This window comes from Zea mays, chromosome 7, assembly GCF_902167145.1.
Source record: "Zea mays cultivar B73 chromosome 7, Zm-B73-REFERENCE-NAM-5.0, whole genome shotgun sequence".
In the NCBI taxonomy this organism is placed as follows: Eukaryota; Viridiplantae; Streptophyta; class Magnoliopsida; order Poales; family Poaceae; genus Zea; species Zea mays.
In genome coordinates, this window is record NC_050102.1 from 146,159,732 (window position 1) to 146,231,185 (window position 71,454).

A 71,454-nucleotide genomic window follows, 5' to 3' on the forward strand; every position below is an offset into this window, starting at 1 on the left:
GAGCAACCAGCACCACCAACCCAAGTTCGAGCGGTGATTCAAAGGGATCATCCCGTCGACCAAATTTTGGGTGACATTAGCAAGGGAGTAACTACTCGATCTCGATTAGTTAATTTTTGTGAGCATTACTCCTTTGTATCTTCTATTGAGCCTTTCAGGGTAGAGGAGGCCTTGCTAGATCCGGATTGGGTATTGGCCATGCAGGAGGAACTCAACAACTTCAAGCGCAATGAAGTTTGGACACTGGTGCCTCGTCCCAAGCAAAATGTTGTGGGAACCAAGTGGGTGTTCCGCAACAAACAGGACGAGCATGGGGTGGTGACGAGAAACAAGGCTCGACTTGTGGCAAAAGGTTATGCCCAAGTCGCAGGTTTGGACTTTGAGGAGACGTTTGCTCTTGTGGCTAGGCTAGAATCAATTCGTATCTTGCTAGCATATGCCGCTCACCATTCTTTCAGGTTATACCAAATGGATGTGAAGAGCGCTTTCCTCAACGGACCAATAAAGGAGGAGGTGTACGTGGAGCAACCCCCTGGCTTTGAGGATGAACGGTACCCCGACCACGTGTGTAAGCTCTCTAAGGCGCTCTATGGACTTAAGCAAGCCCCAAGAGCATGGTATGAATGCCTTAGAGATTTCTTAATTGCTAATGCTTTCAAGGTTGGGAAAGCCGATCCAACTCTTTTCACTAAGACATGTGATGGTGATTTGTTTGTGTGCCAAATTTATGTCGATGACATAATATTTGGTTCTACTAACCAAAAGTCTTGTGAAGAGTTTAGCAGGGTGATGACGCAGAAATTCGAGATGTCGATGATGGGCGAGTTGAACTACTTCCTTGGGTTCCAAGTGAAGCAACTCAAGGACGGCACCTTCATCTCCCAAACGAAGTACACGCAAGATCTGCTAAAGCGGTTTGGGATGAAGGACGCCAAGCCCGCAAAGACTCCGATGGGAACCGACGGACACACCGACCTCAACAAAGGAGGTAAGTCCGTTGATCAAAAAGCATACCGGTCAATGATAGGGTCTTTACTTTATTTATGTGCTAGTAGACCGGATATTATGCTTAGCGTATGCATGTGTGCTAGATTTCAATCCGATCCTAAGGAGTGTCACTTAGTGGCGGTGAAGCGAATTCTTAGATATTTGGTTGCTACGCCTTGCTTCGGGCTCTGGTATCCAAAGGGGTCTACCTTTGACTTAATTGGATATTCAGATTCCGACTATGCTGGATGTAAGGTCGATAGGAAGAGTACATCGGGGACGTGCCAATTCTTAGGAAGGTCCCTGGTGTCATGGAACTCTAAGAAACAAACTTTCGTTGCCCTATCCACCGCTGAGGCCGAGTATGTTGCCGCAGGACAGTGTTGCGCGCAACTACTTTGGATGAGGCAAACCCTCAGGGACTTTAGCTACAATCTGAGCAAAGTCCCACTCCTATGTGACAATGAGAGTGCTATCCGCTTGGCGGAAAATCCTGTTGAACACAGCCGCACAAAGCACATTGACATCCGGCATCACTTTTTGAGAGACCACCAGCAAAAGGGAGATATCGAAGTGTTTCATGTTAGCTCCGAGAACCAGCTAGCCGATATCTTTACCAAGCCTCTAGATGAGAAGACCTTTTGCAGGTTGCGTAGTGAGCTAAATGTCTTAGATTCACGGAACTTGGATTGAATTATAGCATACATGTGCATATGCCTTTGATCATGTTCCTTATGCATTTTGTTGCTTAATTGTGGTGCTCAAGTTGTACAAACATTCCCTGGACCTCACAAGTCCTTGTGTAAGTGATGCACATATTTAGGGGGAGTTGTGTTACAACTTGACCCTTTGAGACTAACCATATGCTTGAGTTTGCTTGATTTAGTCTCGAAGGAGAATTGAAAGGGAAAAGGTGGACTTGGACCATGAAAGACTTCCACTGCACTCCGATGAGAGGGTAACTTATTCCAAGTTCATCTCATGAACTCTTATTACCATTTGCTCTTAATTGAAGATTTTGGTGAGGCAATGGGGTTATAGGGCCAAGATTGATCCCGTTTTGGTGCTTGATGCCAAAGGGGGAGAAAATAAAGGCCAAAGCAATAAATGGATCAGCTACCACTTGAGAAATTTTGAAAATAGTAAAATAGAGCTTTTTTGTTCTGTCAAAACTCTTGCATTGTCTCTTTTGTCAAAAGTTGGCCTCTTATGGGGAGAAGTGTTGATTATGGGAAATAGGGGGAGTTTTTGAAATCTTTGATCAATCTCTTTTGGAATGACTCTCTTTATGCTTCAACATGTGTGTTTGACTTAGAGATAGAGATTTGAGTTTGATTTGCAAAAACAAACCAAGTGGTGGCAAAGGATGATCCATATATGCCAAATTGAATCAAAATAAATTTGAGTTTTATTTGAAGTGATATTGCACTTGTTCTAGTTGTTTTATGTTGTGTTGGCATAAATCACCAAAAAGGGGGAGATTGAAAGGGAAATGTGCCCTTGGGCCATTTCTAAGTATTTTGGTGATTGAGTGCCAACACAAGTGCTTAAATGTGAATTTATGATCATGGATGGACAAAGTGCAAATCAAGAGTAAAGGTATGTTTCTAAGCCTTAGTACATTGGTTTTGTGTACTAATGCACTTGTCAAAGTGTTAGAAACAGAAAGAATAAGAAAAGAAAAGAGGTGAAAAAGGCTTGGCTGTGTACAGCCAAGACTCAGCTCAGTCTGGCACACCGGACTGTCCGGTGGTGCACCGGACAGTGTCCGGTGCGCCAGGCTGACTCGGCGTGAAGTGGCCGCTCTCGGGAATTCGCCGACGGCGTACGGCTAAAATTCACCGGACTGTCCGGTGTGCACCGGACTGTCCGGTGTGCACCGGACTGTCCGGTGAGCCAACGGTCGGCTGGGCCAACGGTCGGCCGCGCGATCTGCGCGGGACACGTGGCCGAGCCAACGGTCGGAAGGGGGCACCGGACTGTCCGGTGTGCACCGGACATGTCCGGTGTGCACCGGACATGTCCGGTGCGCCAGCGGCTCCCAGATCTGCAACGGTCGGCTGCGCCGTTTAAGGAAAGAAATCGGGCACCGGACAGTGTCCGGTGTGCACCGGACAGTGTCCGGTGTGCACCGGACTGTCCGGTGCACCGGACGACAGAAGGCAAGATTGGCCTTCCAGATTTGCTCTCAACGGCTCCTAGCTGCCTTGGGGCTATAAAAGGGACCCCTAGGCGCATGGAGGAGAACACCGAAGCAACCTTAGAGCATTCTTGATCATCCACACTCAGTCTTTGCGCATTTGTTTGTCAGTCTCAGTGATTCGAGCTCTGTTCTAGTGAGAACTTTGAGATAGTCATTTGAGCTCGATTCTTGGCCGTGTGTGTGCGCATTTTGCTGTGGATTTGTGTGTGTTGCTTCCCTATCTTACTCCGTACTTCTTTGTGAATTTCAAGGTGTAAGGGCGAGAGACTCCAAGTTGTGGAGATTCCTCGCAAACGGGATTGAGAAAAAGTAAAAGCAAAACACTGTGGTATTCAAGTTGATCATTGGATCACTTGAGAGGAGTTGAGTGCAACTCTCGTCCGTTGGGACGCCACAACGTGGAGTAGGCAAGTTTTGTACTTGGCCGAACCACGGGATAACCACCGTGCCATCTCTGTGATTGATTTCTTGTGGTTATTGTGTTTTGACTCCTCTCTAGCCACTTGGCAATAATTGTGCTAACGATTAACCAAGTCTTTGTGGCTCAAGTTTTTAAGTCTCACAGGATCACCTATTCACCCCCCCCCCCCTCTAGGTGCTCTCAGCCTTCTCCCGCGGCTGACTGACCTGTGACCGATGTGCTTGGTTGGCACTATTGGGCCATGCGCAGGGTTGCCTCGAGTCGCGGCACCGGTTCCGCAGTCGAGAAGACGTGGTACTGGCGCAAGTGGCGATGCAGTTTTTCGCACGTAGTAACTAGCGCGATGGTTACATGACGTGTGGGCCTGGGCCTCCATGCTGGATGTGTCGATGTCGAAAGGGTGCATCCCCGTGGTGCAGTTGCATGCCGCCTGCATGGCGGTCCGCCCTTTCACCCGCTGGTTTTAGGCGAAAATGGAGTGTTGGGGCGAAGGCAAAGACGCCACCCTTCGCTCGAGGCCTTCGCTGCAGTCGCTGGTCTGACAGAGACAAAACGGGCGGGGACACCCTTCGCTCCATTCGGCGCCAGACGAAGGCCTGCGGCGACGTCATCTCGCGGCGCGGCCTCGTCCAGCTCCAAGGCCCATGCGTGATCTGGCCCATTGTAACGGGTCCTGCGTGGCCGCCTTTGTGTTACGGGCCTAATTTGTAAAGGCAGTCTTGTAATTACAGCTTGTAACCCTGCTTTATGGGAATATTCTGGGGATAAACTAGGTGTCTGAGGGCACATGCGTCCTTAACACAAGGCGCTGGGCACTCAGATACCTATAAATACCCCCGCACAGTGCCCGTGAGAGGCTAGATCAACAGAGCTATTGCTTCCTAGCACGTAACCCTGTTGTCACCACTGTTCATCCTTGTTGGCCTCCTTGCATTTGTGAGCAAGTTCCAACATTTGGCGCCCACCGTTCGTGCTACGACAAAACCACCCGCGATGGCACCCAAGAGAGCTAACCCGAAGGCTGACGAGGCTGCGAAGGCAGCACTGCTCGCCGCAAGAAAGGGCAAGGCCCTCGTCCTCACCCAATCCACCCACCAAGAGGCTACTGAAGACAATGTTCCCCGCACCTGCGAAGACGACACCTTCCGCACCTGCGGGACCAAAGGACAATCGCAGCCGCCCCCAGGCTTTGCCCCACTGGAAGGCGCGGATCTCACCGAGGTCGGCGAGGTCCTCGGCGTCTCAACAGAAGAACAGCTACAGCTGCGCGCCCTGCGCCTCAAGAACCGCAATCTCCAGAGGCAGAAAGAGATACTGAAGGCCAAGCGCCAGCGTGTGTCCGCACTAGCCAAGGTGCGGCAAATGATACGAGACGAGGAGCAGAAGGCCCAAGACCTCGAGCGCGAGATCGCGCTGATGCAGCGCGAAGGCCACCTCGGTCTACAGCAAGAGCCACCCCTCCAGCAGCGCGCACAACCGGAAGACACGCGCGAAGGCCACCTCGGCCTGCAGCATGGCCCACCCCTGCAACACCGGGCGCAGCCGGAGAACCCGCGTTTCCCCCAGCATGACTACACCTTCCAGCACGGCGCGCCATTCCAAGGGGTCAACTACCTCGACGAGCGAAGTCCCCTGGCGCCACACCTGCAAGTGACGCCTTGGCCAGTTAACTTCCGAGCAGGGACCTATCCCAAGTACAACGGCAGCACTGACCCGGCGCAATACATAATGAGTTATCAGGTCGCCATTGCGTCCGCCGGAGGGGACGACGCCACAATGGCGAAGTCTTTCATCATCACCCTAGAGGGCCCAGCACTCACCTGGTTCACCAGATTGCCTCCGCTGTCCATTGATTCATGGAGAAATCTCAGGGACAAGTTCCTGCTCAACTTCCAAGGGTACCGCCCAGACACCGACGCCTTGGCCGAGCTCTCGCACTGCAAGCAGCTGGAAAAGGAGACTCTGCGGGAGTATTACCGCAAATTCTTAACACTCAAGTCACAGCTGCCCTCCGTCGATGATCAGATCGCTATCCACTACGCCATCAGTGGCCTTCGCGCCGGCGTCCTCTACAGTCATTGCATCAGAGATCCACCCAAAAACCTCCAGGAGCTATATCAGCTCTTTGAGAAATATGCCAAATCCGAAGAGCTCCACCAGCGCAAAGTTGAGTCACAGCGGAAGCCCAAAGATGCCCCGCAGTCCAGCCGCACATGGACGAGGACTCCGCAGCCAGACTCCGGTCGAGATGGCCGCAGTCATCCGCAAGTGCACAACATCGCCAACCAGCAGCCGGCTGCTGACCCCCCTCGTCGCCTGGAATATCCCCCCCAGGGCCGCGGAAATGGAACTCGTGGCAGGGGCCGAGGGCGCGCGCAGCCGCCGCGTCGATTCTACTGCCTTTTCCACGGCAAAGACTGCGCCCACCAAACCAAAGACTGCCCCGAAACGAAGGCCACCAGAGACAGAATGGCGAGGGCGCAGCCAGCCGACAATCCCAGAATTGTCGCGCATAACTACCAGCCACCCCCTCCACCATATATCCACGCTCCCGCCCCGCATCCACCGCACCACGCTTACCAACACCATCAGGAAGTACAAATCGTACCTCCTCCACCCCCACCACCACACCAGCAACACCAAAACAACCCCCATGCCCCAAAACAGGAAGACTTCGCCGATCAACCATATCGCGGAGTCATTCACATGATAACAGGGGGGTCCAGCACTGACTTCGATACCAAGCGGCAGAAGCGGGACCACTACCGCAGCATCAACCACGTCGCCGTCACTGGCCCAGTCGTGCAAACAAAGTGGTCCCATATACCGCTAACCTTCGACGCACGAGACGTCGACCTGCGCAGCGCCCCCCACATCGACGCTATGGTCATCAATTGCAGCGTGGCAGGCTGGGACTTACACAAAGTCCTAGTCGACAACGGCAGTCAGGCGGACATCATCTTCCTCCACGCCTTCGACCGCATGGACATAAGCCACAGCCTGCTCAAGCCTTCGGACAACCCGTTGTATGGCTTCGGCGGCAAGGGCACCTTTCCCGTTGGCAAAATAGAGTTGCCCCTCTCCTTCGGTGTAGCACCCAATGCCCGAAGTGAGCATGTAACCTTCGATATTGTCGACATGGTATATCCATACAACACCATCATGGGCCGGGGCTCCATCAATAAATTCGAAGCTGCCATACACGGACTGTACCTATGTATGAAGATACCAGGTCCGCTAGGCGCTATTACGATCTACGGCAACCAGCAGACGGCGCGCAACATAGAGCGGGACTTCGTGCCCGGTCAGAGGAACGTGCACTGTCTCACGACCCAGCGCGAGGTCCCTGCGCCCGCCAGCTCAACTGATAAGCAGCATGACAAGGCACAGTTACAGAGCCAGGACGGGACAAAGACTGTCCCCCTCGATCAGGCCATTCCCAAGCAGACAGTCACTGTCAGCGAAGACCTTACCTCACATGAAGAAGAGAAGCTCCTCTGCTGCCTGGCCAAGAATAAAGATGTCTTCGCCTGGTCCGCCCTCGACCTGGTCGGAGTCAGCCGATCCATAATTGAGCACATCTTGGGAATCGACCCTTCGGTGCGACCAAAAAAGCAAAGGCTTCGCAAAATGTCCGACGAAAAGACAGAGGCCGCCAAGGCGGAGGTGCACCGCCTCCTAGAAGCTAAATTCATCGAGCCTGTGGCTTACCCCACGTGGCTCTCCAATGTCGTAATGGTGCAGAAAAAAAGCGGGAAATGGCGAATGTGCATAGACTTCACCAGTCTCAATAAGGCCTGCCCAAAGGACAATTTCCCATTGCCGCGGATCGACAAAATAGTCGATAGCGTGGCCGGATGCGAGGTCTTGTCACTCCTCGACTGTTTCTCCAGCTATCACCAGATATACATGAAGGAGGAAGACAAGGCTAGCACCAGCTTTATAACACCCTTCGGCACTTATTGCTTCATCAGAATGCCGGAGGGACTCAAGAATGTCGGGTCCACCTTCTCTAGACTCACCAAGACGGTACTTGAAGGGCAGGTTGGCAGAAATATATTTACATATGTGGACGACATCGTCGTCGCCAGCAAGAATAAGGAGGACCATCTCGCCGACCTCGCCGAGACATTCGCGAACATGCGAGATGCACGACTCCGCCTAAACCCGGAAAAGTGCGTCTTCGGCGTTCGCCAGGGCAAGATATTGGGCTACCTGGTGTCACACTGCGGCATTGAGGCCAACCCAACCAAGATCCAGGCCATCGTCGATATGTCGCCTCCGCAGTCCGCCAGGGACGTCCAGCGTCTGACAGGCAGATTGGCCGCTCTCAACAGATTTATCTCCAGGTCCGCCGAGCGAAGTCTCCCCTTCCTCAAAACACTCCGCGGTGCAAAAGACTTCGCCTGGGGACCGGAGCAAGCAGCGGCCTTCGCCTCACTAAAACAGTACCTGTCGGAGCTGGCCATCCTCACGAGCCCCGACTTCTCGCTCCCCCTATTGCTCTATGTCGCGGCTTCGCCGCACGCGGTCAGCGCGGCACTATTGCAGGAGCAGACAGCTGAGGGCGCGGTCAGACAGTGCCCTGTTTACTATGTCTCCGAAGTCCTGACACCGTCCAAATGCAACATGACAGAGCTGGAGAAGATCGCCTACGCAGTTGTTATGTCTTCACGCAAACTGCGCCATTACTTTGAAGCATTCAAGGTCCGAGTCACCTCAGACAGGGGGCTCGGCGAACTATTTAGAAACCCGGAGGCATCGGTGAGGATTGCCAAGTGGGCAGCCGAACTCTCCGGCTACCACATCACCTTCGAGCCCAGGACAGCCATCAAGTCACAAGTCCTGGCAGACTTCGTCGTCGACTGGACTGGGCCAATAACACAGCCAGACCCGTTCACAGAGAAGGTTTGGACCATCCATTGCAACGGCGCATGGTGCCATGCGGGGGCAGGCGTCGCCGCAGTCATCACCTCACCAGCCGGAGTCAAACACAGATATGCAGCACGCCTCAGCTTTGCCCTGGAATCCGACAGATGCACAAACAATATAGCAGAGTATGAAGCGGTTATTCTCGGCCTCCGCAAGCTAAGGGCCCTCGGAGTCACCACCTGTATCATCAAAACAGACTCCAAGATAGTTGCCGGCCAGGTCGAGAAAGACTATGCAGCAAAAGACCCCGCGCTCATGCAATACCTCGCGGCTATCCGAAGTCTCGAGAGACAGTTCAAGGGATTCACCTTGCAGCATGTGGATAGGGCCAAGAACGAGGAGGCCGATGCATTGGCCAAGGCTGCCGCCAGGGGCGAGCCATTGCCCTCCGACGTGTTCTTTCACACCATCAGCACGCCAGCCGTCCGGAGCCCCGAAGGGCTCCAAATAACTAATGATAGCGAGGGCCACCGCATAGTCAACCTAATCATGACCGAAGACTGGCGGGCACCAATAACCCTGTTCCTACAGGGGTACTATCATCCAACCGACGTCAGCGAGGCCAAGCGCCTCAGACATCGAAGCCGGGACTTCGCACTGATCGAGGGCCAACTCTACAAGAAAGGGGTCAGTCAGCCAATGCTTAAGTGCGTCACCGAAACCGAAGGCATGCAGATCCTACGTGAAGTCCACAGTGGCACGTGCGGCTCGCACGCAGGGCCAAGGGCCCTAGCTGCTAAGGTGATCCGCCAAGGGTTTTACTGGCCCGCAATGATCTGCGCCGCAAATCGGGTCACAAGGTCCTGCGAAGCCTGCCAGAAGTTTTCTCCTCGGTCAGGCAACCCCTCGCAGTATACAAAGCTGATTGCCCATACATGGCCTCTCCAGCGCTGGGGCCTGGACATTGTCGGCCCCCTGCCCACCGCTCAGGGGAACCTTAAGTTCGCCTTCGTAGCCGTCGAATACTTCACCAAATGGATCGAAGCGAGGGCTGTTTCTACAATAACATCAAAGACTGCCCAGAAATTCTTCTGGCAAAACATTGTTTGCCGCTTCGGAGTACCGTCCGAGCTAACAGTTGACAACGGCAAGCAGTTTGACAGCCAAGATTTCAAGGATTTTTGTTTTTCCATCGGCACCAAGCTTGCCTTCGCTTCAGTCTATCATCCGCAGTCCAACGGGGTCGTGGAGCGCGCCAATGGGAAAATCTTCACAGCTGTCAAGAAGATGCTCCTCGATGAAAAAAAAGGCAGATGGACCGATTTATTACCTGAGGCAGTCTGGGCGCTAAACACAACTGAGTGCATGGCGACTGGGTTCACTCCTTTCTGCCTTCTATACGGATCGGAGGCCATGACCCCGCAAGAAATAAAGCATGGGTCCCCGCGTACAGTTCCGTCAGCCATCCCCGACGTGGACGAGCCAACTTCAAAAGACCTCATCGACGGAGACCGGGTCTTCGCCCTACAGGCCCTAAACAAATACCAAGCCCAGACCAAAGCATGGCGCGACCACGCAGTCATCCCGAGGGAGTTCAGCGAAGGGGACCTCGTACTCGTCCGAACAGCTCGGACGGAGTCCAGGGGAAAGCTGGAGCCCAAGTGGGAGGGCCCCTTCATAGTCAAGACAAAAGCATCCCCCAGCGCCTACAGGCTCACAACGCCAAACGGCGAGGACCTGGAGCACTCCTGGAACATCGACAACCTTCGCAAATTTTTTGTTTAACTCATTAGGGCTGTTTTCGCCCTTGTAATTCGCCAAAAACAATCTTGTACCGGCCCGCACTCTTTTCCTCCCGGGGGGTGAGGTTTTTAACGAGGCGGAGCCATGTAATATATGTGAAAAAAAAATCCCCCGCAAAAACATGTGTCAAAAAAAGACCGCGACAACGGTCTTCGGCATTCGACCAACTCAAGGTCGCCGCGAGGCTCAACGCTAGCCACCCTCGCGTGCGACAAATCCGCACAGAAGTCGCCTAAGGGTGCAGCCAGACTAGCACAACAAGTGCGCAAAAACCGAAGTCCACCGCGAGGACTATCCGCGCAGAAGTCGCCTAAGGGTGCAGCCGGACTAGCACAACAAGTGCGCAAAAACCGAAGTCCACCGCGAGGACTATCCGCGCAGAAGTCGCCTAAGGGTGCAGCCGGACTAGCACAACAAGTGCGCAAAAACCGAAGTCCACCGCGAGGACTATCCGCGCAGAAGTCGCCCAAGGGTGCAGCCGGACTAGCACAACAAGCGCGCAAAAACCGAAGTCCACCGCAAGGACTATCCGCGCAGAAGTCGCCTAAAGGTGCAGCCGGACTAGCACAACAAATACGGAAAAGCCGAAGTCTACCGCGAAGACTGTCGCACCAGCATAGCATAGCAAAATATACCAGACAAAGCACACAACGCCTTCGCAGGCACAGGCAAGCGAGGGCACACAACCTCATCGTACAAAGCCTTTATACATATACATGCGAGGGCGCCACACTCTACATCGGCTCAACCTTAGGAATAATTCCCATCTCCCTATAATTAAATAACATTATCCTAAGCTCCTCACCCGCAAAAAGACTTCGCAGTTCCCCCTCCCCTGTACTCGCGGCGGCCGGCAAAGACAACAGTTCTTGCCGACCAGCCCTACTCACACGAAGCCGAGCCCCTTCCTCCGTGCTAACCCTACGCTTCGCAACCGCCCTTCGTCGTCGGCGCCCGGTGCTAGTGCCTGGCACGTCTGGCGCGCCCGCGGCGTATGGCGTAGCCTCCGCCGCAGCCACATCCAAGGCCGCAAAATAATCCAAGTCCTCCTCCGACGACTCCTCAGTCCACTCAACCGAGCTCCCAGAGTCAGTAAAATCAAAAAACTCAGATGCAGATTCACCATATCCATTACCACCTTCCGCGGTCGAAGCCGCCAAAATTTCAGTAGTAGCGGTTGCGTGCGCAGGCCCAAAATCTTGAACCTGCGCAGCAACCAAAATTCAGCAAAACATCCAAAATTCCCCAACCCTATACACCCACTACGCCACCTGCGAAGGCCCTGACGCTGCGGGAGCCTCCGCCGTTGCCTCCGCCGCCGCTTCCGCCGTCGTTTCCGCCGCCCCCGCCGCGGGGTCTTCAGCACTCGACACAGCAGCCGCGGGGGCATCAGGGGCGCCTTCGGCCACCTTTGGGGGCAGGTCTTCGCCGGCCGCAGCAGATGTGGGGGCAGCCGTCACGATCGCCGCGGTCTCCGGGGTTGGCTCCAGGGTGACCCCAGACGCGGCCTCCGCAGGGGTCGACTCCGGGTCAGGCAGCGCGCTGTTCAGCGCCCCGAAGTCGTCCACCCGCTCGCCACGCGCCGCCTGAGACAAAATACACAAAATTCAGCAAACACACGCACAGCCCGCACACAGCAGACACCAAACAAACAACAACCTTACCTGAGCCCTCGCAGTCTCGGCCCGCTCCTTGACCACCTCCCGACCGTGCGGACCCCACATCCGGTCATAGAGGGCCCCGGCGGATTCCTTCACGACGGGGTCTTCGACCTTGTAGACATCCCGCTCAAAATCTTCATCTGCCTGGTCGAAGACCTCGAAGTGCCGGCACCCTTCGCGGGAGAGTGCGTTCATCGCCCCCTCGCAGGTGACCAGGGAGGCGTACGACATAAACCCCCCCACGACAGTGGGGAGTTCCTGCAGCTCCTCCTGCACCCATTGCAGACAACGAAGCCCGGGCTCTCGGTCCGGCACCTCGAAGTCACCAGTCCGCGCACCCAGCTCACGATATGTATCCATAAGCTGCGCGTGCGTCTGTTCAGCCTCCGCACGCATCGCGGCCTCGGCCCCCTTCGCGCGGCTCTCCAGGGCGGCGAGCCGCTCCTGCAGATGTTCGGAGAGCTCCTTGGCAAGATTGCCCTCCGCCCGCGCCAGTTTGGCTTCCGCCTGCGCAGCCTGCTCCTTGGCGATGGCCTCGTTGGCCTCCCTCCTCTCCGCCGCCAGTTGGCGCCGGAGGTCAGCCTTCTCCCTCTCCAGGGCGGCCACCTTGTCCGTCAGCTTACGGCACTTGCTGTCGGAGGCCGATTTCTCACGGACAGCGTCAGCATGTTGCGTCCGAAGTCTCTCGACTTCGGCAGACACAGCTGCCGTGAGGGCCCCCGACGCAGTACGGCTGGCGAAGTCAGGAACCTGCAGAGCACACGTAAGGCCGTTGCCCCAAAAGAAAGAGGTGGGGGAGAGAGTATAGCTCAGCGGACCTGACTCAGCGCCTCCGTCGCCTGACTCAGCGCCTCCGTCACCCCCTTCAGCCGGCGGGTCGCTGCGCCCGCCTCGTCCCTGACCACCGCGAGGGCCGACACCTCGCCTCCAGCGCCAAGAGCCTCGCTCCTCGCCTTCGGCACTATGGCAGCCGTCGCGATTGCCGCGCCAGGCGCAACTATAGCAAGCTGGCCCTCGTCCGACCCTGCAACACATCAACGAATTAAAAAAATAATAACAATAATAATGATAATAAGCCAACGACTTACCGCCAAGATAGTCGTCCACAGTAATATCGGTGCCGAAGTCGGCAACGCGTTTGCCCGACAGCGGCAACGCTCGGGCCGCCTTCGAAGCCTCCGCCACTCCGCTGGCCGGCGGCACCACCTTCGTTGGCTTGGAGCCTCCGGCGCCCGCCGTTGCCTCCGGCGCCTTGCTAGGTGCAGAGGCGCCCGCCTTCGCCGCCAGCGGCGGCTTGCCTCCGCCGGAGGCCGCAGCCTTCGCAGCCCCCCGCTGCCGCTTCGGCCTAGCTTCATGCAGCCTGACAGCCGCTTGGCGTTTTTGCACCGCCCCTTGGCGATCCTTGTCCATCACTGCCCACACAACAGCACCGATATTCCGCCCGTAAGGAAAAACTCTCCACTGACGAACCATACGAGATGTAAAACAGTCCTCGACAGCCGCGCAGGGGATAGGAACATTCCTAGGCCAGCAACCCCCGGTAACCCTCAGCATCCGAGCCGAAGACTCCCGGAGCTCGGGCGAAGACATCCTTTCCCCCGGGGCCGCACACGTCCTCATCAACTCTCTAGCAAAACTATCAGACACCCCAAGTCCTCCCATCGCAGTACCTAATTTTCTCTTTTTTGAGGAAGGAGCGGCCGCCGGCGCAGGGTCGTCTCCAGTCTCCACCGCCGGTTTCTTCCCACGGCGGTCTGCTTCGTCTTGACCAGGATAGCCGTCGTACGGCAACTGATTTAATTCGAAGACCCTGTTCAAACGGTCATTTGACCCACGGATATCAAAGCTGCGCTGGCCTTCCGTCCTTGGCACATACCGTCCCACGAGCCGCACCGCCCCGTCCTCCGCATCGCGCACAAAGGCGGCCGGGTCACGGTTTCGCAGATTCAGTGCGAAGGCAGGACTTCGCACCTCCCTTCCTCCGTGAAAAGGCATCTGGCGAGGGCACACTTCGCCCAACGCCCAGCCATGTGCCAATGGCCACACCCCATACGCCACGAACTCTTCAACTAAATCACGCCCACTGCTATGACCGGCGGCGCACCGAAGGGCCCCTTCGTCTGCATCCTCCTCTGCCACTTCAAAGGGCGGATACGCAGAGTAATAATGAGAGCACATCTCAGACACGGGGAGTCCCTCATGGCCTTCGACAGTACCCTCAGCAACGTAAAACCAAAATTCATTCCAATTGCCCCACTTGTTACGGGCGCACGGAACCAACTCCACTACTTGCATTGTGGTCTTGCCAGTCTTCGGCGTGAACGTGCATGACCCGAACTGGGCAACTTCGTCCCCAATCATCCTCTTCTGCCAGTGCAAACAATAATACTTTGCAAAAACTTCAACCGACGGTTGTCCGCCGTACGAAGTCGTCGCCCAGACATACTTCGACAGTGCCACCACGGCATTCGGTGTCAACTGATGTATTTGAACATTGAATCTACGCAGGACTTCGCCAACAAACCGGTGCGCAGGCAAGCGGAGGCCGGCGGCGAAGAACGCCTCGAAAACGACCAACTCACCCTCCGGCTCGGGGACTTCCTCCGTCCCCGGAGCACGAGCAACTCCGCCGCCAAAGTAGCCCAACCGCTGCATATCTTCAACACGGGCTGACGTCATCCGCGACACACCAAAATCAACAGAGTCGCCGGCGCGCAACTCCTCCACCATCAAGCTACTCAACGTCTCCTCAGACGAGGCAGCGGCCGGCGGCGTAGTGGCAGCGGAAGAAGAAGAGGACGGCATTGCTACGTACCGTCGGCGGCGGCGGGCGGTCTGCTTCACTCGAGCCAGATCTCCGGCGAGCAAGAGCACGGCGGGCAGACGAGCAGCAAGACGGCGGGCGGCTAGGGTTTTCGCGGAGCGCGGAAGGCAAAGTTCAAAAAGCGCCGACCCCGCCCCCTTTTATAGGCAGGGCGCGGCTCTTCGGGAAACCCGCAATCCGACAGGGCGCGGCGCTTCGGGAAGCCCGCAATCCAACAGTACGCCGTCCGTCAACGGTCACATCAAAAACCCCCGCGGAACCACTTCGAGCGAGGGCAGCGTCTCCGCCATCTAGCGACGTCTTCGGCACCAGGTGACTTTGTCGAACTGGTCCCTCAGAGGGCAAATGTTGGGGCGAAGGCAAAGACGCCACCCTTCGCTCGAGGCCTTCGCTGCAGTCGCTGGTCTGACAGAGACAAAACGGGCGAGGACACCCTTCGCTCCATTTGGCGCCAGACGAAGGCCTGCGGCGACGTCATCCCGCGGCGCGGCCTCGTCCAGCTCCAAGGCCCATGCGTGATCTGGCCCATTGTAACGGGTCCTGCGTGGCCGCCTTTGTGTTACGGGCCTAATTTGTAAAGGCAGTCTTGTAATTACAGCTTGTAACCCTGCTTTATGGGAATATTCTGGGGATAAACTAGGTGTCTGAGGGCACATGCGTCCTTAACACAAGGCGCTGGGCACTCAGATACCTATAAATACCCCCGCACAGTGCCCGTGAGAGGCTAGATCAACAGAGCTATTGCTTCCTAGCACGTAACCCTGTTGTCACCACTGTTCATCCTTGTTGGCCTCCTTGCAGTTGTGAGCAAGTTCCAACATGGAGGAGTGCTTGTAACCGCGGGGCGGTTACATGCTCCGCGCGCGGCGGTTTGGCTTCTTCTGTCCTGGGCCAGCTCGCATGACGCGTGGAACCCAGCCCCCATGTCGTAGGGGGAGGACCCTGGAGCGTGTTGGTGAAGACTTAGTCTGCGACGCCTGAGGACGCGAGTGGAGAGAGTCGCCTTTAAAAAGGGATCGACCCCCTAGGTGGCAGCCACGCCTTCGCACTCCCCACATGCATTGCGCCCTTCCACCTTCCGAGCCCCCGGATGGGGAGCGCCCGCGTTGCTTTCGTCTTGCTGCTGTTGGAGGAGCGCAACTTTGCGGAGGTTGGCACCTTTCAGCCATTGCTCGGCTTCAAGGATTTTCATCAGGCAGCCCGACTGCATCCCCTTACCAATGGTCACGCAAGAGGGTGACCACCGGTTCGATGGTGGGGAGAAGCATGTCGGGATGCGGCCCTCTGCCCCGCCCTCAGCTACAAGGATCTTCATCATCCTTGTTGGGGCGGGGGGCGAGCTGAGCCGGGGCCTGCCTTCGCGTGGGTTGGCGTCCCGCTTCTTCCTCCGGCATCTGGGGTGGAAACCATCCTGCAGCTCTGTGGAGGAGGCGTCCTCCCGCCATGCCGGGGAAGGCGAACTGTTGCTGCCCAGCCAGGGTGCAACATTCCGTCCTCTGTCCGGGCGACGGTGGCCAGCCGCACCAGGGGGTCTCACAACACGACGTACGCCGCGAGGGCGGTACTCGTGTTCTGGGACGGTCCCATTCTCGTTTTTGTGGCGAGGACGGGAGTGAGGACCTGCCGGTGCGCTTTGGGGTGGCCGGCGCTCGCTGGTGCGGTGTTGGTGGGCAGGTGGATGCCGTCGTCGGTGCTGAGGTGGTGGCAGCCGGAGAAGGTTTTCTCCGCCGACGATATCGTCGGCGCCATCTGCGCTCCGGGCCTCCGACTCTTAATATCTGGTTCTCGTCCTCCGCGAGGGGACACCAACGAGAGCCTTGTCGCAGCAGCGTCTGCCCTGAGGTCATCATTGTTGCTGTTTGGCCGCCCGGAGCGGAGGTCGTTGTCGCTGCTGTAGTGGTCGGTGGCGAGCCACCCGGAGCTTGTCGTCCCGCAGGCCCTCCGATGTGGAGGTTGTTCATACCCGCGGGAGTGGAACCGGAGTTCCGTTTGTAATGTCACCTTGAGTGCCGGTGTTTGTTCATTGTGGCTGTCGGGGCCTGAACATCTAGGTATTTGAGTGCAATACCGTGTTTCTTCCTCATTTCGAGCACCAGGACTCGCTTGTCGGCTAGCTGAACCGCTTAACCGAGTGTGAGTTGCCCTGTGCGGAAGGTGATGAGTGAGGTATCCGTATCCCAGAGGCGTAGGAGTCTCTCGGCTCGGTCGACCTTGCCACCCAAGGCTTCTCTTGCTCAATTAAAAAACCCTCGGCCGCTCTGCGATGAGCCGGAGCCAGAGGCAGCGGTGTCAGCGTGGACAGAGGCGGAGTCGGCTCGAGAAGAAGCTTCGTCGGCCCAGGAGCAGGTGACTTCCCAGGCCGAGGAGGCATAGCAGCGGTGGCTAGAACCTAGCCAGGTCGTCCACTGGCGGGACCGACCCCGGAGTCGGGCTGCCGAGGCCATGAGCCGGGCTGATGTCCTCGGGGGACAGCTGGCTGAGGCTACGGAGCGGCCGGTCAAGCCGTCTGCTCGGGCCGGGTTCCTGGAGGAGACCCTGGCGGCGATGGCCCAGGCGCAGTGTTGACATCTTCCTTCGAGGTGGAGATCCTCCGACCGTGTCGCTGTCCGGGGCCGGGTCAGATTCCGCCGAAGGTGGGGTCGACGCCGAGGGTGCTGCTGCTCCCCCTGTTGATGTCTGAACCTGCAGGAACAGTTTGTCTGTAGTGTGCATATGTTTTTTGTGGCCGCCGAGGCCCAAACATATCATTGTCGTGTTATAAAGTTGCGTTTCTTTTCCTCTTGTTTTGAGTATCAGGACTTGTTCGTCGGTAGCAGAATCGCTTATCCGAGCGAGAGTTACTGATCGCGGAAGGTGTTGAGTGAGGTATCCGTATCCCGGAGGCGTAGGAGTCCATCGGCTCGGTCGGCCTCGCCGCTTACGTGTACACTTACTCGTCCGCAGGATTCTGTTATCGATATAGTCGAAAGGCACGAAAAATCATTTTGGCAGAAAAGTTTTCGAGCGTTGAGACTTGTTCGGTCAGCAGAATCGCTTATCCGAGCGTGAGTTACTTATCGCAGAAGGTGATGAGTGAGGTATCCGTATCCCGGAGGTGTAGGAGTCCCTCGGCTCGGTCGGCCTTGCCGCTTACGTGTACTCCATCGTTTTCAGGATCCCGCTATTGAAGCAGTCGAAAAGCGCGAAAGATGTTCTGGCAGAAAGACTTTTTCCGAGGAAAAATTTGACACAGAGGGGGTTCCCCCCTTCTAGCCCCTGAGGGAGGGTCGGGCTTTGTCGAGGCAAGGCTGACCCTTCCTTGACGGTTAGACTCTATTTGTGTATGTAAAGAGAACGAGGTATATGAACGACTTGAAAACATCTTAAGGGTAAAAGCGACGTAGCTGTCGGATGTTCCAAGCATTGCTGTAGACCTCGCCTTGACTGTTGGCCAGCTTGTATGTTCCGGGCTTCAAAATCTTTGCGATGATGAACGGCCCTTCCCAGGGAGGAGTGAGCTTGTGGCGCCCTCGGGCGTCTTGTCGTAGCCGAAGCACCAAGTCCCCCACCTGGAGGTCTCGGGACCGAACCCCTCGAGCGTGGTAGCGTCGCAGAGACTGCTGATACCGTGCCGAGTGTAGTAAGGCCATGTCCCAAGCCTCCTCCAGTTGGTCCAGTGAGTCCTCTCGGCTGATATGGTTGCTTCGGTCGTCGTACGCCTTTGTCCTCGGGGAACCGTATTCTAAGTCTGTGGGCAAGATAGCCTCGGCCCCATAGACTAGAAAAAACGGCGTGAAGCCCGTGGCTCGGCTTGGCGTCGTCCTCAGACTCCAGACCACCGAGGGGAGTTCCTTCATCCATCGCCTGCCGAACTTGTTGAGGTCGTTGTAGATCCTCGGCTTAAGTCCCTGCAGAATCATGTCGTTGGCACGCTCTACCTGCCCATTCATCATGGGGTGAGCTACGGCGGCCCAGTCCACCCGGATGTGGTGGTCCTCGCAGAAGTCCAAGAACTTCTTGCCGGTGAACTGGGTGCCGTTGTCGGTGATGATGGAGTTTGGGACCCCAAAGCGATGGATGATGTTGGTGAAGAACGCCACCGCCTATTCGGACCTGATGCTATTTAGGGGTCGGACCTCGATCCACTTGGAGAATTTGTCGATAGCGACCAGCAGGTGCGTGAAGCCCCCGAGTGCCTTCTACAAGGGATCGACGAGGTCCAGACCCCACACAGCAAACAGTCAGGTGATGGGTATTGTTTGCAGGGCCTGAGCGGGCAGGTGTGTCTGTCTTGCATAAAATTGACACCCTTGGCAGGTGCGTACAATCCTAGTGGCGTCGGCCACCGTGGTCGGCCAGTAGAAACCTTGTCGGAAGGCGTTTCCAACGAGGGCCTGAGGTGCTACGTGGTGACCGCAAGCCCCCGAGTGTATGTCTTGCAATAGCTCCTGACTGTCGGTGATGGATATGCATCGTTGGAGGATGCCTGAGGGGCTGCGGTGGTAGAGCTCCTTCTCGTCACCCAGCAAGACGAACGACTTGGTGCGCCGCGCCAGTCGCCGAGCTTCGGCTCTGTCGAGGGGTAGCTCTCCTCGGTGGAGATATTGCAGGTACGGGGTCTGCCAGTTTCGATTAGGCGTGACCCCATTCCGCTCTTCCTCGACGCGCAGTGCCTCACCCTCGGCGGCCGAGGGTGCCTCGGGCTGGGTCGAGGCCTCCCCGGGCTCGGGCGTGTCGTCGGTCTTGACGGAGGGTTGATGTAGGTCTCGGGAGAAGGCGTCTGGGGGAACCGTTGTCCGTCCCGAGGCTATCTTAGCCAGCTTGTCCGCAGTCTCGTTGTACCGTCGAGCGACGTGGTTGAGCTCGAGCCCGTAAAACTTGTCTTCCAGGCGCCGAACCTCGTCGCAATAGGCTTCCATCTTTGGGTCGTGGCAGTGGGAGTTCTTCATGACTTGGTCGATGGCAAGCTGCGAGTCGCCACGAGCGTCGAGGCGCCGAACCCCTAGCTCGATGGCGATGCGCAACCCGTTAACCAGAGCCTCGTACTCAGCCACGTTGTTTGACGCCGAGAAATGGAGGCGCAGCACATAGCGGAGGTGCTTCCCGAGGGGTGAGATGAAGAGCAGGCCTGCACCCGCTCCTGTTTTCATCAGCGACCCATCGAAATACATGGTCCAGAGTTCCGGTTGGATCGGAGCTGCTGGAAGCTGGGTGTCGACCCATTCAGCCACAAAGTCCGCCAAGACTTGGGACTTGATGGCCTTCCGAGGAGCGAACGAGATTGTCTCGCCCATGATCTCCACCGCCCACTTTGCGATCCTACCCGAGGCCTCTCGACAATGGATGATCTCCCCCAGGGGGAAGGATGACACCACAGTTACCGGATGAGACTCGAAGTAGTGTCGCAACTTTCGCCGCGTCAGAATTACCGCGTACAGTAGCTTCTGAATTTGCGGGTAGTAGATTTTGGTCTCGGACAGTACTTCACTGATGAAGTAGACCGGCCTCTGGACGAGCAATGCATGCCCTTCTTCTCGTCTCTCGACTACGACCGCGGCGCTGACCACCTGAGTGGTTGCGGCTACATAGATCAAGAGGGCTTCTCCCGCAGCGGGGGGCACCAGGATGGACGCGCTTGTCAGGAGCGTCTTTAAGTTCCCGAGGGCTTCCTCGGCCTCGGGGGTCCAAGTGAAGCGCTCGGTCTTCCTTAAGAGGCGGTACAAGGGTAGGCCTCTTTCGCCGAGGCGCGAGATGAAGCGGCTCAGAGCCGCAAGGCATCCCATGACCCTCTGTACTCCTTTCAAGTCCTTGATAGGCACCATGTTGGTGATGGCCGCGATTTTCTCCGGGTTAGCCTCGATGCCCCGCTCGGAGACGATGAACCCCAGGAGCATGCCTCGGGGGACTCCGAAGACACACTTCTCGGGATTGAGTTTCACGCCCTTCGCTCTCAGACACTTGAATATTGTTTCAAGGTCAGTGAGGAGGTCGGAGGCTTTCCTCGTCTTGACTACGATGTCATCGACGTAAGCCTCGACCGTTCGGCCAATGTGCTCTCCAACACGTGGTTCATGCACCTTTGGTATGTCGCGCCTGCATTCCTTAAACCAAATGGCATAGTAATATAGCAGTACATGCCAAAGGGTGTGATGAAAGAGGTTGCGAGCTGGTCGGACTCTTTCATCCTGATTTGGTGATACCCTGAGTAGGCATCGAGGAATGACAGGGTTTTGCACCCAGCAGTGGAATCCACGATTTGATCGATGCGAGGCAAAGGGTAGGGAACCTTCGGACATGCTTTGTTTAGACCAGTGTAGTCTACACACATCTCCATTTCCCACCTTTCTTTTTCACAAGCACAGGGTTGGCTAGCCATTCGGGATGGAATACCTCTTTGATGAACCCTGCAGCCATCAGCTTGTGGATCTCCTTGCCTATGGCTCTGCGCTTTTCTTCGTCGAATCGGCGCAGAGGCTGCTTCACGGGCCGGGCTCCAGCTCGGATATCCAGCAAGTGCTCGGCGACATCCCTCGGTATGCTAGGCATGTCCGAGGGACTCCACGCAAAAACCTCGGCGTTCACGTGGAGAAAGTCGACGAGCATTGCTTCCTATTTGGGGTCGAGCTCGGAGCCGATCCGGACTTGCTTGGAGGTGTCGTTGCTGGGGTCGAGAGGGACGGACTTAACCGCCTCTGTTGGCTCGAAGTTGCCGGCGTGGCGCTTCGCATCTGGCACCTCCTTGGAGAGGCTCTCCAGGTCGGCGATGAGGGCCTCGGATTCAGCGAGGGCCTCAGCGTACTCCACGCACTCCATGTCGCATTCGTACGCGTGTCGGTACGTGGATCCGATGGTGATGACCCCGTTGGGGCCCGACATCTTGAGCTTGAGGTAGGTGTAGTTGGGGACGGCCATGAACTTGGCGTAGCATGGTCTCCCCAGCACTGCGTGGTAGGTTCCTCGAAACCCGACCACCTCGAACGTGAGGGTTTCCTTTCGGAAGTTGGAGGGAGTCCCGAAGTAGACGGGCAGAACGAGTTGCCCAAGGGGTTGGACGCGCTTCCCGGGGATGATCTCGTGAAAGGGCGTCGCACCGGCCCGGATCGTGGACAGATCGATCTGCAAGAGCCCGAGGGTCTCGGCGTAGATGATGTTGAGGCTGCTGCCTCCGTCCATGAGGACCTTGGTAAGCCTGACGTTGCCGATGACGGGATCGACAACGAGCGGGTACTTCCCTGGGCTCGGCACGCGGTCAGGGTGGTCGCCTTGGTCGAAGGTGATGGGCTTGTCGGACCAGTCTAGGTAGACTGGCGCCGCCACCTTCACCGAGCAGACTTCCCGGCGCTCCTGCTTGCGGTGCCGAGCCGAGGCGTTCGCCACTTACCCACCGTAGATCATGAAGCAGTCGTGGACCTCGGGGAACTCCTCTGCTTTGTCGCCCTCCTTCTTGTCGTTATTATGGCCTTTGCCACCTTCCGCCGGGGGCCCGACCTTATGTAAGTAGCACCGAAGCATGACGCACTCCTCAAGGGTGTGCTTTACGGGACCCTGATGATAGGGGCACGACTCCTTGAGCATCTTGTTGAACAGGTTGGCCCCTCTGGGAGGCTTCCGAGGGTTTCTGTGCTCGGTGGCGGCGACAAGATCTGCGTCGGCGGCGTCGCGTTTCGCTTGCGACTTCTTCTTGCCCTTCTTCTTTGTGCCGCGCTGAGCGGACGCCTCGGGGACGTCTTCCTGTTGGCGTCCCTGAGGCTTCTTGTCCTTCCGGAAGATGGCCTCGACCGCCTCCTGACCAGAGGTGAACTTGGTGGCGATGTCCATCAGCTCGCTCGCCCTGGTGGGAGTCTTGTGACCCAGTTTGGTCACCAGGTCGCGGCAAGTGGTGCCAGCGAGGAACGCGCCGATGACATCTGAGTCTGTGATGTTGGGCAGCTCGGTGCGCTGCTTCGAAAATCACCGGATGTAGTCCCACAGGGATTCTCTTGGCTCCTGGCGGCAGCTTCGAAGATCCCAGGAGTTCCCAGGGCACACGTATGTGCCCTGGCAGTTTCCGGCGAAGGCTTTGACCAGGTCGTCCTAGTTGGAGATCTGCGCAGGAGGTAGATGCTCCAGCCAGGCTCGGGCGGCGTCGGAGAGGAACAGGGGGAGGTTGCGAATGATGAGGTTGTCATCGTTCGTTCCACCCAGCTGGCAGGCCAGCCGGTAGTCCGCGAGCCACAGTTCCGGCCTTGTTTCCCCCGAGTACTTGGTGATGGTAGTCGGGGCTTGGAACCGGGTCGGGAACGACGCCCGTCGTATGGCCCGGCTGAAAGCTTGCGGACCGGGTGGCTCGGGCGAGGGGCTCCGATCCTCCCCGCTGTCGTAGCGTCCCCCACACCTGGGGTGGTAGCCTCGGTGCATCTTCTCGTCGAGGTGGGCTCGACGGTCGCGGCGATGGTGCTCATTGCCGAGGCGACCCGGGGCTGCAGGCGTTGCGTCCCGCATGCGCCCGGTGTGGACCGAGGCTTCCCGCATGAATCGGGAAGTCGCGGCGCGATGCTCCGGGGGGTACCCTTGCCTTCGGGAGGTAGAGCTTTTGGCCCGTCGGACCTTGGCATCCTCCACGAGATTCTTGAGTTCTCCCTGGATACGCCGCCCCTCGGTGGTGGATGGCTCCGGCATCGCTCGGAATAGTATTGCTGCTGCAGCCAGGTTCTGGCCGACCCCACTGGAAGTCGGGGGTAGCCTTGCCCTGGCATTGTCAGCGATGCGGTGCTGGACATCCTGGACCAGATCACGCGCTTCTCCGGCTAGTGTTCGGCCTGCCCACTCCTGCCCGATGTTCTACCGGAGCTGCACAAGTCGTCCTGCTTCCTCGTCGAGCTTGGCCTGCATCTCGCGGATTTGCTCGAGCTGTGTGTCCTGACCCCCCGCAGGGACTGGGACCACAGCTAGCTCCCAAAGGATGTCAACGCGAGGCGCAGGCCTAGGGGGATCACCGTCCTCCGGCATACCAAGGTGGTTGCCTTCATCGAGACCCCCTAGATCGACGTGGAAACATTCGCGACTTGGGCCACAGTCCTCGTCGTCAAGGCTGTGGCCACCATCGGAGTAATCGGAGAGGCAGTAGTCACACGCGGCCATGAAGTCTCGCATGTCACTGGGGTTACCGAGCCTGGAGAAATCCCAACCAGAGTCGGGCTCGTCATCTTCCCCGGAACCCGGGGGCCCGTAGGTCGAGACGGTCGTCAGTCGGTCCCAGGTTGACCACATATGGTACCCCGGAAGGTTAGGGTATGCCTTTATGAAAGCATCCATCGAAGCGGGGTAGCTTGGTGGGTCGAAGCTGAATCTAAAAGGCACAGGGTGGAAAATGGACGGTACCTCTTGATTGACGGTGGTGACAAAGTCGCGTCGGGGACGGACTGCACCGTTATCTCAGGTACGAGGCTAACACCCAGCAAGTCCTTCGCGAGCGTGTTGGCGTCATCCGTCCGCTTGGGGTTGGCGTGTTGCGGGGAAATGACACTCGTCTTCGTCTCAGACGCGAGGTCAACGCCCAACGTGTCCCCCGCTGGGGCGCCGGCGTCGTCGACTCGCTCGACAGCCAACGAGGTGCCACCTCCTGCTTGGCCATGGTTGCCCCGCCTCCTCCTCCTGCGGCGAGGAAGGTGACGGGACAGGCCTGGATGCTGCTCTTCCGCCATGGGGGGAAGACGTCGTCGATTCCGCCGCCGTCGGGCGGGCTGACAGTCGTCGTTGTCGTTGTCGCGCGGCGGAGGAAGGAGCACCATGTCGTAGCTGCCGTCGAGGGACATGAACTCGAGACTCCCGAAATGGAGCAGAGTCCCGGGCGGGAGAGGTTGCTGGAGACTACCCATCTGGAGCTTGACGGGAAGCTGTTCGTCAACACGCAGCATGCCCCTACCTGGCGCGCCAACTGTCGGCGTTTCGACCCCGGGGGGTCCCTGGACCGATGAATAAATTGTCGCTGCGTGTCCCAGCCCAGATGGGTCGGCACGAGATGGAACACAAGGGGGAAAAAGGGAACCGCGGCTCGTGTTGTCCTGCGCCCAGGGCGGATGTGCTTGCAGTAGGGTGTTACAAGCGTTCGCGAGAGAGGGAGAGAGCCTGTTCGTCAGCCCGTCCTCCCGCGCGGCCACCTCCTCGTACGAGGGCCCTGGACCTTCCTTTTATAGATGTAAGGAGAGGGTCCAGGTGTACAATGGGGGGTGTAGCGATATGCTAACGTGTCCAGCAGAGAGGATCCAGAGCCCTATGTACATGCCGACATGGCTGTCGGAGAGGTGCTAGTGCCCTGTGCATGTGGCGTCGTGGCCGTCGGAGGAGCGCTTGAGCCCTATAGAAGCACAGCTGTCGGGGCTGACGGGACCTTGCTGACGTCTCCTTGCTTCCGTAGGGGGCTGAGAACCGCCGTCGTCACGGGAACACGCGGGGTGTCATCATTACTTGTTTTACCGGGGCGAGCCAGATGGGACGCCGGTCTTGTTCCCTGTAGCCTGAGCTAGCTAGGGGTAGGGTAATGATGTACCCCCCTGTGGCGTGGTCAGCCCGAGCCCAAGGTCGGGCGAGGCGGTGACTCCTCCGAGGTCGAGGTCGAGGCCGAGCCCTAGGGTCGGGCGAGGCGGAGACCGTCTTCCGAGGTCGAGGTTGAGGCCGAGCCTCGGGGTCGGGCGAGGCGGAGACCGTCTTCCGAGGCCGAGGTTGAGGCCGAGCCATGGGGTCGGACGAGGCGAAGACCGTCTTTCGAGGCCGAGGCGGGGGCCGAGGTTGAGTCCGAGCCCTGGGGTCGAGCGAGGCGGAGCTTCCTATGGCGCCTGAGGCTAGACTCGGCTGCTGTCAGCCTCACCCTAGCGGGTGGCACAGCAGTCGAAGCAGGACAGGCGGCGCTGTTTTCCTGTCAGGTCAGTTAGTGGAGGGGCGAAGTGACTGCGGTCACTTCGGCCCTGCCGACTGAGGAACGCGCGTCAGGATAAGGTGTCAGGCGATCCTTGCATTGAATGCTCCTGCGATACGGTCGGTTGGCGAGGCGATCTAGCCAAGGTTGATTCACTGTGAAGCCTGCCCGAGCTGGGCCTCGGGCGAGTCGAGGGTGCGCCCGTTGCTTGAGGAGGCCCTCGGGCGAGGCGTGAATCCGCCTGGGTCTACTGTTCCTGCCCGAGGCTGGGCTCGGGTGAGGCAAGATCGTGTCCCTTGAGTGGACGGAGCCTTGACCTGAATTGCGCCCATCAGGCCTTTGCAGCTTGTGCTGATGGTGATTACCAGCCGAGTTTAGGAGTCTTGGGGGTACCCCTAATTATGGTCCCCGACAGCGAGATTCAGGCATCGTCGGCGAACTCCGTCGTCTCTACGCACGCGCGGACTGTCCGACCACCAGCCTCAAATCTTTCGGCTCGTCAAACAAGAACCACAGCCTCTACACAAAGTTGCGGACCGTTCGACCCATGGTTGTAGACCATCCGTATCTTCATAGCCACCGGTTCTCTTTGCAGTGATTGGCGCCTAAATCAGCGCAATTTAGCGACGACGTGAGCAACAGCTAACAGTAGATAAGTAGGAACACACCGGCAATAGAACGGCATAGCTGGTAGCTCCATGGTACTATTTGTGGATTTTTTTTAATTACGGGATGACATGTTGCGTATAATAACATCTCTACTACTCTTAAGAGGGTAAGGAGGGCGTCCACCCCTTCACCACGGCTCCGCCCTCCCCTCCCCCGCTAATCTCGCTGCCACCACGCCGCGCACGCTCCGTCTTCGTCCCCCCGCTAATCAGCCTTCAGACGAGCATGGTCACACAACAGCGCATGATGTAGAAGCGCGCCTGCTGCTCCTTCACCAGCCCCACACACCGGCTCGAGAACGACGGTTGTTGCTGCTGCGCCGCGCACCCGTCCGCCCTGCCTGTGGCGCCGCTCCCGCCGCGGCCGATCGTCGGGCGTCTCTCACGCTGGACGATCTCTTCAGCAGAGAGTCCCCGCGGCCGGCTCCGCCCCTCGGGACGCACTGCCGTTGTTCTGGCCTTCAGTAGAGATGGGGTTCCTTGACGTCGTCAAGCCCAAGGTGGCGTCGGCAGCACTGGTAGACGACGCTGCGGGCCTCGAGGCCTGCAAGGTGGAGCCCGACCTGGAGGAGAGTGGCGTTGCGTTCGGTGCTGGTGCCGCGCCGCCGCCGGCCCTCGCGTCCAAGAAGAAGAGGGTCGTGGGGATGTCGTCCAAGAACCTGATGGCCGAGCGCCGCCGCCGCAAGCGCCTCAACGGCCGCCTCTCCATGCTACAGTCCGTCGTGCCCAAGATCAACAAGGTGAGATTGAGAATGACAAAAAAATTAAAAATCTCTCCTTTTTCCTCGCTCTTGTGTCTTGTCGGCCAAGAAAGGACATTTGCAAAGAATAAACAAAGAAGCAATCCCTCTATATCTATATATGGCGGTTGGGCTGATGAGATGTGAAATATGTGTGGTGGTGCGCAGATGGACTGGACGTCAATCCTGGGGGACACGATCGACTACATGAAGGAGCTGCTGGAGAGGATCAAGCTGCTGCAGGAAGAGATCGGGCAGCAGCAGCAGGAGGCGTCGGGCATGCTCAGCGTCTTCTACGAGCTCAACCCCAATGAGATGGTGGCCAGGAACACCCCAAGGTATGTGAAGAAGCTGTTGTTGCTGTTGCTATTGGGGGAAAAGGCAGGCATGGCAAAGATTTGGGAGGTCTTTTTGCAATCCATCTCCCCCATCATAACCCACTTCGATCTATCCATGTTAGCAGTACGTGTTCGTCCTATAGCATCATGCAGGATGCAAAGGTTTCCCTGTGCTGCTGAATCTTTCTCCTATATCTCTACTATTCTATAAGGGTATAGACTACTGAGCATGCTTTGATTTTTTTCTCCGTTGTTACTACAATATAGACTACTGAACATGCTTTTGTTTTTTCTGCAGAGTTCTATATTCATAAGCATGTCGTTGCACCACACAACCTTTTGTTTTATATGTTGACATCTGATCTCTGGTGAAAAGGAGGGAGATGAGCTACGGTGGAAATCTGATGTTATGGAATTCTAAGAAAAGTCTAGATTTCCACAGGTCCGTGGTGCCACTGATGTCAAGTCACCATAAACGATTCTTGAGCATGAGTATGCGTCGATGCTCTTTTTTCCCTGAGGCAATGCTACTCCTATGTACAATGATGTAGTAGCAACGGAGAACTGGCACTAATTGGATACTTCTTATCCTAATTGTAGCCGTATCATTTGGCTTGGGGGTTTGAGTTATCTGATGGCCCTATCATATTGCTCAGCTAAAGCCCTTGTCAAAATGCATAATTGGAAGCAACTATTAGAGAAAGATCAGGTAGTTTGCTACTGCTCTTTTACACTACATCAGTGTGGGTGTGTGAGGACCATGTTTGAAATTACTTGTTTTAAACAGCTTCAGATAGAGCAAAGATGCGAGTGCGTTTTCCAGGGATGGAAAGAAGGCATGATTTATTTTCCTCCGACATATAAATACTCATTCAACTCGGATTGTTACTCTGGTGTGCGGCCCAAAGAAAATCGGAGGACACGTGCTTGATGATTTCTTCTGCCCCTGGCATCCACAAGAACTGCATCCTCCATCAAGTTACTCTCCAAGGAACTCCCTGATGTGTCGTTTATTCTATCTTATTGAAGGTGCGATCACATTCTGTGGCCTCTTGCAATCGTCCTACATTTGCGAAGAGTCTCGCTTCTCTGACCATAGACCAGTGTACAATCTTTTCATGGCTAAGGTTGAGAGTGCCCGCCACAGAAGATCGAACTTAACCTTGATCATGATCTCCGGTGCTGAGGGAATAGTGATAGATTGATATGAGGTTTGCAGGTGTAATCATGTGCATAATAACCCTTTTTTGTTTTCCTCTGTCCCTGTGGTGTAGTACCTGAAAAGCAAAATGATGCCTCATTTGTTGTGCTTATTGCTATTAAATATTTTTCTAATTCTAACAGGTCAGAGCCTTGCTTCCTAGCTGTAGCTAGAAGGCATAGCGTTATGCTTTTATCAGCTTTGCTTGGCCTCTACATCACACAAGTTGTCTGTCTTGAGGGCATTCATTCATGTGACCAAGTGTTGGTTTGTGATCTCCCTTGCTGGTGAATTCCTGGAGACAATTTGGTGACTTGTTGTGATGTCAAGGTTTGACTGGGCTTTTGGGCCCGGGGAGTCATGTGTTGTGATCTCATCACTCAACTATCATCTTGGCGACCTGCACTTGAATGGTGATGACTCGTGGGATGTGATTAGGGGTGGAAATGGAATTGTCTCTTCACAATTTGTTTGAGCCCTTAATTAATTTTAGTTCAAAAATGAATAGAAATAGAACCTGGTTCTAATCCGATCCGAACCTTAATTTTATAGTGTAAAATTTATAGCCCGTTACTACCCTATATGTGATTGAGAATTTAATATTTGTGGATTTGACTTCTAACCAGTTGTTGTCTGTTGTCCCATTCACTAAAATCCTAGGTGAGGGCCGAAGAACAAACCTAGCTACATGGTACATACAACAGATACTTATCAATATCGCTAAAAAATATTAGATTAGTCTACGGTTGTCAATATATTTGCCTACCATTCAAAATTTTATATTGAGCCTTTAGAAATAATTTGTGCGATATTATAATGTTTGTTCCATATTAGTTCATTTTATTTGAGTCGACGTATTTATATAATATTACATATTTATATCGTCAATACAATATTAGTGTTACTGTGATATTTTTGTAACACGAATTTTACATATTATAGTGATGTTTGTTGTTCCTATACTAGATGAAGTTCAGTGTGCAACACCTATTTTATTAATGTGATATAGTTGAAGTACTAGAAGACATTGGGATCTTGAAAATACCCTTCACTCAACTTAAGGAGGAGGAGCTGGACGGGCCGGCTACCGCGGCGGCGGAGCGGGAGCAGATGTAGTCCGTCCTACCACGGCTGTCATCGGACCCATGGGCATCCACGTCCACGACGTGATCATCAAGGACAACACCAAGATGCAGGTCAAGCATCATCGGTCCCTCTGGGCATCCTACTGTTCTCATTCACAACAATGGTCTTGACAATGCAAACTCTGATCTCATAATTGTATGTCAACCTGAAACTGTTTAATAAAAAGTCAAGCCAGAGGTCAGTTTTCTTGTCTTTATTGTTCATGAAGTACCAATTTCTACGATTCACAATATAAAGCCATTTTCTCAGGTATTTTCATCTCACAATATAACTACTACTACTTTACTTAATGATGTGTAAGAGATTAGGTGGTTGTAATATACCATACAATAGATGCATGTGTTTTCACTGGCCATCAAGTTTCCCTTAAATTTAATACCTCCTTATTGTATTTGTTGGGGTTATGGGCTAATGTCTTTCTGACACCCGAACATCTTATAACTCCAAATAAAAGCCATCACTACAAGATAGGTATGCATTTAAAACTTCTTTCTGCAACTACAATTTCTTTTTTAAGTCAGTTTCACAGTCTGTATCCATTTTCCTTCTCATTTACAATGATTAGACACATCTTAAATGAGTTATGAAGTACTACTTCTGCGCATGTATATGCACCTACTTATTTTACACATGTATATTTGTCTAATCATAAATTTTATTCTCATTGATATACTCCCTCCGTTTCAAAATAGTAGTCGTTTTAGCTCTTGAATTGGCAGTACTTCTGATTTATTATAGTATAGAGGTCCCTGCCTGAAATTATATTGGTAGGTTCAATTAGGTATCGATTTTATGTTGGCGGACATACGTATAGAGGTCCCTATCTATATTATCGTATATACAAAATTAAAGTACTTCTAATTTATTATAGTATAATTATTTGCTCGTGCAAAGACAATTTGGTCATTTGTTCTCTCTCTTAAGCTTAGTTCTTGTCAACAATTAGGCCTTATGGATGAAGCATTGTATTAGCTACAAATGAGTCTTCTCTTTGTTTTCATGATACAAGAGTTCAGTTAGACATGTCAATCTGCAAGTTCTGAGGCAATGATATGGTTCAATAAATTGAGGACCTGCGCAAACAACACTCAATAACAATATTGTTCTTCTATGCTCATTATTTGTTCTCATATCCTCCTTTTCTTGTTTTCTGCCCTTTTGACACCACTATACTCTGGTTTGACATGTGGAAGCGTGGATCATGCAATTCTTGTCATGTGCTGCAGATGATACTTTAATGTCGTGTCATGTTGTTGCTGTTATCAAGATTCATGAACATGGCATTATCTGTCATTTGAAATTATATGTTATCTGAAATTTCTTTCTCCCCTTGTGCTTATGATATATGTCTCGTGTGTGGAATTTGGATATGGATTATGGAAGTATCATTAACAATGTAATTATAGAACGGCTTTTGTGCTTATGAAATATGACTCGTGGGTGGAATTTGGATATGGATTATGGGAGTACAATTAACAATGTAATTATAGAACAATTTTTCTTACCAATATATTGTTGGTGGTATTGAGCACTTCATGAATTTTGTACTGTCAATATTATGTATTTTCAAGGACCTTAAGACGAACAACTATGATAACTATGAAATTAATTTTGAAGACATTGAGTACCTTTTTATGGCTTTAGCTTTAGAGCATTATATCATTATTGTTTGTGTGTTCGCGTATTTTAACACACAATAATGCTCAATTTTCATGATAAATATAACCAGAAAGTGGTGCTTACCAAGATATGAGCTATGATGTTTGAATACATAAATGCTAATGGTTGGCTAAACCATGGTGCAGAGGTTATGCCTTTTCTCTTCTGCATGTTGTCAACATTGCCAAGTTGGAAAATAAATGCTTAGTGACTAATATATTGTCAAAGCTGAAGTCAAGTAAAACAGGGTTGAGGAGGGGCCAAGGCAGCAACCAAGAGTGTGAAGAGGAAAATGCCTTTCGTACTACTATCTAGAACTGGTTTATGGGGATGAGAGACTGACTGAACAACAGAGCAAGAAGAAAGAAAAATAAAATGAAGAGGACAACAATAAAACAATATATTTTTTCTAGTAAGATTATGTTCTATGCCTACCAAGAATGTTATCTTACTCTGCATTTTCTTGCCAATCCTTTTGTGATTATGTTCAATTGATGCTGCTAAGAATATTAGTGTAGTGGAGTGTGGTGTATACTTGAATCTCTTAATCGATGATTGCAAGAAGTTGTTTTCCATTTACATGCTCGGATAGGTTGAGCAATCTCATATATAGTAGATGTCCATAAATTCAACATGTAAAAGCCAGAATGCACATGTCTACTTGCTATAAAATATTTATGCTTTCTACCAATCTTACAACGACAATTTGAAAGTTGATGTGATTTTGATTGAGCAATGCTCCTTTGTATATGAACAAAGAAAGACCATAGTAATACTCCTTCGTATATGAACAAAGAAAAACTGTAGCAACACACAGGCACCATACTACTCTAATAAGTAATAACATACTCCTCGAGACTCAAAATGTTCTTTTGAGAAAGCACTTCCTGCTGTTAATTTATTTTTACTTGCAACGGCCGTTCTTCTTCTTCCCAATTGCCTTTATGCATTAACAAACGGTCTTGTCGGTGGAGCACGTCGAGATGACCAATTCGCTTTATGCGTCTTTTGCGGTCAGTTCAGCAAGTGCGCTCGTTTCATCATGCGATTAAAGCTTATTAGCTGCTCGAAAAGTATAAAGTAAGATAAAAACTAGTACTACGTGAAAAGCAGAGATGGGTTATTATTGCAGCGATGAATTCTTTCAGAACCGGACCCTCAAAGCAGAGCAAGGTTAAGGGTGTGTTTGGGGTAAAGTTTTTTCATAGTTTTGGACTGTAGTATTATATACACAAAGTTGTTTGGTAAAGTAGCTAAAATATCTATTTTTGAAACTGAATATTATAAATACTGTAGTTGTTTTAGAGTATTCTAAATTTAGGTTTAGACCTCAATTGAAAACTATATATTTTAAATTACGGTATTGTCATGACTAAAGTATACTGTACTATTTTAAAAGATTATGGTTTTCAAAAACTTTGTTCCTAACGGGGCCTGAACTTGTACAATTCTCTTTATCAACCTGCTCTCCTACGTTCTAAATTATAGTTTTTTCTAGCTCTCTTTTCTTCTTTTTTCTGTCCACGTTGGTTCGAACCATAATAAATATAAAAATATACACAAACTATATGTATAGATTAACTAATGAATATATATATATATATATATATATATATAGTCTAAAACAAATGAGAGAGTACTTCTTAACATGAGACTGAGCTTGATCATCAGTTGCTCAAAAGCTCTCACCCAACAGCAACTCTCAGGCACCAGCAGAGTCATGTACAATGCCACTCTACCTTTGGTAGGCCTTTGGCAGGACGATGTTCATCACGCTGAATCATTAGGCTTCACTTACTCTACAGACTATCTTCTGCTCCAGGTACAAAATATTTAGTAGTAGTATATTACGGTCCTACTACGTCTGAGCCTGCCCTGCCCTGCTCTGCTGTTCTTCTAGACAACAAGACGCAGATCCCTGTCAGACAAACAAATCAGCGCTGCATCCCAACGGCTAGGATGACGCCGACGAGCCAGAGGGTCGCACGGCGTCAAACACCGGAGCGTTCCTCGCCCGCCGCCACGACCCAGACCCACCGGCCGCCGCCGCCCGCCCATCATTCATCTTCGCAACGTCGTTGCAGGCGCGATCGAGGGCCGCGAGGAAGTCGCGCACCACGACGAAGATCCGCAGCGGGTGGCCTTCCTCCTTGGCCGAGTCGCCGTGGAAGAACCCGGTCGTCTCCCTGACGAGGGCGAGGGCGCGGCGCTCCTGCGCCTGCGCCCCGGCGATCTCGGCCTCTGCCTTGCTCAGGAACGCGCCGACGGAGGCGCGGAACCCGTCCTCGGGGCCGAGAACCTGCCGGTTCAGGCGCAGGACCTCGCCGACCTTCCTGACGCCGGAGGAGAGCTTGGCCGCGCAGCTGGCCAGAGCGTCGGGGTCCATCGCCGCCGCCTTCTTGACGCTGCTCAGCTCGCCGCCGAGGCTCGCCACGGTTTTCAGGCCGACCAGCTTCTTGCGCTGCAGACCATCGTCCGCGAGGGCGCTCGCCTGGTCAGACGTCTGGCCGGTGGCGATGGCTACAACGTTGCCTCCTTCGGACTTGACGATCTCTTCGAGGACGAAGTGCAGGAGGGTCGTCCTGCCGTCGGCGCCCTTCACGTCGACCAGCTTGAGGAGCGCGTCCAGCTTGAAGGCGTGCGCGTTCCCGCGGTTCGTGCCGGTGTTCATGCGGTTGCCGGTCTTCAGGACCGCGTCTAGTATCTTGTGGAACAGCCTGCTGCCCTGAAGCTCTTCGCATGCTGCCTGAAATGAATGGCAACGAATGTCAGCGATTTGTCTATGCTACTTTCTTTTTCTTCCAAATAAACAGGATATCAGGCTGAGTTTTGAACATGCGTTTCTTGTATTATGCAAATGAGATTTACACTTTGTTGATAAATTCCTAAGTACATAATTCTGAAACACAAATTGGTTTGCTCATTCATAAGACTGTCAATCTGTCCCCAAGGCGTTCATTTACCCATCAAGACAAACATACTGCCATGGTGTAGGGAAGTAAGTGAACTGAAAGAATGCCTTACCTCAAGAGTTTTGTAGGAGGCTTTGAGGTAGTCAACCTCTAAATCGAAGTTGGCGATGTACAGCATCGCTTCCACTCTCTTGAAAGCAAATGGAATCGCGAGCACTGCCTTGAGGAAGCTCTCAGCGGGGCCAAGTTTAGACACGGCATCCTCCCTGTACTCTTTCAACCTAATCTCCTCTTCCCTGCTAGGCGCCATCTTCAGCAGCATCTCCAAGAGCTCGGTCCCAAGGCTCTCTGCCTGCCCTGCTTCCCAACAGTGGCAGTACAAGCAAATGCTCAGGAAGCTGAATAGTGAACAGTCATAGGAAACGTTCTGTGGATGCTTGTTTACAGAGCGATAGTTTTTTTTTTACGAAATTTTACATAGTGATAGATGTATTAGGATTCTCTCAAGTCGGTGTACTCACCATCTAGGAGTGCCTTACACACTTCTTCCTTGGTCGCATTGCGCGCCCTCAGCATTATGGCAATGTTCTGTGATTTCTTTGGGTCGAGGACCTTGTTCTCCTGGCTGCACAGACTGGAATTCGGCCCCTTGGTTCCGCTCTTCGACGACCTCCGTGTCGAATTTGAGACGAACAATGTCTCGATCATCTCTTCGTTCACTCTATTCGCGTGTGCAAACAGTTGAAGCACGTTAAGTTATCATGGCAGTGAAGTGGCTCTAGCCGAGTGCAAGCAATGCAATACGCAAGGACGGACATGGCCTCACCGGAAGGAGCTCGCCTTCAGCTGATCCCACACCGTCGGTCGCCCAGAGCTCGCGCGCACCTTGTCCCAGTGCAACGGCTTCAGCTTCGGCAGAGCAGCCGCGTCGGCGTCCGCTTGTTTCTCTGACGGGGCGCGCTCTGGAGACTCTTCCGGGTGAACTGCGTTCGCCGAGGCCCTGATCACCGTGGTCGTTGGGCGCTCAGAGTGCCGCCGGGGCAACCAGCCGCTGCCGTTGCCGGCTCGCGGCAGAGGCGGCGGCGCCGGAGGAGCTGCTGCTGCTGTGGCGCCGCCCTTGCCTTTCACCGGCGGCATTGGAGGCGGCGGTGGTGGAGGAGGCGGCGGCGGAGGAGGACCCTCAGATGCTCGCTTACCTCCTGTTCCGGCGTCAAGAACGAATTTTGAGCACGACGGCGTCGGCAAGTTCATCCGCGTCTGCTGGAACTGCCGTGGCAAAGGCGGCATCGGCCTGAGCTCCGGCGAGCTGGTGCTGGAGACGGTGGCCGTCGAGCCCCGCCCACGCTGGTCGCCACCATCGTAGACCACGGGGTTGGCCTGTGCAAGCGAGGAGGGCTTTGTGTGTACTGCAGGTTCCGCCTTGGGAGGGTGACGACGTTGGCGGCGGGCGAGGATGTAGACGAGCGCGGCGGTGAGCACGGCCGCAGCAACGGCGACGACCAGGACGAGGACGGTGAGGAGGCGGTGGGAGGAGAGGAAGGACCGGAGCGGCGCGGCGCGGGAGACGGGCAGCGCGGCCAAGGACGAAATGTTGGCCGGCGCCGTGGGGTGCGGCGACGAGGAGGACGATGACGCGTCAGCCGCACCGGTGTCCGCCGGGGCGGAGGCCGAGCCAACCTCCGGCGTCGGTGGCGCCGCGGCGCCTGGCAAGAACGGGAAAAACGGCGCGGGCGGTGGCGGCGGCAGCGCGGGCGTGCTCTCCAGAGGGAACAGCGGCTCGTGCAGCGACCTTCTGCCCCGGTAATGGCGGTGGTGGTCGGCTGAGTACGTGGCGGGGAGGAGGAGGAGGAGGTGCACGAGGAGCACCTGCGCAAGCATTGCGGCTGCCGAGCCCGGGAACGGCAACGATGTCCCCAGAGTCCCAGACCGCACGAGGTAGCTGAGGACTACAGAGACAAAAGTGAGCAAGCTTGCGAGGTGGAGAGGGGAAAGGAGTGTTGAACGCGCTTGTGAACGCTGAAGCGATTGAACTGGACAGGTCACAGACTCACAGCTGTGACTGCGGCTGCAGGGAAAGGAGGAGAGAGGCGGGGCATGCCTGCCATGGAGGGGTGTACTGTACGGCTGCTTTGGATTCTTGCCTCTCCTTTTTTCCCCTGTGACATGGAAGGAAGAAATGATGGGCTGCGCACTGCACTGCAATGGCTTTGGCCTGTCTTGGTTCGGCGCTCCTCGACTGACCTCCCTCGGCCCCTCGTCTTTCGAGCTGGCTCCCATGGAGGTCGAGGCCTCGATGGTGGCCAACCAGTGGCGGACGCATAACGAAAATTTATGGGAGACCAAAAAACCACATGACAAATCAAGCAACGGATTTTAAAACTAGTGTTGCATTGAATTCAAGTTTTATATCAATACATGATATAAATTCAAAAAAAAATAAATAAACAAAAGAAGTAAACATACTGTTAAGTTCTTACTGGCCTAATAAAAAAATGGGTGTACCTTGTCGAATATTGATCTTTTCGATGGGCAAGTGTGCCGAGAAAGGGGTGGGTCAAGGAACATCTCTAGTTGAGAGATAGGGCTCGTTGGTTCGACAAGCTCGCTGACCTCCAAGGACGGGTCACATCATCGCGACGAACGAGATCAGACATGTTGAGCTAGCTAGCATCATGAGGATGACGAGCGAGGCAGGGGCACCGGCAAGGGTTGGGGTTGTGCAGTGTCGCGACATAAGGAATGAGACATCGAAGCGGATTGCATCAGGCGGTGTCGATAAGAATGGGACTGGGCCATAGTCAAAATGTTTCTGGATCGATTGGATTGAGGAGAGGGGTCATGGGTTGTTGGTCGACACTTTAAAAAGGGAATTATACATCTATGGGACGAGAATATTATGAATTTGATATGTTGAGTCTAATGGGCCGATGATCTCAGGTTGATTCTATGGGTCAAGGATCGTGTTCTAAAATTTCAATAACAACCTAACACCAGTCTAATATCATCTCATTATAAAATTGAAACTTTAGGCCATCTCTATCAGATTCCCTATCTTATCCTCTATTTTAAGCCCTACTTTACAAACAGTATCATCTACAGTTATGTAAACAGAAAACTTCAACGGACCTAAATTTTTAATTTTTCTCTATACTAACACTAAATGAATAGTAGATATATAAGAGAGAAAATTGAGGGGTAGACATGGCCCACTTTGCCCCCCCCCCCCCCCCTCTCGGTCCACCCCTGTGGATAAGGTCTTGTTTGATTGTACTTGCTGAATGGTAACCACCTCTAGTATATATTTAATTATCTCTATATCACTGTATCGATATACGTATATATAGAGATATCACCTTATATTATCATTAATTGTCAAAACATCACTAGGGGGTCTAGATGATTCACACACGCGTCGATCACGTCGGGTTGCGCCGGCTGCGAGCCACGGAGGCCGCACCACGAGGGGGGGGGAGACGCGGGCAGGCCGATTCCGCCAAGGAAGAGGGAGAAGGAGGAGGGGAAGGCTCACCTCAGCGGTCACGCGGGCGTACGGCGAGGCAGCAGGGCATCAGACACTTGGCGGTGAGGACGAGGGCGTGGGGGAGAGAGAGTAGCGCAACTGGCGTCCAAGGGAGAAAAACGGCAAGGTAGAGGGATGTGGGCGTGGGACGGGGTGGTTGGAGAAGAACCCGGCGCCTGCCCACGCACGCACGCGCGTGGCTAGTGCGGCGCGAGGGGGCTACTGTGGAGGTGGGCCACGACGTCGAGCTAGGCCACACGCGCAACGGGCCATGGCGCTAGGCCGCGTGAGGGTGCGCGGGGCGGGGTGGGATGCAGCGCCGAGATGGGCTGCTCGGTTGAGCAGGCCGGGAAGGGAGGGAGAAGGGGGGTTTGGTTTTCCCTTTTATTTATATCTAGTTGTATATTTATACATGAAAGGGAATTAGGCTTACACCTATTTCCTAATTGATTTTGGTGGTTGAATTGCCCAACACAAATAATTGGACTAACTAGTTTGCTCTAGTCTATAAGTTTTACAGGTGCTAAAGGTTTACAACAAGCCAATAAAAAGACCAAAGATGGGTTCAAATGAAGTGAGCAAAAGACATCCCAAAGGCACCCTGGTCTGGCGCACTGGACTGTCCGGTGTGCCACCGGACAGTGTCCGGTGCACCAGGGAACTCGAAGCTGAACTTGCCACCTTCGGGAAAATGGGAGGCCGCTCCGCTATAATTCACCCGACTGTCCGGTGAAGCACCGGACAGTGTCCGGTGTCACACCAGACTGTCCAGTGTGCCAGCGGAGCAACGGCTACTTCGCGCGCAACGGTCGACTGCAACGCATTTAATGCACGCCTGCACGCGCAGAGGACAGAACACGCGCAGTTGGCGCACCGGACAGTCTACAGGACCTGTCCGGTGCACCACCGGACATCCCAGAGGCCCCATCTGTCAGAGCTCCAACGGTCGAACCCCAACGGCCTGCTGACATGCTTGGCGCACTGAACAGTGTCCGGTGGCGCACCGGACTGTCCGGTGCGCCATGCGACAGCAGTCTTCCAACGACCATATTTTGGTGGTTGGGGCTATAAATACCCCAACCACCCCACATTCAATGGCATCCAAGTTTTCCACCTTCAACACATTACAAGAGCTATAACATTCAATTCTAGACACAACCAAAGAGATCAAATCCTCTCTCAAGTCCGGAATCACTCCAAATCAAATAGTGACTAGAGAGAGCGACATTTGTGTTCATTTGAGCTCTTGCGCTTGGATTGCTTCTTTTCTTTCTCATTCTTTCTTGTGATCAAACTCAATTGTAACCAAGGCAAGAGACACCAATTGTGTGGTGGTCCTTGCGGGAACTTTGTGTTCCGTTTGATTGAGAAGAGAAGCTCACTCGGTCTAAGTGACCGTTTGAGAGAGGGAAAGGGTTGAAAGAGACCCGGTCTTTGTGACCACCTCAACGGGGAGTAGGTTTGCAAGAACCGAACCTCGGTAAAACAAATCATCGTGTCTCACTCTTTATTTGCCCGTGATTTGTTTCTCACCCTCTCTCTCGGACTCGTTTATATTTCTTACGCTAACCTGACTTGTAGTTGTGCTTAAGCTTATAAATTTCAGATTCGCCCTATTCACCCCCCTCTAGGCGACTTTCAATTGGTATCAGAGCCCGGTGCTTCATTAGAGCCTAACCGCTCGAAGTGATGTCGGGAACATCCGCTAAGAGGGAGTTCGGGACCGGTGAGAAGCCCGCCAAAAGCCATGGGAAGGCTCCATCCGGGGAGTTCGCCAACAAGGTGAAGGGATCCCCTTCACACAACAAGTCGGGGCGGAGCGGTGACAAGAAGAAGAAGATGAGGAAGGTGGTCTACTACGAGACCGACTCTTCGTCGCCATCCACCTCCGGCTCTGACACGCCGTCCGTAACTTCTAAGCGCCATGAGCGCAAGAAGTTTAGTAAGATTCCCCTAAGCTATCCTCGTATTTCCAAACGTACTCCATTACTTTCCATCCCATTAGGCAAACCACCCATGTTTGATGGTGAAGATTATAATATGTGGAGTGATAAAATGAGGCATCATCTAACCTCACTCCACACTAGCATTTGGGATGTTGTTGAGATTGGAGTATAGGTACCATCACCGGGGGATGAAGACTATGATTCGGACGAGGTCGCCCAAATCCGACACTTCAACTCTCAAGCCACCACTATACTCCTCGCCTCTCTAAGTCGAGAGGAGTATAACAAGGTGCAAGGATTAAAGAGCGCCAAGGATATTTGGGACGTACTCAAGACCGCGCACGAAGGAGATGAGGTGACCAAAATCACCAAGCGGGAGACGATCGAGGGGGAGCTCGGTCGGTTCTGACTCAACCAAGGCGAGGACCCTCAAGCCATGTACAACCGCTTGAAGACCTTGGTGAACCAAGTGCGCAACCTCGGGAGCACGAAATGGGATGACCATGAAATGGTTAAAGTTATTCTTAGGTCACTTGTTTTTCTTAACCCTACGCAAGTTCAATTAATTCGTGGTAATCCTAGATATACACTAATGACTCCCGAGGAAGTAATAGGAAATTTTGTGAGCTTTGAGTTGATGATCAAAGGCTCAAAGAAAATCATCGAGCTAGATGGCCCCTCCACGCCCGAAGCACAACCGGTCGCATTCAAGGCAATGGAGGAGAAAAAGGAGGAGTCTACATCAAGTAGACAACCCATCGACGCCTCTAAGCTCGACAACGAGGAAATGGCGCTCATCATCAAGAGCTTCCGCCAAATCCTCAAGCAAAGGAGGGGGAAGGATTACAAGCCCCGCTCCAAGAAAGTGTGCTACAAGTGTGGTAAGCCCGATCATTTTATTGCAAAATGTCCACTATCTAGTGACAGTGACAGGGGGGACGACAAGAAGGGCAAGAGGAAGAAAAGAAGAGGTACCACAAGAAGAGGGGCGGCGATGCCCATGTGTGCCGCGAGTGAGACTCCGACGAGAGCTCCACTGACTCCTCCTTCGACGAGGACGCCGCCAACATCGCCGTCACCAAGGGCCTCCTCTTCCCCAACGTCGGCCACAAGTGCCTCATGGCAAAGGACGGCAAAAAGAAGAAGGTAAAATCAAAATCCTCCACTAAGTATGAAACCTCTAGTGATGAAGATAATGCTAGTGATGAGGAAGATAATTTGCGCACCCTTTTTGCCAACCTCAACATGCAACAAAAGGAAAAATTAAATGAATTAATTAGTGCTATTCATGAGAAGGATGACCTCTTGGACTCTCAAGAGGACTTCTTAATTAAAGAAAACAAGAAGCACGTTAAGGTTAAGAATGCTTATGCTCTAGAAGTAGAAAAATATGAAAAATTATCTAGTGAGCTAAGCACTTGTAATGATATAATTACCAACCTTAGAAATGAGAATGCTAGTTTAATTGCTAAGGTTGATTCAAATGCTTGTGATGCTTCAATTCCCAATCTTAGAGATGATAATGTTAAATTACTTGCTAAGATTGAAGAATTAAATGTTTCTCTTGCTAGCCTTAGAAGTGATAATGAAAAACTAATTGCTAAGGCTAAGGACTTAGATGTTTGCAATGTTACCATATCCAATCTTAGAAGTGAAAATGACATATTACATGTTAAGATTGTTGAACTAAAATCTCGCAAACCATCTACATCTACTGTTGAACATATTTCCATTTGTATTAGATGTAGAGACATTAATGTTGATGCTATTCATGATCACCTAGCTTTAATTAAGAAACAAAATGATCACATAACTCAACTTAATGCTAAAATTAATGAGCATGACTTAGAAAATGAAAATTTTAAATTTACTAGAAGCATGCTCTATAGTGGGAGACGTCCTAGCATCAAGGATGGCATTGGCTTCCAAAAGAGGGACAATGTCAAACTTAATGCCCCTCCTAAGAGATTGTCTAACTTTGTAAAGGGCAAGGCTCCCATGCCTCAGGATAACGAGGGTTACATTTTGTACCCTGCCGGTTATCCCGAGAGCAAGATTAGGAGAATTCACTCTAGGAAGTCTCACTCTGGCCCTAATCATGCTTTTATGTATAAGGGTGAGACATCTAGCTTTAGGCAATCAAACCGTGCTAAATTGCCTAAGAAGAAAACTCCTATTGCATCAAATGATTCCAACATTGCATTTAAGACTTTTGATGCATCCTATGTTTTAACTAACAAATCTGGCAAGGTAGTTGCCAAGTATGTTGGGGGCAACCACAAGGGGTCAAGGACTTGTGTTTGGGTACCCAAAGTTCTTGTATCTAATGTCAAAGGACCCAAGACCGTTTGGGTACCTAAAATCAAGAACTAAACTTGTTTTTTAGGTTTATGCATCCGGGGGCTCAAGTTGGATCATCGATAGCGGGTGCACAAACCATATGACAGGGGAGAAGAAGATGTTCTCCTCCTACGAGAAAAACCAAGATCCCCAACGAGCTATCACATTCGGGGATGGAAATCAAGGTTTGGTCAAAGGATTGGGTAAAATAGCTATATCACCTGACCATTCTATTTCAAATGTTTTTCTTGTAGATTCTTTAGATTACAACTTGCTTTCAGTTTTGCAATTATGTAAAATGGGTTACAACTGTCTTTTTACAGATAAAGGTGTTACTGTCTTTAGAAGAAGTGATGATTCAATAGCATTTAAGGGAGTGTTAGAGGGTCAGCTATACTTAGTAGATTTTGATAGAGCTGAACTCGACACTTGCTTAATTGCTAAGACTAACATGGGCTGGCTCTGGCATTGCTGACTAGCACATGTTGGAATGAAGAATCTTCACAAGCTTCTAAAGGGAGAACACATTTTGGGACTAACAAATGTTCATTTTGAGAAAGACAGGATTTGTAGCGCATGTCAGGCAGGAAAGCAAGTTGGTGTTCATCATCCACATAAGAACATCATAACAACTAACAGGCCACTCGAGCTCCTACACATGGACCTATTCGGCCCGATAGCTTACATAAGCATCGGCGGGAGTAAGTACTGTCTAGTTATTGTGGATGACTATTCTCGCTTCACTTGGGTGTTCTTTTTGCAGGAAAAATCTCATACCCAAGAGACCTTAAAGGGATTCTTGAGACGGGCTCAAAACGAGTTCGGCTTAAGGATTAAGAAAATAAGAAGCGACAATAGGACGGAGTTCAAGAACTCACAAATTGAAGGCTTACTTGAGGAGGAGGGCATCAAGCATGAGTTCTCTTCTCCCTACACGCCACAACAAAATGGTGTAGTGGAGAGGAAGAATCGAACTCTATTGGACATGGCAAGAACCATGCTTGATGAGTACAAGACTTCGGATCGGTTTTGGGCGGAGGCGGTCAACACCGCATGCTACACCATCAACCGGTTGTATCTACACCGAATCCTCAAGAAGACATCGTATGAACTCCTAACCGGTAAAAAGCCCAATGTTTAATATTTTAGAGTCTTTGGTAGCAAATGTTTTATTCTTGTCAAAAGAGGTAGAAAATCTAAATTTGCTCCTAAGGTTGTAGAAGGCTTTTTACTAGGATATGATTCAAACACAAGGGCATATAGAATCTTTAACAAGTCCTCTGGACTAGTTGAAGTTTCTTGTGACATTGTGTTTGATGAGACTAACGGCTCTCAAGTAGAGCAAGTTGATCTTGATGAACTAGATGATGAAGAGGCTCCGTGCGTCGCGCTAAGGAACATGTCCATTGGGGATGTGTGTCCTAAGGAATCCGAAGAGCCTCCACAAGCACAAGATCAACCATCTTCCTCCACACAAGCATCCCCACCAACTCAAGATGAGGATGAGGCTCAAAATGATGAAGGAGAAGATCAAGAAGTTGAGCCACCTCAAGAGGAGAGCAATGATCAAGGGGGAGATGCCCATGATCAAGATGAGGAAGATGAACAAGTTCCAAAACCGCCACACCCAAGAGTCCACCAAGCAATCTAACGAGATCACCCCGTGAACACCATCCTCGGCGACATTCAAAAGGGGGTGAAAGGGAATTAGGCTTACACCTAGTTCCTAAATAATTTTGGTGGTTGAATTGCCCAACACAAATCTTTGGACTAACTAGTTTGCTCTAGTGGTTAAGTTATACAGGTGCTAAAGGTTCACACTTAGCCAATAAAAAGACCAAGAGTTGGGTTCAACAAAAGAGCAAAGGGGCAACCGAAGGCACCTCTGGTCTGGCACACCGGACTGTCCGGTGTGCCACCGGACAGTGTCCGGTGCACCACCGGACATGTCCGGTGCACCAGAGGACTCCAACTCGAACTCGCCACCTTCTGGAATTTCCAGAGGCCACTCCGCTATAATTCACCGGACTGTCCGGTGTACACCGGACAGTGTCCGGTGCTCCAAGGGAGGTCGTCCTCAGGAACTCGCCAGCCTCGGGTTTTCACTCCAGCCGCTCCGCTATAATTCACCGGACTGTCCGGTGTGCACCGGACTGTCCGGTGCATCTACGGGGCAACGACTACTTCAGGCGCCAACGGCTACCTGCGGCGCATTTATTGCGCGCCAGCGCGCGCAGAGATCAGGCACGCCCATGCTGGCGCACCGGACACTCTACAGTACCTGTCCGGTGCACCACCGGACATCAAGGCGGGCCCAGAAGTCAGAACTCCAACGGTCGATTTCCAACGGCACTGGTGACGTGGCGGGGGCACCGGACTGTCCGGTGTGCACCGGACTGTCCGGTGTGCACCGGACTGTCCGGTGCGCCATCGAACAGACAGCCCAGCCAACGGTCATATTTGGTGGTTGGGGCTATAAATACCCCAACCACCCCACCATTCAGTGTATCCAAGTTCTCTACTTCCCAACTACTACAAGAGCTCTAGCATTCAATTCTAGACACACCAAAGAGATCAAATCCTCTCCATATTCCACACAACGCCCTAGTGACTAGAGAGAGAGATTTGCTTGTGTTCTTTCGAGCTCTTGCACTTGGATTGCTTCCTTCTTTCTTGATTCCTTTTTGTGATCAAACACTCACTTGTAATTGAGGCAAGAGGCACCAATTGTGTGGTGGCCCTTGCGGGAAATTTGATTCCCAAGTGATTTGAGAAGAGAAGCTCACTCGGTCCGAGGGACCGATTGAGAGAGGGAAGGGTTGAAAGAGACCCGGCCTTTGTGGCCTCCTCAACGAGGAGTAGGTTTGCAAAAACCGAACCTCGGTAAAACAAATCCGCGTGTCACACTCTTCATTTGCTTGCGATTTGTTTTGCTCCCTCTCTCGCGGACTCGTTTATATTTCTAACGCTAACCTGGCTTGTAGTTGTGTTTATATTTGAAAATTTCAGTTTCGCCCTATTCACCCCCCCTCTAGGCGACTTTCAATTGGTATCAGAGCCCGGTGCTTCATTAGAGCCTAACCGCTCGAAGTGATGTCGGGAGATCACGCCAAGAAGGAGATGGAGACCGGCGAAAAGCCCACTACAAGCCACGGGAGCACTTCATCGGAAGAATCCCGCACCAAGAGGAAGGAGAAGAAGAAGATCTCCTCCAACAAAGGGAAGGAGAAGAAATCTTCTTCTCACCACAAAGAGAAGAAGGAAAAATCTTCTTCCCACAAGCCGCGTCGGAGTGGGGACAAGCAAAAGAGGATGAGGAAGGTGGTCTACTACGAGACCGACACTTCATCAACATCAACCTCCGACTCCGATGCACCCTCCGTAACTTCTAAACGTCAAGAGCGTAAGAAGTTTAGTAAGATCCCCCTACACTATCCTCGCATTTCTAAACATGCACCTTTACTTTCCGTCCCATTAGACAAACCACCAACTTTTGATGGTGAAGATTATGCTAGGTGGAGTGATTTAATGCGATTTCATTTAAACCTCACTCCACAAAAGTATATGGGATGTTGTTGAGTTTGGTGCACAGGTACCATCCGTAGGGGACAAGAATTATGATGAGGATGAGGTGGCCCAAATCGAGCACTTCAACTCTCAAGCGACAACAATACTCCTCGCCTCTTTAAGTAGAGAGGAGTATAACAAAGTTCAAGGGTTGAAGAGTGCAAAGGAGGTTTGGGATGTGCTCAAAACCGCGCACGAGGGAGATGAGCTCACAAAGATCACCAAGCGGGAAACGATCGAGGGGGAGCTCGGTCGGTTCCGACTTCGCAAAGGGGAAGAGCCACAACACATGTACAACCGGCTCAAGACTTTGGTGAACTAAGTGCGCAACCTCGGGAGCGTCAAGTGGGACGACCACGAAATGGTTAAGGTTATTCTAAGATCTCTCATTTTCCTTAACCCCACTCAAGTTCAATTAATTCGTGGTAATCCTAGATATACTAAAATGACCCCCGAGGAAGTAATCGGGCATTTTGTAAGTTTTGAGTGCATGATCGAAGGCTCAAGGAAGATCAACGAGCTTGATGATCCATCTATGTCGGGGACCATAATTAGGGGTACCCTCAAGACGCCTAATTCTCAGCTGGTAACCCCCATCAGCATAAAGCTGCAAAGGCCTGATGGGCACGATTAAGTCAGGGATCAGTCCACACGAGTGACTCGATCGCGCTTCACCCGAGCCTAGCCTCGGCCGAAGGCAGCCGACCTCGAGAGACTTCCGTCTCGCCCGAGGCCCCCTTTTTATGGCGGACACATCACCGGCTTGCCCAAGGCCTTGGCTTCGCTCAGAAGCAACCTTGACTAAATCACCACACCGACTGACCAAATTGCAGGGGCATTTAACGCAAAGGTGGCCTGACACCTCTATCCTGACACGCGCCCCCGGCAGAGCCGAGGTGACCGCCGTCACTCCACCGCTCCACTGGCCAGTCTGACAGAAGGGCAGCGCCGCCTGCGCCACTCCGACTGCAGTGCCACTCGACAGAGTGAGTCTGACGGGCAATTAGGCCTTGCCAAAGGCACCACGGCGAACTCCGCTCCGCCCGACCCCAGGGCTCGGACTCGGGCTAAGACCCGGAAGACGGCGAACTCCGCTCCGCCCGACCCCAGGGCTCGGACTCGGGCTAAGACCCGGAAGACGGCGAACTCCGCTCCGCCCGACCCCAGGGCTCGGACTCGGGCTAAGACCCGGAAGACGGCGAACTCCGCTCCGCCCGACCCCAGGGCTCGGACTCGGGCTAAGACCCGGAAGACGGCGAACTCCGCTCCGCCCGACCCCAGGGCTCGGACTCGGGCTAAGACCCGGAAGACGGCGAACTCCGCTCCGCCCGACCCCAGGGCTCAGACTCGGGCTAAGACCCGGAAGACGGCGAACTCCGCTCCGCCCGACCCCAGGGCTCGGACTCGGGCTAAGACCCGGAAGACGGCGAACTCCGCTCCGCCCGACCCCAGGGCTCGGACTCGGGCTAAGACCCGGAAGACGGCGAACTCCGCTCCGCCCGACCCCAGGGCTCGGACTCGGGCTAAGACCCGGAAGACGACGAAACTCCGCCTCGCCCGACCCCAGGGCTCGGACTCCGCCCTGGCCTCGGCCGGACGACTTCCGCCTCGCCCGACCCCCTGGCTCGGGCTCGGCCACGGCAACTGAAGACAAGACTCAACCTCGGCTTCGGAGGAAACCCCACGTCGCCCTGCCTAGAGCACAGACCGCCACGTCAACAGGAAACGTCATCATCATCCTACCCCGAATCGACTCGGGTCACGGAGAACAAGACCGGCGTCTCGTCCGGCCAGCTCCGCCAGAGGGGCAATGATGGCGCTCCACGAGCTCTATGACGACGGCGGCCCCCAGCTCTCTTACGACAGCAGGACAACGTCAGCAGGGACTCGACCGCTCCAACAGCTGTCCCTCCATCAGGCTCCGTCGCACCTCCGATAGCCACGACATCACGCCAGCAGGATGCCCAGATCTCTCCGGCTGCCACATCGGCATGTACCTAGGGCACTAGCTCTCCCTCCGCTAGACACGTAGCACTCTGCTACATCCCCATTGTACACCTGGATCCTCTCCTTACAACTATAAAAGGAAGGACCAGGGCCTTCTCAGAGAAGGTTGGCCGCGCGGGACCGAGGACGGGACAGGCGCTCTCTTGGGGCCGCTCGCTTCCCTCACCCGCGTGGACGCTTGTAACCCCCCTACTGCAAGCGCACCTGACCTGGGCGCGGGACGAACACGAAGGCCGCGGGACTTCCACCTCTCTCACGCTCGGCTCCGGCCGCCTCGCCTCTCCCCCCTCCGCGCTCGCCCACGCGCTCGACCCATCTGGGCTGGGGCACGCAGCACACTCACTCGTCGGCTTAGGGACCCCCCTGTCTCGAAACGCCGACAGTTGGCGCGCCAGGTAGGGGCCTGCTGCGTGCTGACGAATAGCTCCCCGTCAAGCTCCAGATGGGCAGTCTCCAGCAACCTCTCCGGCCCGGGACGGTGCTTCGTTTCGGGGCTCTCGAGTTCATGTCCTTCGACGGCAGCTACGACATGATACTTCTTCCACCGCCGAGCGACCACGACAATGGCGGCCGACAACCCGCCCGCCGGCGGCGGAATCGACGACGTCTACCCCGCGTGGTGGAAAAGCAACATTCGGGCTCGCTCCGTTCTCTCCCCCGCCAACGGAGGAGGAGGCGGGGCCGTCAAGGCCAGACGGGAGGCCGCGCTTCGCCGGCCGTTGAGCGAATCGACGCCCCCGACGCCCCGACGGAAGGCACGCCGGACATCGACCTCGCGTTCAAGACGGAGGCAAGCGCCGTCCCCCCGCGGCACGACGACCCCGAGCAAGAAGACGACGCCGGCGCGCTCGCGGAAAGCCTGCAGGACGTCGCCCTCGAACCAGAGATGACGGCGCAACCAGTCCCTGATGTGACTACGTCGCTCCTCGTCGACCCAAAGGTAACGACTAACTCCCATCTTGCGTCATTTCGACTCGGCCTCAACCCGCCAAACGACCTCGTTTTGGCGGGCGCCCTCATTGAGGCGAGTGCAACCCCACTGAGGTTCTGTAAGCGATCGCCTTGGGACCGACTGACGGACGTCTCGACCTACGGGCCCTCTGGGTCCGAGGAAGATGACGACCCCAGCATCGGTTGGGATTTCTCCGGACTTGGCAACCCCAGTGCCGTGCGGGACTTCATGGCCGCATGTGACTACTGTCTGTCCGACTGTTCCGATGCAAGCCGCAGCCTTGGCGACGAGAGCTGCGGCCCAAGCCGCGAATGTTTCCACATCGAGCTAGGGAATCCCACCGAAGGCAACCATCTTGGCATGCCGGAGGGTGGTGATCTCCCTAGGCCGGTGCCTCGCGCCGACATCCCACGGGAGCTAGCTGTGGTCCCCGCTCCGGCGGGGGGTTACGACCCACAACTCGAGCAAGTCCGCGAGGCGTAGGCCAGGCTCAACGAGGGAACGGGAGCGCTTGAGCCGATCCGTCGGGACGTCGGACAGGCATGGGTGGGCCAACCCCTGGCCGGAGAAATACGTCATCTGCCCCAAGGTCTCCAGCACCGCGTCGCCAACGACGACAGGATCAGGCCGCCGCCCGCATCCAGCGGGGTCGGTCAGAACCTGGCAACCGCAGCAATGCTCATCCGCGCGATGCCGGAGCCGTCAACCACTGAGGGTCGGCGGATCCAGGGAGAACTCAAGAATCTCCTGGAAGGCGCCGCGGCCCGGCGGGCCGAGAGCACTGCATCCCGAAGGCAAGGATATCCCTCGGAACCTCATGCCGCGACTTCCCGATTCATGCGGGAAGCCTCGGTCTACACCGGGCGCACGCGCAACACCGCGCCTGCGGCCCCGGGCCACCTCGGCAACGAGCACCATCGACGCGACCGTCGGGCTCACCTCGACGAAAGGGTGCGCCGAGGCTATCACCCCAGGCGTGGGGGACGTTACGACAGCGGGGAGGATCGGAGTCCTTCGCCCGAACCACCCGGTCCGCAGGCTTTCAGTCGGGCCATCCGACGGGCGCCATTCCCGACCCGGTTCCGACCCCCGACTACTATCGTAAAGTACTCGGGGGAGACGAGACCGGAGCTGTGGCTCGCGGACTACCGCCTTGCCTGCCAACTGGGTGGAACGGACGACGACAACCTCATCATCCGCAACCTCCCCCTGTTCCTCTCCGACACTGCTCGTGCCTGGTTGGAGCACCTGCCTCCGGGGCAGATTTCCAACTGGGACGACTTGGTCCAAGCCTTCGCTGGCAATTTCCAGGGCACATACGTGCGCCCCGGGAATTCCTGGGACCTTCGAAGCTGCCGGCAACAGCCGAGAGAGTCGCTCCGGGACTACATCCGGCGATTCTCGAAGCAGCGCACCGAGCTGCCCAACATCACCGACTCGGATGTCATCGGCGCGTTCCTCGCCGGCACCACTTGCCGCGACCTGGTGAGCAAGCTGGGTCACAAAACCCCCACCAGGGCGAGCGAGCTGATGGACATCGCCACCAAGTTCGCCTCCGGCCAGGAGGCGGTCGAGGCTATCTTCCGAAAGGACAAGCAGCCCCAGGGCCGCCCGTCGGAAGAAGCTCCCGAGACGTCTGCTCCGCGCGGCGCCAAGAAGAAAGGCAAGAAGAAGTCGCAATCGAAACGCGACGCCGCCGACGCGGACCTTGTCGCCGCCGCCGAGTATAAGAACCCTCGGAAGCCCCCCGGAGGTGCAAACCTCTTCGACAAGATGCTCAAGGAGCCGTGCCCCTACCATCAGGGGCCCGTCAAGCACACCCTCGAGGAGTGCGTTATGCTTCGGCGTCATTTCCACAGGGCCGGGCCACCCGCCGAGGGTGGCAGGGCCCACGACGACGACAAGAACGAAGAACACCCAGCAGGGGGGTTCCCCGAGGTCCGCGACTGCTTCATGATCTACGGAGGGCATGCGGCGAATGCCTCGGCTCGGCACCGCAAGCAAGAGCGCCGGGAGGTCTGCTCGTTGAAGGTGGCGGCGCCAGTCTACCTAGACTGGTCCGATAAGCCCATCACTTTCGACCGAGCCGACCACCCCGACCATGTGCCGAGCCCGGGGAAATACCCGCTCGTCGTCGACCCCGTTGTCGGCGATGTCAGGCTCACCAAAGTCCTGATGGACGGGGGCAGCTGCCTCAACATCATCTACGCCGAGACCCTCAAGCTCCTGCGCGTCGATCCGTCCACCGTCCGAGCAGGCGCTGCGCCCTTCCACGGGATCATCCCTGGGAAGCGCGTCCAGCCCCTCGGGCGACTCGACCTCCCAGTCTGCTTCGGGACACCCTCCAACTTCCGAAGGGAGACCCTGACGTTCGAAGTGGTCGGGTTCCGAGGAACCTACCACGCCGTGTTAGGGAGGCCATGCTACGCGAAGTTCATGGCCGTCCCCAACTACACCTACCTGAAGCTCAAGATGCCGGGCCCCAACGGGGTCATCACCGTCGGCCCCACGTACAAACTGAAAGGGAATTAGGCTTACACCTAGTCCCTAATTAATTTTGGTGGTTGAATCGCCCAACACAAACAATTGGACTAACTAGTTTGCTCTAGATTATATGTTCTACAGGTGCCAAAGGTTCATCTATATCTATACTAAATCGACTGTCCGGAATACCGTAGATTATTCCGGACAGGAGAAGCTTTTTGGAAAAACAGGCCAAGCGCGGACCGTCCGGGCCCTTGCGGCGGACCGTCCGCGACACGAGGATGTCACTCGGCCAGAACCAATGCAAAAATCCAAGTCTGTGCTATGGACTGTCCGGAGGAAAAGCAAAGACCGTCCGAGCCCTTGCGCGGACCGTCCGGCCTCTGGCGCGGACCGTCCGGTAGGAGAGAAACCAAAAAACCCGAAGGTAACGGGTTCGGAGAAATGAATTATAGCGGCCTCGCGGACCGTCCGGACCAGGCGGGCGGACCGTCCGCGACTGGCTCTGTCTGACATCTGACGACGCATTAAATGCAATATAGCCGTTGATATAGCCGTTACTGCTGACCGTTGCATTTTCAGCCGTTGATCTACAGGGGCGGACCGTCCGCACCAGGAGGGCGGACCGTCCGCGCTCGGCAGAATGGCCCAACGGCTAGGAAGTGGTTGGTGGCTATAAATACAACCCCAACCACCTCCATTCAGATGATCCAAGCATTCCAACCTTCAACATTCAATACAAGAGCTAGCAATCCATTCCAAGACACATTCAAAGCCTCCATCTCTCCAAGTTTCACAATTGAGAAAGGAGATCATTAGTGATTAGTGGCTTGAGAGAGAAAGTGATCCGTGTGTCATTTGTCGCTCTTGTTGCTTGGCCTTTTAATCGTGCTTTCTTGATTCTTTCATTGCGATCAAACTCACTTGTAATTGAGGCAAGAGACACCAATCTTGTGGTGATCCTTGTAGGAACTTTGTGTTCCAAGTGATTGAGAAAAGAAAGCTCACTCGGTCCGAGGGACCGTTTGAGAGAGGGAAGGGTTGAAAGAGACCCGGCCTTTGTGGCCTCCTCAACGGGGAGTAGGTTTGCAAGAACCGAACCTCGGTAAAACAAATCTCCGTGTCTCACTTGCTTACTCGCTTGGGATTTGTTTTACTCCCTCTCTCGCGGACTCGTTTATATTTCTAACGTTAACCCGGCTTGTAGTTGTGTTTATATTTGTAAATTTCAGTTTCGCCCTATTCACCCCCCCTCTAGGCGACTATCAATTGGTATCGGAGCTCGGTGCTTCATTAGAGCCTAATCGCTCGAAGTGATGTCGGGAGATCACGCCAAGAAGGAGATGGAGACCGGCGAAAAGCCCACTACAAGCTACGGGAGCACTTCATCGGAAGAGTCCCGCACCAAAAGGAGGGAGAAGAAGAAGAGCTCCTCCAACAAAGGGAAGGAGAAGAAATCTTCCTCTCACCACAAAGAGAAGAAGGAAAAATCTTCTTCCCACAAGCCGCATCGGAAAGGCGACAAGCACAAGAGGATGAGGAAGGTGGTCTACTACGAGACCGACACTTCATCAACATCGACCTCCGACTCCGATGCGCCCTCCGTCACTTCTAAGCGCCAAGAGCGCAAGAAGTATAGTAAGATCCCCCTACGCTACCCTCGCATTTCCAAACATACACCTTTACTTTCCGTCCCATTAGGCAAACCACCAACTTTTGATGGTGAAGATTACGCTAGGTGGAGCGATTTAATGCAATTTCATCTAATCTCGCTCCACAAAGGTATATGGGATGTTGTTGAGTTTGGTGTACAGGTACCATCAATAGGGGATGAGAATTATGATGAGGATGAGGTAGCCCAAATCGAGCACTTCAACTCTCAAGCAACGACGATACTCCTCGCCTCTTTAAGCAAAGAGGAGTATAACAAAGTACAAGGGTTGAAGAGGGCCAAGGAGATTTGGGATGTACTCAAAACCGCGCACGAGGGAGACGAGCTCACCAAGATCACCAAGCGGGAAACGATCGAGGGGGAGCTCGGTCGGTTCCGGCTTCACAAAGGAGAGGAGCCGCAACACATGTACAACCGGCTCAAGACTTTGGTGAACCAAGTGCGCAACCTCGGGAGCAAGAAGTGGGACGATCACGAAGTGGTAAATGTTATCTTAAGATCTCTCATTTTTCTTAATCCCACTCAAGTTCAATTGATTCGTGGTAATCCTAGATATACTAAAATGACCCCCGAGGAAGTTATCGGGCATTTTGTAAGTTTTGAGTGCATGATAGAAGGCTCGAGGAAAATCAACGAGCTTGGCGACTCATCCGAAGCCCAACCCGTTGCATTCAAGGCAACGGAGGAGAAGAAGGAGGAGGCTACACCAAGTCGACAACCAATCGACGCCTCCAAGCTCGACAATGAGGAAATGGCGCTCGTCATCAAGAGCTTCCGCCAAATCCTCAAACAAAGGAGGGGGAAAGATTACAAGTCCCGCTCCAAGAAGGTTTGCTACAAGTGTGGTAAGCCCGGTCATTTTATTGCTAAATGTCCTATATCTAGTGACAGTGACCGAGGCGACGACAAGAAGGGGAGAAGAAAGGAGAAGAAAAGGTACTACAAGAAGAAGGGCGGCGATGCCCATGTTTGTCGAGAATGGGATTCCGACGAAAGCTCAAGCGACTCCTCCGACGACGAGGACGCCGCCAACATCGCCGTCACCAAGGGACTCCTCTTCCCCAACGTCGGCCACAAGTGCCTCATGGCAAAGGACGGCAAAAAGAAGAAGGTTAAATCCAACTCCTCCACTAAATATGAATCTTCTAGTGATAATAATGCTAGTGATGAGGAGGATAATTTGCGTTCCCTTTTTGCCAACCTTAACATAGCTCAAAAAGAAAAGTTAAACGAATTAGTTAGTGCTATTCATGAAAAGGACGACCTTTTGGATTCCCAAGAGGATTGTCTAATTAAAGAAAACAAAAAACATGTCAAGGTTAAAAAGGCTTATGCTCTAGAAGTAGAAAAATGTGAAAAATTATCTAGTGAGCTAAGCACTTGCCGTGAAATAATTGACAACCTTAGGAATGAAAATGCTATTTTAAATGCTAAGGTTGATTCTCATGTTTGTGATGTTTCAATTTCCACTCCTAGAGATAATAATGATGATTTGCTTGCTAGGATTGAAGAATTGAACATTTCTCTTGCTAGCCTTAGAGTAGAAAATGAAAAGTTGATTACTAAGGCTAAAGAACTAGATGTTTGCAATGTTACAATTTCTGACCTTAGAACTAAAAATGATATGCTGCATGCTAAGGTTGTAGAATTAAAATCTTGCAAACCCTCTACATCTATTGTTGAGCATGTATCTATTTGTACTAGATGTAGAAATGTTGATATTGATGCTATTCATGATCACATGATTTTAATTAAGCAACAAAATGATCATATAGCTAAACTAGATGCTAAAATTGCCGAGCACAACCTAGAAAATGAGAAATTTAAATTTGCTCGTAGCATGCTTTATAATGGGAGACGCCCTGGGATCAAGGATGGCATTGGTTTCCAAAGGAGAGACAATGTCAAACTTAACGCCCCTCCTAAGAACCTGTCTAACTTTGTTAAGGGCAAAGCTCCCATGCCTCAGGATAACGAGGGTTACATTTTATACCCTGCCGGCTATCCTGAGAGCAAAATTAGGAAGATTCATTCTAGGAAGTCTCACTCTGGCCCTAATCATGCTTTTATGTATAAGGGTGAGACATCTAGTTCTAGGCAACCAACCCATGCTAAGTTGCCTAAGAAGAAAATTCCTAATGCATCAAATGATCATGCCATTTCATTTAAAACTTTTGATGCTTCTTATGTTTTGACTAACAAATCCGGCAAGGTCGTTGCCAAGTTTGTTGGGGGCAAGCACAAGGGATCAAAGACTTGTGTTTGGGTGCCCAAAGTTCTTGTTTCTAATGCCAAAGGACCCAAAACCGTTTGGGTACCTAAAGTCAAGAACTAAATTTGTTTTGTAGGTTTATGCATCCGGTGGCTCAAGTTGGATACTCGATAGCGGGTGCACAAACCACATGACCGGGGAGAAAAGGATGTTCTCCTCATATGAGAAAAACAAAGATCCCCAACGAGCAATCACATTCGGGGATGGAAATCAAGGTTTGGTCAAAGGTCTTGGTAAAATTGCTATATCTCCTGACCACTCTATTTCCAATGTTTTTCTTGTAGATTCTTTAGATTACAATTTGCTTTCCGTTTCACAATTATGTCAAATGGGCTACAACTGTCTTTTTACTGATATAGGTGTCACTGTCTTTAGAAGAAGTGATGATTCAATAGCATTTAAGGGTGTGTTAGAGGGTCAGCTATACTTAGTAGATTTTGATAGAGCTGAACTCGACACATGCTTAATTGCTAAGACTAACATGGGTTGGCTCTGGCACCGCCGACTAGCCCATGTTGGGATGAAGAATCTTCACAAGCTTCTAAAGGGAGAACACATTTTAGGACTAACAAATGTTCATTTTGAGAAAGACAGGATTTGTAGCGCATGCCAAGCAGGAAAGCAAGTTGGCACACATCATCCACATAAGAACATAATGACGACCGACAGGCCACTGGAGCTCCTACACATGGATCTATTTGGCCCGATCGCTTACATAAGCATCGGCGGGAGTAAGTACTGTCTAGTTATTGTGGATGATTATTCTCGCTTCACTTGGGTATTCTTTCTACAGGAAAAATCTCAAACCCAAGAGACCTTAAAGGGATTCTTGAGACGGGCTCAAAATGAGTTCGCCTTAAGGATCAAGAAAATAAGAAGCGACAACGGGACGGAGTTCAAGAACTCTCAAATTGAAGGCTTTCTTGAGGAGGAGGGCATCAAGCATGAGTTCTCTTCTCCCTACACTCCACAACAAAATGGTGTAGTGGAGAGGAAGAATAGAACTCTATTGGACATGGCGAGAACCATGCTTGATGAATACAAGACTTCGGATCGGTTTTGGGCGGAGGCGGTCAACACCGCTTGCTACGCCATCAACCGGTTATATCTTCACCGAATCCTCAAGAAGACATCATATGAACTCCTAACCGGTAAAAAGCCCAACATTTCATATTTTAGAGTTTTTGGTAGCAAATGCTTCATTCTTATTAAAAGAGGTAGAAAATCTAAATTTGCTCCTAAAACTGTAGAAGGCTTTTTACTTGGTTATGACTCAAACACAAGGGCATATAGGGTCTTTAACAAGTCCACTGGACTAGTTGAAGTCTCATGTGACGTTGTGTTTGATGAGACTAATGGCTCTCAAGTAGAGCAAGTTGATCTTGATGAGATAGGTGAAGAAGAGGCTCCATACATCGCACTAAGGAACATGTCCATTGGGGATGTGTGTCCTAAGGAATCCGAAGAGCCTCCAAATGCACAAGATCAACCATCCTCCTCCACGCAAGCATCTCCACCAACTCAAAATGAGGATGAGGCTCAAGTTGATGAAGTAGAAGATCAAGCAAATGAGCCACCTCAAGACGATGGCAATGATCAAGGGGGAGATGCAAATGAGGAAGATAAGGAGGATGAGGAACAAAGACCGCCACACCCAAGAGTCCACCAAGCAATCCAACGAGATCACCCCGTCGACACCATCCTCGGCGACATTCATAAGGGGGTAACCACTAGATCTCGTGTTGCACATTTTTGTGAACATTACTCTTTTGTTTCCTCTATTGAGCCACACAGGGTAGAGGAAGCACTCCAAGATTCGGATTGGGTGGTGGCAATGCAAGAGGAGCTCAACAACTTCACTAGAAATGAGGTATGGCATTTAGTTCCACGTCCTAACCAAAATGTTGTAGGAACCAAATGGGTCTTCCGCAACAAGCAAGATGAGCATGGTGTGGTGACAAGGAACAAAGCTCGACTTGTGGCCAAAGGATACTCCCAAGTCGAAGGTTTGGATTTCGGTGAAACCTATGCACCCGTAGCTAGGCTTGAGTCAATTCGCATATTATTAGCCTATGCTACTTACCATGGCTTTAAGCTTTATCAAATGGACGTGAAAAGTGCCTTCCTCAACGGACCAATCAAGGAAGAGGTCTATGTTGAGCAACCTCCCGGCTTTGAAGACAGTGAGTACCCTAACCATGTCTATAGGCTCTCTAAGGCGCTTTATGGGCTCAAGCAAGCCCCAAGAGCATGGTATGAATGCCTAAGAGATTTTCTTATTGCAAATGGATTCAAAGTCGGAAAGGCCGATCCTACACTCTTTACCAAAACTCTTGAAAAAGACTTGTTTGTATGTCAAATTTATGTTGATGATATTATATTTGGGTCTACTAACAAGTCTACATGTGAAGAGTTTAGTAGGATCATGACACAAAAATTCGAGATGTCTATGATGGGGGAGTTGAAGTATTTTCTAGGATTTCAAGTGAAACAACTCCAAGAGGGCACCTTCATCAGCCAAACGAAGTACACTCAAGACATTCTAACCAAGTTTGGGATGAAGGATGCCAAGCCCATCAAGACACCCATGGGAACTAATGGGCATCTCGACCTTGACACGGGAGGTAAGTCCGTGGATCAAAAGGTATACCGGTCGATGATAGGTTCATTACTCTATCTTTGTGCATCTCGACCGGATATTATGCTTTCCGTATGCATGTGTGCAAGATTCCAAGCCGACCCTAAGGAAGCTCACCTTACGGCCGTAAAACGAATCTTGAGATATTTGGCTTATACTCCTAAGTTTGGGCTTTGGTATCCTAGGGGATCCACATTTGATTTAATTGGTTATTCCGATGCCGATTGGGCAGGGTGTAAGATTAATAGGAAGAGCACATCGGGGACTTGCCAGTTCTTGGGAAGATCCTTGGTGTCTTGGGCTTCAAAGAAGCAAAATTCAGTCGCTCTTTCCACCGCCGAAGCCGAGTATATTGCCGCAGGCCATTGTTGCGCGCAATTACTTTGGATGAGGCAAACCCTGCGGGACTACGGTTACAAATTAACTAAAGTTCCTTTGCTATGTGATAATGAGAGTGCAATCAAAATGGCGGATAATCCCGTCGAACATAGCCGCACTAAACACATAGCCATTCGGTATCATTTTCTTAGGGATCACCAACAAAAGGGAGATATCGAGATTTCTTACATTAATACTAAAGATCAATTGGCCGATATCTTTACCAAGCCTCTTGATGAACAATCTTTTAACAAACTTAGGCATGAGCTAAATATTCTTGATTCTAGGAATTTCTTTTGTTAACTTGCACTCATAGCTCATTTATATACCTTTGATCATATGCTATGACTAATGTGTTTTCAAGTCTATTTCAAACCAAGTCATAGGTGTATTGAAAGGGAATTGGAGTCTTCGGCGAAGACAAAGGCTTCCACTACGTAACTCATCCTTCGCCGTCGCTCCAAGCAACTCTCCGTTCTAAGGGGAGAAAATATGAGCACCAAGCAAAAGGACTTCTTCTCTGGTATAATCTTAACTCATTTATTTATGACCAAAGAGGAAGATAGCACTTCGAGGGCTCTAATGATTCCGTTTTTGGCGATTCATGCCAAAAAGGGGGAGAAATGAGCCCAAAGCAAAAGGACCGCACCATCACCAATTGAAAATCATTAGTTTTACCAATTTGAAATTAGGAGGGAGAATATTTTCAATTGGTATCCTATTGTGCTCAAAAGAGGGAGAAAATAGTAATTCAAAATAACATATCAAAACCCTCTTGAACACTAAGAGGAGAATTTCATTTAGGGGGAGTTTTGTTTAGTCAAAGGAAAAGCATTTGAAACAGGGGGAGAAAATTTCAAATCTTGAAAATGCTTTGAAAAATCTTTTTCATTTTGCCTTTGACTATTTGCAAAAGAACTTTGAAATGGATTTACAAAAGAATTTGCAAAAACAAAACATGTGGTGCAATCGTGGTCCAAAATGTTATATAAGAATGAAAGCAATCCATGCATATCTTGTAAGTATTTATATTGGCTCAATTCCAAGCAACCTTTGCACTTATATTATGCAAACTAGTTCAATTATGCACTTCTATATTTGCTTTGGTTTGTGTTGGCATCAATCACCAAAAAGGGGGAGATTGAAAGGGAATTAGGCTTACACCTAGTCCCTAATTAATTTTGGTGGTTGAATCGCCCAACACAAACAATTGGACTAACTAGTTTGCTCTAGATTATATGTTCTACAGGTGCCAAAGGTTCATCTATATCTATACTAAATCGACTGTCCGGAATACCGTAGATTATTCCGGACAGGAGAAGCTTTTTGGAAAAACAGGCCAAGCGCGGACCGTCCGGGCCCTTGCGGCGGACCGTCCGCGACACGAGGATGTCACTCGGCCAGAACCAATGCAAAAATCCAAGTCTGTGCTATGGACTGTCCGGAGGAAAAGCAAAGACCGTCCGAGCCCTTGCGCGGACCGTCCGGCCTCTGGCGCGGACCGTCCGGTAGGAGAGAAACCAAAAAACCCGAAGGTAACGGGTTCGGAGAAATGAATTATAGCGGCCTCGCGGACCGTCCGGACCAGGCGGGCGGACCGTCCGCGACTGGCTCTGTCTGACATCTGACGACGCATTAAATGCAATATAGCCGTTGATATAGCCGTTACTGCTGACCGTTGCATTTTCAGCCGTTGATCTACAGGGGCGGACCGTCCGCACCAGGAGGGCGGACCGTCCGCGCTCGGCAGAATGGCCCAACGGCTAGGAAGTGGTTGGTGGCTATAAATACAACCCCAACCACCTCCATTCAGATGATCCAAGCATTCCAACCTTCAACATTCAATACAAGAGCTAGCAATCCATTCCAAGACACATTCAAAGCCTCCATCTCTCCAAGTTTCACAATTGAGAAAGGAGATCATTAGTGATTAGTGGCTTGAGAGAGAAAGTGATCCGTGTGTCATTTGTCGCTCTTGTTGCTTGGCCTTTTAATCGTGCTTTCTTGATTCTTTCATTGCGATCAAACTCACTTGTAATTGAGGCAAGAGACACCAATCTTGTGGTGATCCTTGTAGGAACTTTGTGTTCCAAGTGATTGAGAAAAGAAAGCTCACTCGGTCCGAGGGACCGTTTGAGAGAGGGAAGGGTTGAAAGAGACCCGGCCTTTGTGGCCTCCTCAACGGGGAGTAGGTTTGCAAGAACCGAACCTCGGTAAAACAAATCTCCGTGTCTCACTTGCTTACTCGCTTGGGATTTGTTTTACTCCCTCTCTCGCGGACTCGTTTATATTTCTAACGTTAACCCGGCTTGTAGTTGTGTTTATATTTGTAAATTTCAGTTTCGCCCTATTCACCCCCCCTCTAGGCGACTATCACAAACACGCGTTCGAATGCGACGTGGAGTGCGTGGAGTACGCCGAGGCCCTCGCCGAGTCCGAGGCCCTCATCGCCGACCTGGAGAACCTCTCCAAGGAGGTCCCAGACGTGAAGCGCCATGCCGGCAACTTCGAGCCAGCGGAGACGGTCAAGGCCGTCCCCCTCGACCCCAGCGGCGACACCACCAAGCAGATCTGGATCGGTTCCGGGCTCGACCCCAAATAGGAAGCAGTGCTCGTCGACTTTCTCCGCGCAAACGCCGACGTCTTTGCATGGAGTCCCTCGGACATGCCCGGCATACCGAGGGATGTCGCCGAGCACTCGCTGGATATTCGGGCCGGAGCCCGACCCGTCAGACAGCCTCTGCGCCGATTCGACGAGGAGAAGCGCAGAGCGATTGGCGAAGAGATCCACAAGCTAATGGCGGCAGGGTTCATCAAAGAGGTATTCCATCCCGAATGGCTTGCCAACCCTGTGCTTGTGAGGAAGAAAGGGGGGAAATGGCGGATGTGTGTAGACTACACTGGTCTCAACAAAGCATGTCCGAAGGTTCCCTACCCTCTGCCTCGCATCGACCAAATCGTGGATTCCACTGCTGGGTGCGAAACCCTGTCCTTCCTCGATGCCTACTCGGGGTATCACCAGATCCGGATGAAAGAGTCCGACCAGCTCGCGACTTCTTTCATCACGCCGTTCGGCATGTACTGCTACGTCACCATGCCGTTCGGCCTGAGGAATGCAGGCGCGACGTACCAGCGGTGCATGAACCATGTGTTCGGCGAACACATCGGTCGCACAGTCGAGGCCTACGTCGATGACATCGTAGTCAAGACACGGAAGGCTCCCAATCTCCTCTCCGACCTTGAAGTGACATTCCGGTGTCTCAAGGCGAAAGGAGTCAAGCTTAATCCTGAGAAGTGTGTCTTCGGGGTGCCCCGAGGCATGCTCCTAGGGTTCATCGTCTCTGAGCGAGGCATCGAGGCCAACCCGGAGAAGATCGCGGCCATCACCAGCATGGGGCCCATCAAGGACTTAAAAGGGGTACAGAGGGTCATGGGATGCCTCGCGGCCCTGAGCCGCTTCATCTCACGCCTCGGCGAAAGAGGTCTGCCCCTGTACCGCCTTTTAAGGAAAGCCGAGTGTTTCGTTTGGACCCCTGAGGCCGAGGAAGCCCTCGGCAACCTAAAGGCGCTCCTTACAAAGGCGCCAGTCTTGGTGCCGCCGGTGGATGGAGAAACCCTCTTGGTCTACGTCGCCGCGACCACTCAGGTGGTTAGCGCCGCGATTGTGGTCGAAAGGCAGGAGGAAGGGCATACATTGCCCGTTCAGAGGCCGGTTTACTTCATCAGCGAAGTGCTGTCCGAGACTAAGATCCGCTACCCACAAGTTCAAAAGCTGCTGTATGCTGTGATCCTGACGAGGCGGAAGCTACGACACTACTTCGAGTCCCATCCGGTGACTGTGGTGTCATCCTTCCCCCTGGGGGAGATCATCCAGTGCCGAGAGGCCTCGGGCAGGATCGCAAAGTGGGCAGTGGAGATCATGGGCGAAACGATCTCGTTCGCCCCTCGGAAGGCCATCAAGTCCCAAGTGTTGGCGGATTTCGTGGCTGAATGGGTCGATACCCAACTACCAACGACTCCGATCCAACCGGAGCTCTGGACCATGTTTTTCGACGGGTCGCTGATGAAGACGGGGGCCGGTGCGGGCCTGCTCTTCATCTTGCCCCTCGGAAAGCACTTGCGCTACGTGCTGCGCCTACACTTCCCGGCGTCCAACAATGTGGCCGAGTACGAAGCTCTGGTCAACGGATTGCGGATCGCCATCGAGCTAGGGGTCAGACGCCTCGACGCACGCGGTGATTCGCAGCTCGTCATCGACCAAGTCATGAAGAACTCCCACTGCCGCGACCCGAAGATGGAGGCCTACTGCGACGAGGTTCGGCGCCTGGAAGACAAGTTCTTCGGGCTCGAGCTCAACCACATCGCTCGGCGCTACAACGAAACCGCAGACGAGCTGGCGAAGATAGCCTCGGGGCGAACGACAGTCCCCCCGGACGTCTTCACCCGGGATCTGCATCAACCCTCCGTCAAGCTCGACGACGCGCCCGAGCCCGAAGTATCCTCGGCTCAGCCCGAGGTACCCTCGGCTCAGCCCGAGGTACCCTCGGCTCAGCCCGAGGTACCCTCGGTTCTGCCCGAGGCACCCTCGGCCCAGCCCGAGGTACTCTCGGCCCCCGAGGGCGGGGCATTGAACGTCGAGGAAGGGCAGAGCGGGGCCACGCCAGACCAGGATTGGCAGGCCCCGTACCTGCAATATCTCCGTCGAGGAGAGCTACCCCTCGACCAAGTCGAGGCTCGGCGGGTAGCGCGACGCGCCAAGTCATTCGTCTTGCTGGGCGACAAAGAGGAGCTCTACCATCGCAGCCCCTCGGGCATCCTCCAGCGATGCATCTCCATCGCCGAAGGTCGGGAACTGCTGCAAGAAGTACACTCGGGGGCTTGCGGCCACCACGCAGCACCCCGAGCCCTTGTTGGAAATGCTTTCCGGCAAGGCTTCTACTGGCCAGCGGCGGTGGCTGACGCCACTAGAATTGTCCGCACCTGCGAAGGGTGCCAATTCTATGCGAAGCGGACACACCTGCCCGCTCAGGCTCTGCAGACAATACCCATCACCTGGCCCTTCGCTGTATGGGGTTTGGACCTCGTCGGTCCCTTGCAAAAGGCGCCCGGGGGCTACACGCACCTGCTGGTCGCCATCGACAAATTCTCCAAGTGGATCGAGGTCCGACCTCTGAACAGCATCAGGTCCGAGCAGGCGGTGGCATTCTTCACCAACATCATCCATCGCTTCGGGGTCCCGAACTCCATCATCACCGACAACGGCACCCAGTTCACCGGCAAAAAATTCTTGGATTTTTGCGAGGATCATCATATCCGGGTGGACTGGGCCGCCGTGGCTCATCCCATGTCGAATGGGCAAGTAGAGCGTGACAACGGCATGATTCTACAAGGGCTCAAGCCTCGGATCTACAACGACCTCAACCAGTTCGGCAGGCGATGGATGAAGGAACTCCCCTCGGTGGTCTGGAGCCTAAGGACGACGCCGAGTCGTGCCACGGGCTTCACGCCGTTTTTCCTGGTCTATGGGGCTGAAGCTATCCTGCCCACTGACCTGGAATACGGCTCCCCAAGGGCGAGGGCCTACACCGAGCAAAGCAACCAAGCCAGCCGAGAGGAATCGCTGGACCAGTTGGAGGAAGCTCGGGACAGGGCCTTACTACACTCGGCGCGGTACCAACAGTCCCTGCGACGTTACCACGCCCGAGGGGTCCGGTCCCGAGAACTCCAGGTGGGCGACCTGGTGCTTCGGCTGCGACAAGACGCCCGAGGGAGGCACAAGCTCACGCCCCCCTGGGAAGGGCCGTTCGTCATCGCCAAAGTTCTGAAGCCCGGAACATACAAGCTGGCCAACAATCAAGGCGAGATCTACGGCAACGCTTGGAACATCAAACAGCTACGTCGCTTCTACCCTTAAGATGTTTTCAAGTTGTTCATATACCTCGCACCTACGCAAAGTTTAGTTGTCAAGGAAGGGTCGGCCTAGCCTCGGCAAGGCCCGACCCTCCCTCGGGGGCTAAAAGGGGGGAGACCCCCTCTGCGTCGAATTTTTTCCTCGAAAAAGGACCTCTTTTTAGCAGGATTTCTTCCGTGCTTCTTGACTACTTTGGAAAGCGGATCCTGGAAACGACGAGGTACACGTAAGCAGCCAAGGCTGACCGAGCCGAGGGACTCCTACGCCTCCGGGATACGGATACCTCACTCGTCCCCTTCTGCGATAAGTAACTTGCGCTCGGATAAAGCGACTCCGTGGACCGAACGAGTCATCACGTTCGGAAGCTCTCCTGCCGAAGCAGTCTTTCAAGCTTTCTCGACTAAATCGGGGACAGGGCCTCATGGACGGGTGAAAGTACGCGTAAGCGGCAAGGCCGACCGAGCCGAGGGATTCCCACGCCTCTGGGATACGGATACCTCACTCGTCCCTTCCGCGAAAAGCAACTCTCGCTCACACAAACATCCCTATTACCGACAGAGTCCAGATGCTCGAAACAAGAGGAAAAAAGGACGCAGCTTCGCAAGCGCGGCGAGGGCGTGTTCTTCTGGCCTCGGCGGCCGCAGAAAGCGCACGCTACAAGATGATCTGATCCTGCAGGCTCGGGTCTTCACGCCGAAGGGAGCCGTAGCACCCTCGGCATCGACGACGTCTACAGCAAAGCCCGACCCAGCCTCGGGCGGCGCCGAGGTCCAGGGGCTCCTCCAGGAATCCGGCCCGAGCAGGCGGCTCAACCGGTTACCCCTGGGGCCTCGGGCAACCGGCTTCCAAGGGCGCTAGCCCGATCCGAGGCCTCGACTGACCGACTTGGGCGTCGGCACCGCTGACGGGCGACACGGCTAGGCTCCGGCCAACCAGGTTCCCCATTCTCGAGCCAACTCCGCCTCTGTTCATACTGATATCGCTACCCCCGGCCTCGACCCACCAAAGGGCGGCCGAGGGGTCCCTTCAACTAAGCTAGAGGAGCCTCACGTAACAAGGCCGAACGGGCCGAGGGATTCCTACGCCTCCGGGATACGGATACCTCACCCGTCACCTTGACACGGGGCAACTCATGCTTGGTAAAGCGGTTCAGATAATAAAACAGGCGAGACTTAGTGCTCGGAAATGAGGAAAAAACACAGCTCTGTGCCGAAATTACATACACGTTTAGGCCTCGACAGCCACAATGAACGAACTCACTGGCATTCGAAGTGCCATTACAAACGGAACTCCGGTTCCCCCTCCGCAGGTACAAACAACCCCACTCCGAGGGGGAAGGCCTGCGGAGCAACGGAAGGCCGACGAGTGGTGCGCCGTCGCCCGCTCCAGCAGCAGCGACGACAACGCCTTCTGCTCCGAGGGACCAAGCAGCGGCAGCGCCAGCCTCGGGCTCGATGCCGCTGCCAGGAAGCCCCCGCCCATGCCAAAACTTGTGAGGCAAGGACGGGCAGAAGGCCATAGAGTCGGAGGTCAGCCCGCGGTCGGCCCCGGCCATCTCGCCGGCGGGAGAACTTCTTCAAGCTGCCGCGGCGGATGCCGGCGCCGCGAGTGGCTCCGAAGCCACTCACGCCTGAAGGCCAGGCACGCTGCAGCTGCCAGCGCCACGGGCGACGGCCGCCTTTCCCTCCGATCACTGAGTGAAGGAGCGGGCTGCCGCCCACGCGGGGGCCGACCTCAACTCGGCGCACTCCCCTCCCCAGCCCTGGCGATGAAAATCCTTGAAGCTGAGGGAGAGGAAGAGGCCGCGGCCCGGCTCGCTTTCCCTCACCATCAAGTCGGAGGTCGCCATCTCAGGTGACCGCCGGCGGAGGGGAGCAGCCGGGCAGCATGATGAAAATCCTTGAAGCCGAACGATGGCTGAGAGGTACCAACTCCCATGGAGTTGTGTTCCTCCAACGAGGAGGCGGAAAGGCGGCGGATATCCCCCATCCGGGGGCTTGGAAGACGGGAAGACCCGGCGCTTAAGGTAGGAAGAAGACATGGTCGCCTTACGAAAGGAGCCTCCCTCCTTTTAAAGGCAACTCCCCCTACGTGCGCCCCCAAGCGCCGCGGGCCGAGTCTTCTCCAACACGCTCCAAGGCCCTCCCCTGCGACTCGGGGGCTGGGTCCCGCATGTCATACAAGCCGGCTCAGGGCAGAAGAAGCCAAACCGCCGCGCATGGTGCGCACGACCGTCCAGCGGTTACAGGCGACCCCCCATTTTCGCCCGGACCAACGGGCAGAAGGGGCGAGCAGCCATGCAGGCGGCATGCAACCGCGCCAGATGGACGCGCTTCTCCAACTTCTGACACGCCAGCCTGGGGCCTAGGCCCACGCGTCGAGCAACCGGCACGCCAGTTGCTGCATGCAAGCAACCGCACCGCCACTTGTGCCACCATCGCGCCTCTTCGGTTGCGAAGCCTATGCCACGACTCGAGGCGACCCAACAGCGCCAGACTGGCGCGTCGGTCAAAGCGACCGAAAGTGGGCCGGCGGTAATAGCGGTGGCAGGCGGGCGGGCGCAGCGGTCACGTCGTCAGCCAGGCTCACGTCCCATCCTGAGACAGCAAGAGAGCCTCCTCTCACGGCGTGAAGACGGTGCACCCGTGACCCGTTCCTCGAACGGATCACCCGCGCGCAACGGCCGCCCCGCCAACCACTCGCCCCGTCGCATTAACTCCGCGGCGGGACACGCGGCGCTTCTGGCAGGAGGAGCGCGCGACGCTTCACCTTCGCCTTAATAACCGCGTCAGAAAAGGTACGCCACGTCGTCTGATTTCGTATCCTTTTCCGTTTTCCTCTTTCTCTATCTCTTGCAACAGGGACCGGGGAAGGGGGATACCCCGAGAGGGATCCTTCTCCGCGAAGGAACCGGGCTCCGCGCCCCCCATTACTGATCAGGGGTTCGAAGGCTGGCCCCCCGAGGGTTCAACAGCCGCCTCAGATCGCGTGGGCCCGACACCCACTACTGGTCAGGGGTTCGAAGGCCAGCCCCCCGAAGGGCTCCATGGCCGCCTCAGGCTACTCGGGCTCCGCGCCCATTACTGATCAGGGGTTCGAAGGCTGGCCCCCGAAGGGTTCACAGTCGCCTCAGACACCGAGCGAGGGATGACCAGGGGTACGTTCGATACATAACCGAGGCTCGGGCTGCGCTCCCGAGGTACCCTAGGACATATCCGAGACCAGCGGGAACGATCTTGTAACGGAATCCCATCGGAGGGAGGCATCGAGCCCTCGGACCCCGTCGCCAGGGGACCGGGTCCGGCAAGTCACCCGCAGGTACTTTTGGGCGTGCCTCTGGGCCCCTAGCCGACCCCCAACGAACGGGGCACGGACGTCCACTCGGATTACCCGCTTGCAGCTCACCGGAGACACCATGTTCGGTGCCCATCGAGGGTAACATGGCGCACTCCCCCCTCCTCCTTGCGGAAAGGCGACGTAGGGGCGTATGTAAAAAGCCGAGTCTGTCCCTGATCGTCCTCTCGCCCTGTGCAGAGGCTCGGGGGCTGCTCTCGCAAAAACCGGCTCCGGCCAAATCGTTGACAGCGTCAACATACCAGCCCGAGAGCTTGGGCCCCGACCGTGCACCCGGGCTACGGCCAGTTCGCATGAGGGAACGACCAGACCAGCCGAAGCGTTAAACGAAGTATTAAGACCTCGAAGGAGTGTAACCACTCCTCCGAGGCCTCGGGGGCTACACCCGGCGGGTGCGCTCGCGCGCACCCACCGGAACGAAATGCAACCGAGAAAGGCTGGTCCCCTTGCAAAAAAGTGCGACAAAAGCCTCCAAGCGAGTGCTAACACTCCCTTCGAGGCTCGGGGGCTACTGTCGGGGACCATAATTAGGGGTACCCTCAAGACGCCTAATTCTCAGCTGGTAACCCCCATCAGCATAAAGCTGCAAAGGCCTGATGGGCACGATTAAGTCAGGGATCAGTCCACACGAGTGACTCGATCGCGCTTCACCCGAGCCTAGCCTCGGCCGAAGGCAGCCGACCTCGAGAGACTTCCGTCTCGCCCGAGGCCCCCTTTTTATGGCGGACACATCACCGGTTGCCCAAGGCCTTGGCTTCGCTCAGAAGCAACCTTGACTAAATCACCACACCGACTGACCAAATTGCAGGGGCATTTAACGCAAAGGTGGCCTGACACCTCTATCCTGACACGCGCCCCCGGCAGAGCCGAGGTGACCGCCGTCACTCCACCGCTCCACTGGCCAGTCTGACAGAAGGGCAGCGCCGCCTGCGCCACTCCGACTGCAGTGCCACTCGACAGAGTGAGTCTGACGGGCAATTAGGCCTTGCCAAAGGCACCACGGCGAACTCCGCTCCGCCCGACCCCAGGGCTCGGACTCGGGCTAAGACCCGGAAGACGGCGAACTCCGCTCCGCCCGACCCCAGGGCTCGGACTCGGGCTAAGACCCGGAAGACGGCGAACTCCGCTCCGCCCGACCCCAGGGCTCGGACTCGGGCTAAGACCCGGAAGACGGCGAACTCCGCTCCGCCCGACCCCAGGGCTCGGACTCGGGCTAAGACCCGGAAGACGGCGAACTCCGCTCCGCCCGACCCCAGGGCTCGGACTCGGGCTAAGACCCGGAAGACGGCGAACTCCGCTCCGCCCGACCCCAGGGCTCGGACTCGGGCTAAGACCCGGAAGACGGCGAACTCCGCTCCGCCCGACCCCAGGGCTCGGACTCGGGCTAAGACCCGGAAGACGACGAAACTCCACCTCGCCCGACCCCAGGGCTCGGACTCCGCCCTGGCCTCGGCCGGACGACTTCCGCCTCGCCCGACCCCCTGGCTCGGGCTCGGCCACGGCAACTGAAGACAAGACTCAACCTCGGCTTCGAAGGAAACCCCACGTCGCCCTGCCTAGAGCACAGACCGCCACGTCAACAGGAAACGTCATCATCATCCTACCCCGAATCGACTCGGGTCACGGAGAACAAGACCGGCGTCTCGTCCGGCCAGCTCCGCCAGAGGGGCAATGATGGCGCTCCACGAGCTCTATGACGACGGCGGCCCCCAGCTCTCTTACGACAGCAGGACAACGTCAGCAGGGACTCGACCGCTCCAACAGCTGTCCCTCCATCAGGCTCCGTCGCACCTCCGATAGCCACGACATCACGCCAGCAGGATGCCCAGATCTCTCCGGCTGCCACATCGGCATGTACCTAGGGCACTAGCTCTCCCTCCGCTAGACACGTAGCACTCTGCTACATCCCCATTGTACACCTGGATCCTCTCCTTACAACTATAAAAGGAAGGACCAGGGCCTTCTCAGAGAAGGTTGGCCGCGCGGGACCGAGGACGGGACAGGCGCTCTCTTGGGGCCGCTCGCTTCCCTCACCCGCGTGGACGCTTGTAACCCCCCTACTGCAAGCGCACCTGACCTGGGCGCGGGACGAACACGAAGGCCGCGGGACTTCCACCTCTCTCACGCTCGGCTCCGGCCGCCTCGCCTCTCCCCCCTCCGCGCTCGCCCACGCGCTCGACCCATCTGGGCTGGGGCACGCAGCACACTCACTCGTCGGCTTAGGGACCCCCCTGTCTCGAAACGCCGACAATCTACATCCGAAGCTCAACCCGTCGCATTCAAGGCGACGGAAGAAAAGAAGGAGGAGTCTACACCAAGTAGACAACCAATCGACGCCTCCAAGCTTGACAATGAGGAGATGGCGCTCGTCATCAAGAGCTTCCGCCAAATCCTCAAACAAAGGAGGGGGAAAGACTACAAGTCCCGCTCCAAGAAGGTTTGCTACAAATGTGGTAAGCCCGGTCATTTTATTGCTAAATGTCCTATATCAAGTGACAGTGACCGAGGCGACGACAAGAAGGGGAGAAGAAAGGAGAAAAAGAAGTACTACAAGAAGAAGGGCGGTGATGCCCATGTTTGTCGGGAGTGGGATTCCGACGAAAGCTCAAGCGACTCCTCCGACGACGAGGACGCCGCCAACATCGCCGTCACCAAGGGACTTCTCTTCCCCAACGTCGGCCACAAGTGCCTCATGGCAAAGGACGGCAAACGAAAGAAGGTTAAATCTAACTCCTCCACTAAATATGAGTCTTCTAGTGATGATAATAATAGTGATGAGGAGGATAATTTGCGTGTTCTCTTTGCCAATCTTAACATGGAGCAAAAAGAAAAATTAAATGAATTGATTAGTGCTATTCATGAAAAGGATGACCTTTTGGACTCCCAAGAGGATTGTCTAATTAAAGAAAACAAGAAACATGTTAAGGTTAAAAAGGCTTATGCTCTAGAAGTAGAAAAATGTGAAAAATTATCTAGTGAGCTAAGCACTTGCCGTGAGATGATTGACAACCTTAGGAATGAAAATGCTAGTTTAAATGCTAAGGTTGATTCTCATGTTTGCATTGTTTCAACTTCCAATCCTAAAGATAATAATGATGATTTGCTTGCTAGGATTGAAGAATTGAATGTTTCTCTTGCTAGCCTTAGAGTAGAAAATACGAATTTAATTGCTAAGGCTAAAGATTATGATGTTTGCAAAGTTACAGTTTCCGATCTTAGAGATAAAAATGATATTCTTCATGCTAAGATTGTTGAACTTAATTCTTGCAAACCCTCTACATCTATTGTTGAGCATGTATCTATTTGTACTAGATGTAGGGATGTTGATGTTAATGCTATTAATGATCATATGGCTTTAATTAAACAACAAAATGATCATATAGCAAAACTAGATGCTAAAATTGCCGAGCACAACTTAGAAAATGAGAAATTTAAATTTGCTCGTAGCATGCTTTATAATGGGAGACGCCCTGGCATTAAGGATGGCATTGACTTCCAAAGGGGGGACAATGTCAAAATTAATGCCCCTCCTAAGAACTTGTCTAACTTTGTTAAGGGCAAGGCTCCCATGCCTCAGGATAACGAGGGCTACATTTTGTACCCTGCCGGCTATCCTGAGAGCAAAATTAGGAAAATTCATTCTAGGAAGTCTCACTCTGGCCCTAATCATGCCTTTATGTATAAGGGTGAGACATCTAGCTCTAGGCAACCAACCCGTGCCAAGTTGCCTAGAAAGAAAACTCCTAATGCATCAAATGATCATGCCATTTCATTTAAAACTTTTGATGCTTCTTATGTGCTTACTAACAAATCCGGCAAGGTAGTTGCCAAGTTTGTTGGGGGCAAACACAAGGGTTCCAAGACTTGTGTTTGGGTACCCAAAGTTCTTGTGTCTATTGCCAAAGGACCCAAAACCGTTTGGGTACCTAAAGTCAAGAACTAAAATTGTTTTGTAGGTTTATGCATCTGGGGGCTCAAGTTGGATACTCGACAGCGGGTGCACAAACCACATGACAGGGGAGAAAAAGATGTTCTCCTCATATGAGAAAAACCAAGATCCCCAACGAGCTATCACATTCGGGGATGGAAATCAAGGTTTGGTCAA

General features: G+C 53.6%; 1 protein-coding gene and 1 pseudogene across 1 annotated transcript; one reads left to right on the plus strand and one right to left on the minus strand.

The window, feature by feature from the left end:
- LOC115066719 (type I inositol polyphosphate 5-phosphatase pseudogene) lies at positions 26,700–28,726 on the plus strand (annotated as a pseudogene).
- On the minus strand, positions 33,039–36,487 carry LOC100279401 (uncharacterized). The gene is made up of 4 exons (NM_001152413.2): positions 35,135–36,487; positions 34,830–35,029; positions 34,421–34,665; positions 33,039–34,142 (listed from the first exon to the last, which is right to left on the minus strand). Exons 1-4 carry the CDS (start codon positions 36,184–36,186, stop codon positions 33,351–33,353), a joined length of 2,289 nt encoding a protein of 762 aa, NP_001145885.2. The 5' UTR covers positions 36,187–36,487; the 3' UTR covers positions 33,039–33,350.
- Positions 36,488–71,454: the final 34,967 nt, after the last annotated feature.

Bases quoted from the DNA above. Each gene is read 5' to 3' on its own strand.
- LOC100279401 (NM_001152413.2), bottom strand. From the start codon at position 36,186: ATGCTTGCGCAGGTGCTCCTCGTGCACCTCCTCCTCCTCCTCCCCGCC. The intron at 35,030-35,134 runs GTGAGGCCATGT...ACACGCGAATAG, and splicing joins CTGAAGGCGAGCTCCTTCCG to AGTGAACGAAGAGATGATCG. The intron at 34,666-34,829 runs GTGAGTACACCG...GTTGGGAAGCAG, and splicing joins GTGTAAGGCACTCCTAGATG to GGCAGGCAGAGAGCCTTGGG.